Source organism: Salmo salar, chromosome 09, assembly GCF_965601325.2.
Source record: "Salmo salar chromosome 09, fSalSal1, whole genome shotgun sequence".
Taxonomy (NCBI): Eukaryota; Metazoa; Chordata; class Actinopteri; order Salmoniformes; family Salmonidae; genus Salmo; species Salmo salar.
In genome coordinates, this window is record NC_138299.1 from 129,538,114 (window position 1) to 129,610,202 (window position 72,089).

Here is a 72,089-nt window from a genome sequence, read left to right on the forward strand (position 1 = left end):
TTATTCTGACATTTCACATTCTTAAAAAAAAGTGGTGATCCTAACTGTCCTAAGACAGGGACTTTTTACTAGGATTAAATGTCAGTAATTGTGAAAAACGGAATTTAAATGTATTTGGCTAAGGTGTATGCAAACTTCTGACTTCAACTGTATGTAAAATGCTAAAATGTATTAGATCCAGTACAATGGAATAATTAAGACCTGAATTTGAATGCAGCATGTTCCGATTCCTCGTTCTCTTTCTTTCCAGCAGGGTCAACCAAAAACACTTGGCCTGATGGTTCATGCAGATACTGGGGAAGCAATATAGAAATGTATTGATCCCTTAAATGATTTTACTATTAAATCACCCATATCACAACCCTCATACCGCTTCACAAAAATGTACCTAAATCAATTTTGGGAAAAGGATTGTTACTCACAATGAACTTCCAGTGTTTCTGGTTCACATTCAAGAAACTTTTGACAGCATTGTAGTTAAAAAAGTTCACCTGAAATAAATAATTTCACATGCTTGCCAATAAGCCCAACATTTTTTATCAATAGTTAATCCTTTAAAATTCCACTAACAGATTGTATTAGTACCTTGGGCAGACTTTGCTTGCGCACTAAACTTCTTTCTCCATTTAGAATGACTTGGACTGAGTAGTGATTTGGGGTGTAAATCTTTGTCCCGTGACCACAGCTTTTTGTGGTTGCTTGAAAGTACCATTTGATTGTCTGTATAAGAAGAGAAAGTAAAACCACAAATGCTTTGAATGTGAAGAACATTATACAAATAATTAAGCATAAACTAAAATACATAGACATTTCAGAGAAATCAGTTAGTTAGAAGGATTGTTTATCGAGATTTAAAACAAACGTAATTACATTTGCATTTGTTTTTATTTGTCTAATATATTCTGGCTAGATGCAATTTAATGGATCATTGTCACATAAGTCAGCAACAACAACAAAAAACGTCCTCTCACTGTCAACTGAGTTTATTTTCAGCAAACTTAACATGTGTAAATATTTGTATGAACATAACAAGATTCAACAACTAAGACATAAACTGATCAAGTTCCACAGACATGTGACTAACAGAAATTGAATATTGTGTCCCTGAACAAAGGGGGGGGGGGGGGGGTCAAAATCAAAAGTAACAGTCAGTATCTGGTGTGGCCACCAGCTGCATTAAGTACTGCAGTGCATCTCCTCCTCATGGACTGCACCAGATTTGCCAGTTCTTGCTGTGAGATGTTACCCCACTCTTCCACCAAGGCACCTGCAAGTTCCCGGACATTTCTGGGGGAATGGCCCCAGCCCTTACCCTCCGATCCAACAGGTCCCAGACGTGCTCAATGGGATTGAGATCCGGGCTCTTCACTGGCCATGGCAGAACACTGACATTCCTGTCTTGCAGGAAATCACGCACAGAACGAGCAGTATGGCTGGTGGCATTGTCATGCTGGAGGGTCATGTCAGGATGAGCCTGCAGGAAGGCTACCACATGAGGGAGGAGGATGTCTTCCCTGTAACGCACAGCGTTGAGATTGCCTGCAATGAAAACAAGCTCAGTCCGATGATGCTGTGACACACCGCCCCAGACCATAATGGACCCTCCACCTCCAAATCGATCCCACTCCAGAGTACAGGCCTCGGTGTAACGCTCATTCCTTCGACGATAAACGCGAATCCAACCATCACCCCTGGTGGGACAGAACCGCGACTCGTCAGTGAAGAGCACTTTTTGCCAGTCCTGTCTGGTCCAGCAACGGTGGGTTTGTGTCCATAGGCGATGTTGTTGCCGGTGATGTCTGGTGAGGACCTGCTTTACAACAGGCCTACAAGCCCTCAGTCCAGCCTCTCTCAGCCTATTGCGGACAGTCTGAGCACTGATGGAGGGATTGTGCGTTCCTGGTGTAACTCAGGCAGTTGTTGTTGCCATCCTGTACCTGTCCCGCAGGTGTGATGTTCGGATGTACCGATCCTGTGCAGGTGTTGTTACACGTGGTCTGCCACTGCGAGGACGATCAGCTGTCTGTCCTGTCTCCCTGTAGCGCTGTCTTAGTGTTATGAGAATTTTGTTCCCAATGTTCATAAACTGAACTTCAATTAAACTACTCAGTCTGCACCCCAGAGTTTGTAAGGTTCTGGTTAAATGACACAGACGGAGGCCCAGCCTACAATAGTCAACCAAGTTTATTCACGAGAGCTCTGAATATCATACAATGTACACAGCCTTTTATACCTAACATTTGGTCATATCATATGTCATACCCCTTACAGATGCCTCCTCCTCTTCTTTAACACTGTCAATGCTTATTTACAAGTCTTCTCCATCACATAAATTGCTTATCATATCCTGCCCCATGTTACATAATCTACTGCAAGCCTAAAGTTTTCTCCCCTCTCTGCGTGGGGAGACCTTCTTCCTGTTATCAGTTTCACTGTGGTCACAAGTTGTCTTCTGTCTGGTAACAGTTCCCCTTTTCCCTTGAATGTCTTGCCTATATTGCTAAATCATTAAGCTTAAACTTTTCCAATACACACACATTAGTACATTCATCTTATAATCACTCGGTTATACCTTTTCAGGGTGAAATAATTTAGTCAAACCATTAATCATATAATTTCCATTACACTTAGGTGTCTCACAGTACGGACATTGCAATTTATTGCCCTGGACACATCTGCAGTCCTTATGCCTCCTTGCAGCATGCCTAAGGCACATTCACGCAGATGAGCAGGGACCCTGGGCATCTTTCATTTGGTGTTTTTCAGAGTCAGTAGAAAGGCCTCTTTTGTGTCCTAAGTTTTCATAACTGTGACCTTAATTGCCTACCGTCTGTAAACTGTTAGTGCCTTAACGACTGTTCCACAGGTGCATGTTCATTAATTGTTTATGGTTCATTGAACAAGCATGGTAAACAGTGTTTAAACACTTTACAATGAAGATCTGTGAAGTTATTTGGATTTTTATGAATGATCTTTGAAAGACAGGGTCCTGAAAAAGGGACGTTATTTTTTTGCTGAGTTTATATGCCTTGTTAGGGAGATTAAGTATCATACATAAGGTGTTATGTAGTGAAAAAAGTGTGTTATTGCTGACAATACTGTCTTTACGTGATGACATATCTTCACTATTTACTTTAAAGTGACAGAATAAGGGCCATAAATATTCAAGTGTACGTCATCAGAAACATTCAACTCCAATTCCAATTCCACTTAACTACATAATGATATTACATGTCCTTAGACTTGGTTAGGTGCACATCTAATGTATTTCTATGTTCATCCTTCATACTGTATGAATTTTTTTTCTTCACGATATGTTTAGAATTGTGATTGAAAAAAATGCTTATTGTCATGTTACGACTAGTATTTATTACCTCATCCACAAGCCATTTGTGGGGCTGCAGAGTTTTAAACTCTGAATGATGGAGAAGGAAAGAGGAATTTTTGTCTGTAGACCTCACAACAGCAACCACCACCTCGCAATTGTTTCTTCGCCACAGAGCTGTGACCTGAAATATGCAAATGGCACACATTTAGAAGAGTTATTGTCCTCTTAAACATGAACTGAAAACAAACTATCACAATCCTTTAACATTTGAAAAAAACATACCTGGCCTGCAGCCTCATTGTCTTGAAGTGGACATTCTGAACCTTGTTTGAAGTCAGTAGGTAACATGACCAAGGAGCTATTGAAATTTGAAAGTTTGAAAAATTCATGTTAGAACGTGTGAGATGAAAATGGACAAACTAAAGGGTGTGCAATATAGAAGGGTAGTCAGTGGACGTTCTGAAACTTGTTTGAGTCAAGTAGGTCACATGACCAAGGAGCTATTTAAATTTGAATGAGAAAAATGTTTAGTACTTTGTTTACGCTCCCTAACTAATTCCAATACCAAATGCTGCTCACATTTCCACATGTTTATTAGCTTTGGAATGCGAATGAATGCCCAAATCGTGAAAATAATGTTGTTCGCATTTTTTCCAACATCATGCCACTTATTTGGAGTCTGTGGGTCAAGTGGTTTGAAAGCGCGAATATCCAACTTGAAACTTGATGGAATGCCCATATGCAGGAACACCCGAATTTTGGACTGCAGTTAGTTGCACACTATTAGGGAAAAATAGCTTGAGGTATTTAGGTGTCATTCTGACCATCCCATTTCTCGCGGGCTGTGACTGTTTGAGAACTTCTTCAGAATTGGGAGGAAACGGGAAGTGGCTGCGGTGTGCTAAACGATTTGTAAGGGAGTGACACAAGAGGGTGCATTTGGGTATAAACAGCACCGTTTGTGCAACTTTCCTGACCATCTGGACGAGGGAAGGGAGCATTTCGAAGTGCGGATCGAAGTGCGGAGGATGTGTACCACGGTTATGGCCATGGCTCTCAACTTACTTTGCCTTGTATTTATCACATCGGTGATTTTACCAACTGCGACATCAAGCACCTTCAATGAATCGTAAGTACGCTACAAAACATTTAATGTACAGTAGTAGGCAGTAGAAGCACGTAGTGTTTTCGTAATTTAATTGAGGGATTAAACTCACAACAAGCAATTGTTGTTTACTTGTTTGGCTGCATACCACAGTCTATAATCAAATTGAGGAATTCATTATTCTCCGTATTCTCCAGGCTATGCTCTAGGGTAGGTCACCTGAGCAATATAATTATTTGAGTTATAAACATAATATTACATAACAACAAAATCGTGTATATGCTTACTGCACTGATATAGCTGAATATCTGCTTGTAATTGTCTCCATTTGTGAATAACATATATAAAAAAGTTGGAAGTGGGAAGGCCACAGGACAGGAAAAGTACCATTCTCTCTCTTTCTTGCACGTGAGAGGCATTTAATATCTTATGAGACATGCTGGCAAACAGGCCTGTACATTTTTGGGTTACAAATCCGACTTGTGATAGTCCTTGATAGTCCATATTAGTGTGCTTTCCTCCAATGTCCCTCTGTGCAATCATCCCCAACAGGGGCTTCATGCACCTTCAAAATCAGAGGGGCACAAAGTATGTAAGGATGGCTGGGGGGTGGTCCATAGGGGGCTTAGGCCCCTGGCCTGAAGTTAGAGAATGTTGAATGTTGCTTTTCTAAAGTCTCCCAACTTGCCAACAGGCATGCCGGCTAAGAGTAGCTTGCTTGTCTATCTTGATTGATAGCCTGAAATGGCTTCTTGGTAGCTTTATAAGGTTAGGAGACTGGGAACATATCTGTGCTAGCTAAAGCCAACTAATACTTCTGTAAATGTGTTATTTCAGTTTAAATTTGTAATAAATGTGAACATTTCTATGAACCTATTTTTGCTTTGTCATTATGGGGTATTGTGTGTAGATTTGAGGGGGGGAACAAAATGTGGAAAAAGTCAAGGGGTCTGAATACTTAACAAATGCATGTGTGTGTGTGTGTGTGTGTGTGTGTGTGTGTGTGTGTGTGTGTGTGTGTGTGTGTGTGTGTGTGTGTGTGTGTGTGTGTACACACTACCGTTCAAAAGTTTGGAGTTACTTAGAAATGTCCTTGTTTTTGAAAGAAAAGCACATTTTTGGTCCATTAACATCAAATTGATCAGAAATACAGTGTAGACATTGTAAATGACTATTGTAGCTGGAAACGGCAGATTTCTTTAATGGAATTGTACACCTATTTAGATGAGGCCCATTATCAGCAACCATGACTCCAGTGTTCCAATGGCACGTTGTGTTAGCTAATCCAAGTTTATCATTTTAAAAGGCTAATTGATCATTAGAAAAACCTTTTGCAATTATGTTAGCACAGCTGAAAACTGTTGTGCAGATTAAAGAAGCAATACAACTGGCCTTCTTTAGACTAGTTGAGTATCTGGAGCATCAGCATTTGTGTGTTCGATTACAGGCTCAAAATGGCCAGAAACAAAGACCTTTCTTCTGATACTCGTCAGTCTATTCTTGTTCTGAGAAATGAAGGCTATTCAATGCGAGAAATTGCCAAGAAACTGAAGATCTCGTACAAAGCTATGTACTACTCCCATCACAGAACAGCGCAAACTGGCCCTAACCAGAATAGAAAGAGGAGCGGGGGGCCCCGGTGCACAACTGAGCAAGAGGACAAGTACATTAGAGTGTCTAGTTTGAGAAACGGACGCCTCACAAGTCCTCAACTGGCAGCTTCATTAAATAGTACCCGCGAAACACCAGTCTCAACGTCAACAGTAAAGAGGCAACTCTGGGATGCTGGCCTTCTAGGCAGAGTTCCTTTGTCCAGTGTCTGCTCTTTTGACCATCTTAATCTTTTATTTTTATTGGCCAGTCTGAGATATGGCTTTTTCGTTGCAACTCTGCCTAGAAGGCCAGCATCTAAGTGACCCCAAAGTTTTGAAATTCATTAGGCCCTAATCTATGGATTTCACATGACTGTTCAGAGGCGCAGCCATGGGTGTGCCTGGGAGGGCATAGGCCCACCCACTGGGGAACCAGGCCCAGCCAATCAGAATGAGCTTTTCCTCACAAAGGGGCTTCATTACAGACAAGTACTCCTCAGTTTCATCAGCTTTATGGGTGGCTGGTCTCGTGATGATCCCACAGGTGAAGTAGCCCGATATGGAGGTCCTGGGCTGGCGTGGTTACATGTGGTCTGCGGTTGTGAGGCCGGTTGGACGTACTGCAAAATTCTCTAAAATGACATTGGAGGCGGCTTATGGTAGAGAAATTAACATTACATTCTCTGGCATCAGCTCTGGTGGACATTCCTGCAGTCATCATGCCAATTACACGCTCCCTCAACTTGAGACATCTGTGGCATTGTGGTGTGACAAAACTGCACATTTTAGAGTGGCCTTTTACAAGGTGCACCTGTATAATGATTATGCTGTTTAATCAGCTTCTTAATATGCCACATCTGTCTGGTGGAGAAAGGAGAAATGCTCACTAACAGGGATGTAAACAAATTTGTGCACAAAATTTGACAGAAATAAGCTTTTTGTGAGTATGGAACATTTCTGGGATGTTTTATTTCAGCTTATGAAACATGGGACCAACACTTTACATGTGTTTTATATGTTTGTCCAGTGTGTATATGTATATCTATTTTAAACAGTACAAATGAGTGGGCATGACGCCTTTGTTCCCCAATACATGGTTTACAGACCATCAAAAAACGAATTGGTATTCCCTCCAACACTGTCTGAAACAGAATCAATTGTGCCCTCAATTTCTCATTGTTTGGACTCTGACTGGGGCACATAGCCAGAGACAATTAAGGTCACTTTGTCCCCAACTTTAAAAAGTCAGTAGACTACAAAGGAACTAAAGAGCTGTTTGAGTACACTGCCACTTAAGTATTATTACCACAGCTGCATTCATGCTGACTCTTTCCCTTTTAGGATTTACCTGGTGACAGTCAGCTCGGAGCTGGTAGGAGGGACCACAGAGAAACTTTGTGCTCAGGTCCACCAAGCCACAGAGCCTCTGTCGTTGAAGGTGTCACTGGAGATGGAGGGTGGCAGCAGCACCATTCTACTGGAGGAAGACGTAACACAGGACTTCTATCGCTGCATCTCCTTCCAGGTCAGCTGCAACTGGGCTGCGTTCAGCAGGCTACAACGTTGTGGAACGCTCTGATATAAATATTTAATGTAGAACCAACATGCCTCTCTGACTTGTAGGTTAAGGAATCATGCCAGCCCTATGTATGACATTTCTAACTGCAAAGTTCCACAACGATGTGAGCCACTGAATGTGGCCCTATTCTATCGTCTCTCATGCAAAAGCATCCCGACCACAGTCAACAAGCCAATGGGTTAAATGTTGACGTCATTTCTTTACTTAACTAACACTGACCGGATTCATCAGCTTTAATAGTAGCTGACAGTTTGAATTGGGTCTCTTTCCCGTCAATGTTATGGTGTTACACAACCTGTGTCTCGCTTCATATTGATTTTAGCTGAACAGTTACCCTCATCAGTTGTACATACACTGAGTATACCAAACATTATGAACACCTTCCCAATTTTGAGTTTTGACCTTAACAGCCTACATTTATCGGGGCATGGGCTCTACAAGGTGTCAAGCGTTCCACAGAGATGCTGGCCCAAGTTGGTTGGATGTCCTTTGGGTGGTGGACCATTCTTGACACATCACACACAGGAAACTGTTGAGTGTGAAAAACCCAGAAGCGTTGCAGTTCTTGACACTAACTGGTGCACCTACTATCATAGCCTGTTCAAAGGCACTTATCTTTCAATCTTTTGTCTTGCCAATTCACCCCGAATGGGGCACATACACGATCCATGTCTCAATTGTCTCAAGGCTTAAAAGCTCTTTAACCCGTCTCCTCCCCGTCATCTACACAGATTTTTGAAGTGGATTTAACAAGTAACCTCAATAAGGGATCATAGCTTTCACCTGGATTCACCTGGTCTGTCTATGTTATGGAAAGACCAGGATGTTCTTAATGTTTTGTGCACTCAGTGTATGTCAGATTACAGTTGATAGAATCTCCTGACTCTTCTTCTGTGGTCATTTTGTCATCTAAATAAAGTTCTATTCTTACTAGCTTTTAACTTACCTATGCGCATTCATTCAACAAAACACATTCATTTCAGTCTTTTATTTTGAGTAGTTTGGTTGTAACTCTGTCATGTTGTGTGGAACTCAACTTGGATTCCAGGCTGGGTGTTGTATGCAAAATGATCCAATCTATTAAAGGCAATAGCAGTTATTTGAAATCGTACTTTGCTATGCTGAGGTTATCTACCATTTAACAAAAAGCCCCCTGTTCTCAAGCTACTTGGAGAGCCAAGCTTTGGTTAGGAGCTAGAGGATTGTAGAAGTTCTAACAAGCTTCCATTCTTCTGTTTTTCATGTTGTAGGTACCCCCAGTGAAAGCTGACAGTGTGGCCACTGTCAATGTCAGCATCAAGGGGAGGAAGGATGAGATGAGTAAAAAGACCAAGATCCTTATCAAGCCTAAAAGATTCCTCACCATTTTCCAGACAGACAAACCAGTCTACAAACCTGGACAGACAGGTAGTTAGATATCATCTTTGATGAACACTGAAACTGACCCTTCCTGAGTTATTACTTGTAAATGTACTAAACTGACCCTTTTGTCTAGGCCTACTGTTAATTTTGATTGCTGATTATGCATACTTTACAGTATATTTGTGAGGCCATTAGAAATGTCCTTCCTGAAATGGATGATGGATATACTGTACATAGACAGATACTATATAGACAAATGTTTCTACCACTTTTCCAGTCAAGTTCCGAATCGTCTCGCTGGATGCCAGTTTCTTGTCATTCAATCAGATGGTAAGTTACTCTTTCAATGTTGTTCAATATAAATAAAGTTACTCTTTCAAAGCATTTAAGTTGGGTTGAACAGGACAGCCGAGTGTTAGTCAGCTTTGGAACATTCTAGGGAGGTGTGGTTTGGGAGTGGTTTACTGTAGTTGAGTAAGGAAGGCAAGTGATGGAGCAATGATTTCATCCTCTTGCGGTCCAATTTTGTCTACTATTATTTTATTTGTTTAATGGGTCAGTGTGTGTGTGTGTGTGTGTGGGTGGGTCAGAAAACATGTGGTCAGAGTTCATTTGGCCTGGTTGTTTGAGCAGAGCATCTGAGTCAACATGAGCTCAAGGCCTGCTCTGTACTGTAACTCTGTAGATAAAGATGCCTGTACTGTAGAAACTGTTTTGGAAAGTTATGAAATGTTTGTTTTAAACCCATTTCCTGACACGATAGTATTTCCCTTTAGGCCTACTATGAAAATAATTTTGGAAAATAATAAAGTTTTAAAATGTATTTTTTGGGCCAAATGCTGAATATTTTGTTTCTCTTTTCTAGTATCTAACAGTGGAGCTTCAGGTGAGACTCATTCAAATCCATTGCAACTAAAAACCAAAGCTGTATATAATAATGACATGATCTCCCTTCAAAAATATTACCTGCCAATATGTTCTGTGGCATGAATTTATACAATGCCTGTCTCTATAACAAAAATACCTACCTTCAACCTATTATGAATCTGTATACAGGACCCAAACTCCAACCGCATTGCTCAGTGGTTGAACCAGTCAACAGTGAGTGGAATTCTGGACCTGTCCCACCCCATGTCCGCAGAGGCAACGCAAGGAAGTTACATCATCACTGCATGGAATGAGAAGGGAGAGCAAACCTCCCAAAACTTTGACATCAAAGAATATGGTGAGGAAATTGGCATGGGATAAAAAGAGAAAAGCATGGGATAAAACAATCTGATGATTACATTGTGGTTATATTGTTTTTACATGGTGATTTAATTGTGGTCTGTGATTTGTTTTTGGTGTAGTTCAACAGACCATGAGGATGTAATATCTGTATGTATTTTTTAGTGTTGCCCAAATATGAGGTGAAAGTCTATCTTCCCCAAACAATCACTATTCTGGACAAGCAAGCAACACTGAGAGTTTGTGGAAAGTAAGTGCATAAGATGATCGAGCATGATAGACAGTAAGATGATAATGACAAACAAGCTTTTAAACTGGGACATTTTATGGGAAGAATATTAAGTCAGACTTAATTTGTGTGTTGCATAGACTATACTTGATATGTACTGTCCCATGTTTGATACTTGCTCATGTTCATAGCTGTTTCTATTTTTACAACACATAATTGCCATTGTTGAATTGTTTTTCTTCTGTTGACTTTGTTTCTAGATACACTTATGGAAAACCAGTGCTGGGGTCTGTCACGGCGAAAGTTTGCAGAAATGTCATTCAATATCGCTGGTTATATGAATCTAGTAATATCTGCGAGTTGTATCTTATGAAAGTAAGTATTTTTTATTCTTGTTATGCCAAATTCTTTGACGAAGAACACTCACTGTGGGGAAAATGTTGAGGTTTATAGACGTTTTCGTAGCGGATTTAAGCTGAGCTACAACTGTACTCATTCTGCCTAGACAGACGCAACTGGTTGTGCAACCCAAATTATTGACGTGACCCGGTTCGGTCTAAATGAATCAAAGTTTGATGACTTCGAAGTGGAGACTGAGATGGAAGAATATGGAACTGGTAGGAGAGAACCTTATCTTGAACGTAGAGGTGTTTACATGCTGAACTGTTAACCTCTGACCATTGCCTGTGTTCTCTCCAGGGGTCATCCTTAAAGGTAGTGGCAAGGCAAGCTTCACCAATGTCATCATAACTGTTCGTTTTGAGGACGTGCCCCAAGCATATAAACCAGGAATTGCATACGAGGGGAAGGTGAGGACAAACTATGTTAACAAATGCCTTTTTAATAACACTGCAGAACATGTATTACTCAGAAAAATCGATTTGACCATGAAGTGGTGATAAATGTTAACATGTAATTTGGAGCATCTAAACTAGGCTCTTGATATCTTGTATGCAATGGGAGTGTACATTTAGTATATTGGATGTCTGCAGTCATCCTCTCCTGTGTTTTCAGATCAAGGTGACCGGTCCAGACTCTACTCCCGTTCCCAATGAGCCTGTGTATCTCTTCCTACAAAACGGTGGCCAATCTGAGAACTGGACTCTCACCACAGACAGCAAGGGCATTGCTTCTTTCTCTCTAGACACTTCTCTATGGACTTCTGATTCTGTCTCTCTGTCGGTCAGTGGTCACTCGCTCATGGTTTCCTCTATTAAATATTTAATGGTATTATTTACTGTGAATATTCAGTTTGTTCTGAGTGAGATCATTCATTTCTCCTGGTGTATTCTCCAAGGTTACTACAGCTTCTTATTTTTCATACATTTTCTGTGTTTCTTGAACCAGGCTCGTTATCAAAAGGTTATGGAGGATTATCCGTACGTGCGGGGTGTGCGTAGACCAGAATATTCATCCGATTACCAATTCACAAGAAAATTTCATTCCAAGAGCAAGAGCTTTGTGAAGATAATGCAGGGCGAAGGGAAGTTCTCCTGTGAGAAGGACGGTATTGTTCTTGCTCGCTACATCATCCACGGGGTGGAGCTGAAAAGGGGACAGACGACCCTGGACTTTTTCTATCTGGTAAGGTTAAAGGGATGTTTCACTCAAAATACCACCTAACATGATTTTTACACTTTGTCTGTGGTTTTGGGATATATATTTTACTTGCTTCGGTATTTGATTGTCATATTGTGTTGGGTCTGGAAATATTTTAAGAATGGCTCGGGCAAACCATACAGTTCTTTACATGCAGTTGAAAAGTTAATCATTGGTGATATTCAGTAATTTAACACTTTAATAATGCAGAACTTCAAGATATTTGCTAGCAGATCTCCCGGTTTTAGGCAATGTTCCAGTCTCCCTGGGTCACTCTCTGGTTATTAATGTTGATGCTGCCACCTGGCTGTCTCTTATGTCCCAGATTATATCTAGAGGCAGCATTCAGCAGCACGGCCGTCTTCCGGTGACTGTTACAGAAGGAAAAGGTAAATACATTGGACTTGGATTCTCCCGAATGTTTCTTGCCATTTTTCATTAGGACTTCTCAGAACCCCACTTGATTAGAGAACATTCCTCCTGGAAAAGGCCTAATGGCATTAAACTGGCATGGGATAAAAAGCTGTCACGACAGGATTCAATCATCCAGATTACATCTTCAATACAAGTTCTTACTGCACAGTGTACAGTATATTTCAAGTTCATACGCTAATCAGAGAACACAATGTCCGTATTGGATGATTGGTGGTTTACGGTGACTTAATGGCAATCCCATTGTCCATCTCTTATTTTAGTAAACCAAGGGGAACTGATGCTCTCGCTGCAGCGGATGCCTGAGCTGACCCCTTTTGCCCAGGTGGTGGTGTACACCGTGTTGCCTGATGGGGAGGCAGTAGCAGACAGCCGAGACTTCCCCATTCAACTCTGCCTAAAAAACAAGGTAGGCAACTCGGTGTCTTTTGCCAGCCACATGAGATGTCAAAATGTCTCATCAGAGAGCCTGAGCCATGTAGATAAATTGGGTCAACATGTGCACTACAATCGCTTTCCAAAATGACTTTGCATCAGACTATGATATGAAATGCTTCAACTGCTCCTCTTTGATCATCACGTTCGTCGGGTCTGTTTCTATCCCTCTAGCATTTATGTTGTGTGGGCTCTATTCCAATTCCAGTACTTGAAATGAACCAATGTGTTGGACATGTATGCTAGTATACAGTGCCTTCAGAAAGTGTTCACACCCCTTTATTTTCCCCACATTTTGTTGGGTTAGCCTGAATTTAAAATGTATTTAATTTAGATTTTGTCCACTGATCTACAGACAGTACCCCGTAATGTCAAAGTGGAATTTTGTTTGTAGAACATCTTAGAAATGAATAAAAAATGAAAAGCTGATGTCTTAAGTCAACAAGTATTCAACCCCTTTGTTATGGCAAGTCTAAATAAGTTCATGAGTAAAAATGTGCTTAACAAATCGCTTAACAAGTTGCATGGACTCATTCCGTGTTCAATAATATTGTTTAACATGATTTTTGAATGACTACCCCATCTCTGTTCTCCACATACAATTATCTGTAAGGTCCCTCAGTTGAGCAGTGAATTTTAAACACAGATTCAACCACAAAGACCAGGGAGGTTTTCCAGTGCCTCTCAAAGAAGGGCACCAATTAGTAACAGATGCTGACAATCCCTATGAGCATGGTGAAGTTATTAATTAGGCTTTACTACAATGATACAGGCGTCTTTCCTAACTCAGTTGCCGGAGAGGAAAGAACTGCCCTGAGACTCTACAATACTAACCTAAATGACAGAGTGAAAAGAAGGATGCCTGAGCAGAATAAAAGTATTCCAAAACCTGCATCCTGTTTACAAGAAGGCACTTAAGTACTACTGCAAAAAATAAGGCAAAGAATATGAAGCGTTATGTTTGGGGCAAACCAATACAATGCTTGTCATCGGCAAGGGCTAAGAAACAGAATACAGCTATAAGCACAGGCAAAATCCTAGAGAAAAACCTGGTTCAGTCTGCTTTACAACAGACACTGGGAGACAAATTCACCTTTCAGCAGGACAATAACTTAAAACACAAGGCTATTTCTTACCAAGACGACATTGAATGTTCCTGAGGTTTGGTTATTATTATAATTTTTTTAAATATATATATCTTTTGAAGTCGGAAGTTTACATACACTTAGGTTGGAGTCATTAAAACTCACACATTTCTTGTTAACAAACTATAGTTTTGGCAAGTCGGTTAGGACATCTACTTTGTGCATGACACAAGTACATTTTCCAACAATTGTTTACAGACAGACAATTGCACTTGTAATTCACTGTATCACAATTCCAGTGGGTCAGAAGCTTACAGACACTTAGTTGACTGTGCCTTTAAACAGCTTGGAAATTTCCAGAAAATGATGTCATGGCTTTAGAAGCTTCTGATAGGCTAATTGACATTATTTGAGTCAATTGGAGGTGTACCTGTGGATGTATTTCACGGCCTAGCTTCAAACTTTGCTTGACATCGTGGGAAAATCAAAAGAAATCAGTCAAGACCTTTCACATACACCTTAGCCAAATACATTTAAACTCAGTTTTTCTCAATTCCTGACATTTAATCCTAGTAAAAATTCCCTGTCTTAGGTCAGTTAGGATTACCACTTTATTTTAAGTATGTGAAATGTCAGAATAATAGTAGAGTGACTAATTTCAGCTTTTATTTCTTTCATCACATTCCCAGTGGGTCAAAAGTTTACATACACTCAATTAGTATTTGGTAGCCTTCCCTGTAGCTCAGTTGGTAGAGCATGGTGTTTGCAACGCCAGGGTTGTGGGTTTGATTCCCACGGGGGGCCAGCAAAAAAAAAATGTATGAAATGTATGCATTCACTACTGTAAGTCGCTCTGGATAAGAGCGTCTGCTAAATGACTTAAATGTAAATGTAAAATGGTAGCACTGCCTTTTAACTTGGGTCAAATGTTTCAGGTAGCCTTCCACAAGCTTCCCACAATAAGTTGGTAGAATTTTGGCCCATTCCTCCTGACAGAGGCTGGTGTTACTGAGTCAGGTGTGTAGGCTTCCTTGCTCGTACATGCTTTTTCAGTTTTGCCCACAAATTTTCTATGGGATTGAGGTCAGGGCTTTGGGATGGCCACTCCAATACCTTGACTTTGTTGTCCTTAAGCCATTTTGCCACAACTTTGGAAGTATGCTTGGGGTCATTGTCCATTTGGAAGACCCATTTGCGACCAAGCTTGAACTTCCTGACTGATGTCTTGAGATGTTGCTTCAATATATCTACGTAATTTTCCTTCCTCATGATGCCATCTATTTTGTGAAGTGCACCAGTCCCTCCTGTAGCAAAGCACCCACACAACATGATGCTGCCACCCCCGAGCTTCACTGTTGGGATGGTGTTCTTCGGCTTGCAAGCCTTCCCCTTTTTCCTCCAAACATAACGATGGTCATTATGGCCAAACAGTTCTATTTTTGTTTCATCAGACCAGAGAACATTTCTCCAAAAAGTACGATCTTTGTCCCCATGTGCAGTTGCAAAATGTAGTCTGGCTTTTTTTTATGGTGGTTTTGGAGCAGTGGCTTCTTCCTTGCTGAGCGGCCTTTCAGGTTATGTCGATATAGGACTCGTTTTACTGTGGATATAGATACTTTTGTACCTGTTTCCTCCAGCATCTTCACAAGGTCCTTTGCTGTTGTTCTGGGATTGATTTGCACTTTTCGCACCAAAGTACGTTCATCTCTAGGTGACAGAATGCGTCTCCTTCCTGAGCGGTATGACGGCTGCGTGGTCCCATGGTGTTTATACTTGCGTACTATTGTTTGTACGGATGAACGTGGTACCTTCAGGCTTTTGGAAATTGCTCCCAAGGATGAACCAGACTTGTGGAGGTCTACAATTTATTTTTCTGAGGTCTTAGCTGATTTCTTTTGATTTTCCCATGATGTCAAGCAAAGAGGCACTGAGTTTGAAGGTAGGCCTTGAAATACATCCACAGCTACACCTCCAATTGACTCAAATGATGTCAATTAGCCTATCAGAAGCTTCTAAAGCCATGACATCATTTTCTGGAATTTTCCAAGCTGTTTAAAGGCACAGTCACCTTAGTGTATGTAAACTTCTGACCCACTGGAATTGTGATACAGATTATTTCACTTCTAATTCACTGTATGTAAACAATTGTTGGAAAAATTACTTGTCATGCACAAAGTAGATGTCCTAACCGACTTGCCAAAACTATAGTTTGTTAACAAGACATTTTTGGAGTGGTTGAAAAACGAGTTTTAATGACTGCAACCTAAGTGCATGTAAACTTCCGACTTCAACTGTACAATGACACCTTGATTTCTAAACCCTTGATTATTGGATCTGATTTTAATAGCTTACATTTCGATGGCCATAATTAATAGATATGCCGATTGTGGACTACCTTGTTTTACTTCTCTTGACAGTTTAATACTTTCTGAGAAGTAGACATTATTTACAGTTGTACACCTAGGGTTATTATACATAACTTTAAACCCATTTTATGAGATTCTCCAAAATGGAAATATTCCAGGCATTTAAATATAAATTCCAGTCATACTTTATCTAAAGCCTTTTCAAATTCAGCTATGAATGTTACTGTTTTGACTTAAATCGGCTTGAAAATCTTTGGCAAGACTTGAAAATGGCTGTCTAGCAATGATCAACAATCAACTTGACAGAGCTTGAAGAATTTAAAAAAGATTAATGGGCAAATATTGTACAATTCAGCTGTGTATTGGGCTGTTGCGGTGACCGTATTACCGACGCTCCATCGGTCATGAAGGCAGTCAAATTCCACGTGACCATTTAGTCACGTTAATTAGGCTTCTCCAAGTTCTGATGCTGCTGATGGTCATTAGTAGCCTACCAAACTTGCTAACTGCCTGGTACGCGGCACTCTATTGTCCCTCTAATCACTCTGACATCAATGCAAATGTGTTGCAAATCTAATCAAACACTTAATGAGAGCCCATGAGCTCGTTGCAAAACATTTCTATAGGCTGTGCAATTGCACGAGAAAACAACAGTGATTTCCTCTACTAAAAAGAGGAGGATTCCATCAGCTTTCTATAGACTAGGCCTACTATATTTATTTCTCAACTTTCCTAATATTAAGCACATTGTTTATCTTTAGAACAGGAGTATAGCCTACCCAGCTGGCATGGAAATGAACCACGGGAAAAGTGTCCTCCATTTGCTATTTAACCTCTTACATCTAGACGTTCCGCTAGCGGAACACCTGCTCCAATATCCAATGATAGGCGTGGCGCGAATGACAAATTCCTCAAAAATACAAAAACTTCAATTTCTCAAACATATGACTATTTTACACCATTTTAAAGACAAGACTCTCATTAATCTAACCACACTGTCCGATTTCAAAAAGGCTTTACAACGAAAGCAAAACATTAGATTATGTCAGCAGAGTACCCAGACAGAAATAATCAGACACCCATTTTTCAAGCTAGCATATAATGTCACAAAAAACAAAACCACAGCTAAATGCAGCACTAACCTTTGATGATCTTCATCAGATGACACACCTAGGACATTGTTATACAATACATGCATGTTTTGTTCAATCAAGTTCATATTTATATCAAAAACCAGCTTTTTACATTAGCATGTGACGTTCAGAACTAGCATACCCCCCGCAAACCTCCGGTGAATTTACTAAATTACTCACGATAAACGTTCACAAAAAACATAACAATTATTTTAAGAATTATAGATACAGAACTCCTTTGTGCAATCGAGGTGTCCGATTTTAAAATAGCTTTTCAGTGAAAGCACATTTTGCAATATTCTGAGTAGATCGCCCAGCCATCACGGCTAGCTATTTAGACACCCACCAAGTTTAGCCCTGACCAAACTCCGATTTACTATTAGAAAAGTTTGATTACCTTTGGTGTTCTTCGTCAGAATGCACTCCCAGGACTTCTACTTCAATAACAAATGTTGGTTTGGTTCAAAATAATCCATTGTTATATCCAAATAGCGGCGTTTTGTTTGTGCGTTCAAGACACTATCCGAAGTGTAAATAAGGGTCACGAGCACGACGCATTTCGTGACAAAAGATTTCTAAATATTCCATTGCCGTACTTCGAAGCATGTCAACCGCTGTTTAAAATCAATTTTTATGCCATTTTTCTCGTAAAAAAACGATAATATTCCGACCGGGAAAGCGTGTATACGTACAAAGAGAGAGAAAATAAAAGCATGGGATCCCCTCGTGCACGAGCCTGAGTCTCACAGTACTGTGACCAGCCACTATCCAAACGCGCTACTTTTTTTCAGCCAGAGCCTGCAAAGCCATGATTCAGCTTTTTGCCGCCTTCTGAGAGCCCATGGGAGCCGTAGGAAGTGTCACGTAACAGTAGAGATCCCCTGTAATGGATAGAGATAATCAAGAAGGGCAAGAAATGGTCAGACGGGGCACTTCCTGTAAGGAATCTTCTCAGGTTTTGGCCTGCCAAATGAGTTCTGTTATACTCAGACACCATTCAAACAGTTTTAGAAACTTTGGAGTGTTTTCTATCCAAAGCTAATAATTATATGCATATTCTAGTTTCTGGGCAGGAGTAATAATCAGATTAAATCGGGTACGTTTTTTTATCCGGCCGTGAAAATACTGCCCCCTAGCCATAACAGGTTAAGTGCATAGATTACATTTTTTTTTTCCTGCTGCCCCTGTTTCGAGACTGAACCACCATTATCATGTACCTTTCTAAATCCAAACAAATTTCTTACACACATTTTTTAGTATGTAAAGTCAAGATTAAATCAAGAATAGTCTGATGGGTGACAATATTAGCCCATCAATTGTGAATTATATATTATCACTTGTGAATGATGCCCAGCATAATAACTGCCTTTTTTTGCGACTTTTTGGAATCAGTCGCACACCTCATGTAGCCTAGTCCATAGGCCTATATGTTTTGATAAGGTTTGTATCACAACTAAAGTTGCCAAATAACTTCTTAAAATTAAGTACTTTAATTCGCTTTACAAAGGGTTTAGAGCCTAACTGGTATACATAAGCAGCGTGTGAGTTTGGGGAAGAAAATGTTAACTATAACAATGCACCTTTTTAATAAAAGCATTACATGCATAATCTCATTTGCGGTCAATTTTGATAATGGTGTTTTCCCGCTAGTGGAACATTCGCGCTTATAGCCTACTGCCATGTGCACTTTGCTGCGCTTATAATTTGAAGAGAGAGCCTAATAGTTTATCAACATTTTAAGCTGAACGTTCTGATTTGTTGCGTTAGCCACAATGCGTGAAACATTTTTTTTTTTTATGCTAGTGGTTGTATTAATTAGGAATTTATTGCACCCCACAACTTTCCCAGACTATGTTTGGAATATTTATTTATTGCACAGAATAGAATAGGTTGACTTTTGTACTATAGGGGATAGAAGATTGACCTAAGTTAGTGCTTTTGCTGTTCGTTAGGCCTACTCATCTTGTTGGCTGACAAAAAGTAAATGTGGACAGTTCTTCCATTATCTTCAATATGCACCTCGGAATTGGATAAGGATGAGCGCAGTTGCGTCCCCGATGTGTCTGTCTTCACTTGTAGCCTGTGAGAAAGACCTGATCACGTGACGTCGAGCCATGTGAGTGAGAGGCGCAGTCGAAGGGCACAATGCAGCACTCCGGGCCGCAAAAGGCATGGATTTTTTTTAGGGTGCATTACAGCCACAAAGGGGATGCCGCCGTAAAATGCGAAGCATTATCAAGTGCTTGTCAAATTGTGAATGAGAGGCTATTGGAGTGTGTACAGCCTGCGTGATAAATAATGCAGAGCTTAGGCCTTTCAAACTACTTTTCAAATCATCATTAGTCATCATGCAGCCTTACAATGTATTAAAAATCAAAACATATAGCCCACCGGTTGTAGAACAACTAAAGTTAAATTAATAACTCTAAATTAAGCATATAGGAGTACCTGTTTCTTTGTTCACCGCTCACCACAGAATAGCCACATGCGCACTCCCTCAAATCTATATTTTATTCAGCTTTGTTTAATTGTATTGTTCATACTATAAAATAATATCAAATAATGCCATGGAATTATAAGCAAATCATGTCTGCTAATTAACTAGTGTAACTCATAGCCACATCAGGACCTAACATGAGGACAACTCAGAGTATGCTGTTCTGTTCTTCTGAAATAGACTACATTTTCTTCATATCATGCTTCTTTAGACCTGCCTAAAATAAATAATGGGTTTATTGTGAAGGTGTAGGATATATTACATGGATTTATTAGACTTTTTAAAATGGATGTAGGCTATGTGTGGAAGCCAGGTGATGCTAAATGTTTGTTATTTGCTTGACAATCACTGGCTGACAACATTTTGTGACTGCCACAGCCCTAGGTGCGCAAAACTCAAAAAGACTCACAGCTGTAATCGCCACCAAAGGTGCTTATACAAAGTATTAACTTGGGGGAAAAATACTTATGTAAATTAGATTTCTGTATTTCATTTTAAATACATTTGCGATCATTTTCTAAAAATGTGTTTTCACTTTGTCATTATGGGGTTGTGTGGATGGGTGAGGGAAAAAAATACATATTTAATCAATTTTGAATTCAGGCTGTAACACAACAAAATGTGGATTAAGTCAAGGGGTATGAATACTTTCTGAAGGCACTGTAGATATGTTTAAACATATTCTGTGATGTCTCCCACTTTTCTCCTCTCCAGGTGTCCCTGAAGTTCTCGTCCCTCCAGGAGTTGCCAGGGGAGAAGACCTCTCTGAGCCTCCAGGCCCACCCAGGGTCTCTGTGTTCTCTCAGGGCCATCGACCAGAGTGTGCTGCTGCTGCAGCCTGAACAGGAGCTCAGCCTGGACTCTGTACGTTCTCCATGGGCCGCGTCCCAAATGGCTCCCTATACCCTATGTAGTGCACTACTTTTGACCAGGGCCATTGACTCACCACACTAAGCTGAAGCCTAACCATGATCACATCTCCCATGTTTTTCAAGATGGGATTTGGCTCACTTTCAGCTTCCTCTAACCATGTATTAACCACTGTCTGATACTTAAAGTTTAGAAGTTTTAACTTGTGGGACTATTTTGTTGGTTGTCTTGTACCACTCAAGCTAAATCGAGTACAGATCAAGTATTTGCCATATGTATTTAACCCAGGTGTTATCCTATGCACTGACCTTGTCCTAACTATGTACTGACCCTGTAACCTCTGACCACACTCTGACCATGCACCGACCACGCTCTGACCATGCACCGACCACGCTCTGACCATGCACCGACCACACTCTGACCGTGTCAAGATGCTGCGGATTATAAAGTCAGTATTACTAGAGGTATATTACTTCTCTCTCCGCAGGTCTTCAGTCAGCTGCCTGTTCAGAAGTTGTCTGGATATTCATACAGAGTAGAAGACTTTGACCCCTACCCATGCCGACCATTTCCTCCAATCATTAAAGCGGAGATGGAAGTACCCCCTTCACCTGTCCCTAAACTGGCCGAGGAGTTAGAAGCACCAACCGTACCTGACAGGAAAAAACGCTCATTCTGGTTTGGCCCCAACAATGACAAAAACGATGTTTACAACATCTTTAAAGTAAGATAATCAAATACGTTTAATGTTATTGTTTTTGTCTGTTTGAAATATGGAAAATGTATAAATAAATACTTTATATTTATTTAAGTAAGAAAGTAGACACTAAATTAATTAAAATGGAATGCAGTCTGAAGACGTATACACAGTATCTATATAAAAAAATGGGTTTTTAAACCAATACCCACATAATTTAGCAAAACTGAAATCCAGGTATAATATGTACTTTACTGTTTTACCACTGTTTTATAATTTTATGTACTTTTCATTTTAGGAAGTTGGAATCAAGATCCTGACCAACTCTGACGTGAAAAAACCTTACAACTGTATTATACCCTTTTCAATGGAATATGACAGTATGGTAGAAGAGGGTATGATATATTCTAATGTGTGAACCTTTCTAGTCTTAACCTAATAATAAAGGATTAGTTTGTATTTACAGCTATCCAATTTAAATCACTAGAAGAATTTGATGCTCCAGTGTCAATGGCCAACATGATGCCAGAGACCTCAGCCGCTAGAGCCTCCGACGGGCCTAAAGAGACCGTCCGCACGTACTTCCCTGAGACCTGGATCTGGGACCTGGTTCCTGTGGGGTAAGCATTGTGACAGACGCACATCCCTTTTCATGGGGTGCTTAGCTGACACTGCCTTGTAATAGGGTTATACTGAAACTACAAGAACGTTTTTGTCCAAGGGGTAGGTTTATTTATTGAAATGACCATGTTATGTGTTCTAATGTTAATATACATTTTGTTTTTATTGCACCCCTTTCACCACCTCCAGGCATACAGGAAAAGTGAATGTTGACAAGACTGTCCCAGACACCATCACTAAGTGGGCTGCAGGGGCGTTCTGTACTTCCCCAGTGGGTTTTGGCCTGGCTCCCAACACTGGCCTCACTGCCTTCCAACCCTTCTTTGTGAGCCTGACGCTGCCCTACTCTGTCATCCGGGGGGAGGTGTTCACACTCAAGGCCACAGTGTTCAACTACCTCTCCAAGTGTATCATGGTAAGTCCCCCCCCAGTGTTGTCTCTTTCTTTACCTCTCCAGTCCCACTTCATTTGGATAGTCCCTGTAGACAACCTACAGACGCTCTGACGTTTTAAGTACGAGAGAAGAGAGAAACGCATGGAATCTAGTATAGACTTGCGATTGACCCATGTGTTTCTCCTAGGTGAAGGTGACTCTAGCTGAGTCGAACCAGTTCACAGCCAGGCCATGTGAAGGCTGCCAGTACACCCTGTGTCTGTGTGCTGAAGAGAGCAGGACCTTCAAGTGGATCCTCACCCCAACTGCTTTAGGTGAGCCATGCAGTACTCTGTCAATCTCTCACAAGGCTCTTGCAGTAGACTCCACATTTACTCCCTACACCTAGGCCCTTGCCCCCTAACCCTTCGCTGCTTGCAGATCTGTAAGGTGTTAGAAATATGGTAGAAGCTCCACTACACTGCTTATACCCATCCACACCTTTCAAATATGCAAATAGTGAAGGGTAGGGAGTGATTTGGAAGCAGTGCATTAAGACAGGGTTGTTGACTTCACACAGCTCTCATTAGACTGAAATTTCCGTAAATGAAATGATTTATCTGATGCACAAATTCCTCGAATATGACATACTCAAAGATCTACCTCAGCCACTGATAACCCCTATCAGAGAAATGGAGGGAGGGACCAAGGAGGAGAGGGGAAACGAGGGATGGCACAAAGGAGGGAACAGTTGAGCCAGGGTACATGAGTGACTGAGAGGCTGGAGGTGGAGTGGGTAAAAGGGAGCAAGCTGATGGGTGACTGGTCTAGACTAGAATGTTAATGTTTCCCTGGACTGAACTATAGGGGAGGTGAGTGTGAAAGTGAGCGCCGAGGCGTTGAAAACTGAGGACCTCTGCGGCAACGAGGTGGCCACGGTGCCAGAGAAAGGACGCATTGACACCGTTGTGCAAACACTGCTGGTAGAGGTGAGTGTCTGTCCTGTATAGCAAGTCCACTGTTTTTCTCCCACATTTAATTAGAGATCTGGGTTTTCAGTAACACTAGGTCAAGGGTGAATACAGGAGAATTTATATTTTGATGAGAGGAGACCAACATGGTTTGGTGTTTAACTGCATTTGGGCTTGAGACTCCAGCCCATGCCTAATAAATTGAAAGCGTGTGTATATATATTTTTAATAAAGAATTACTTGGTGCATATCTTTTACATTCATTTTAGATTAAGCTGTATAGCTGGACCTACACAACAGATGGTCTGGGATGTAGACTTATCTTAACATTGGTCTACGTTTCAGGTTTTAAATGTTTGATTTTGGAGTGAAATGTACCTTTAAGTGGTTACCATATAAATTCTATGGTAGAATTAACTTGAGTTGTCGTCATTACTGTTTTTTAAAAATGTATTTTGGTGCTGTTTCACTTTCCCTCTATCAGGCCGAGGGAACCCAGGAGACGGTCAGCCACAATGCTCTGCTCTGCCCTGCAGGTAATCTACTGACGTCTATCAGTCATACTTTCTCATAATTAAGTTGAAGTGCATTTGTTTTGGTTTAGATGACAGATACTTTTTAATTGGTTATCAAGTCACTCTCTGGTTTCTGTCTCGCGTCACCAGAGGGCCCGGTGGAGAAGGACATCTCTCTGAAGCTGCCTGAGGTGTTTGTGGAGGGCTCTGCCAAGGCGTCCCTCTCAGTACTGGGTGAGAATGAATGAATGAATGAATATATGAATGTGTATATATATATATATATATACGTTTTTGGTGCAGATGATTTTTCATCCCTCTATTCATGACGAAGGAAGTGGATATTCAACCTGCAGATCTATGATCGGGATAAGCGAAGGTTCATTTTAGGGTTAGGGTAAGAAACCGGGATCTGCCGGTCGCATATACACTGCCATTGACTAGAGACCTATGTTTGATTGTCTCAATGGTTGGTCTCTTTCACCAGGCGACCTGATGGGTCGGGCCATGAAGAACCTGGACAGCCTGTTGCAGATGCCCTATGGCTGTGGAGAGCAGAACATGGTGCTGTTTGCTCCCAATATCTACATCCTCAACTACCTGCAAAGCACCAGGCAGCTCACCATGGAGATCCAGACCAGGGCCACAGGCTTCCTAGACAGTGGTGAGTGAGCTGGGTCCAGTTCAGTAAGGCACAACATGTTGCAATGAAAATCAAGCAATTATTATCAGACATGTTTAGTTACAGCCTGCACTCCCCGTTTTACTCAGTAAATATGTTATTCTCCCTACTGGACATAACCCTGGTGAAATAGACCGCTATCTATTCTGAAGACTATTGCTTAACTTAATGCATAGAGTGGGATATGACAAGAGAATTTGCAGTAAGCCTTGTACTTTTTAAATAATGAGCTGTGATTGAACAGGACTCTGCAAAGATCAACACTGTCTGACAGTTTGTGCTGTCTGATCCTGTGTTAATCTCTCCTCGGACTAGCAACAACCTGTTGTATATATTTGGTGCTGAACCAGTTAACGTCACCTTCCACATACAGTACAAGTCCCTAGAAGGAGAGTTTTTATTCATTTGGCCATTTGTGTTGCAGGCTACCAGAGGGAGCTCAACTACAAGCATGACGATGGCTCCTACAGTGCCTTTGGGAAGAGCGATGAGTCGGGAAACACGTGGTCCGTTCAATTGAAGTCCACACAGTCATAATGCCTTCTCTTAGATTATTCCTCAATTTACCTTTTTTTAAGTCATGAAAATGACATTAGCTTAAAGGGGGTTGCAGTATGTAATCAAGGTAGGAATGTGATGGTCTCAAATCCATACTAGTATGTGCTATGGCAAATATAGTTGGCTTCAGCACATACAGTATGGCTACTGTTATCTAGAGTCTATGATCCATAGTTTAGGCAAGGCTCACCACATCTAGTCTGTGTAACTCCAGTGACATCTGACCTGTGTCCTCTCAGGCTCACCTCCTTTGTGCTGAAGTCCTTTGGAGGGGCCAAGCCTTACATCTTTGTGGACCCCGCCCACATTGCCCAGGCCAAGGCCTGGTTGGCCAGTCACCAGCAGACGGATGGCTGCATCGCGTCAGTGGGGAAACTCTTCCATAACGGCATGAAGGTAAAGGAGTCAGAGCTCAGTGGGTAATAAGAGGAGTATTATACTGCTGCCACCAAATGTGAAAAGGTAACGTTTAGGGCAGAGATTCAGCAGGAGGTTCTGGTGCAAGTTTCCCGTTCTATTTAGAGTGCAATGGTGGAGTCTGCATAAAATCCTAGATAACTAACAAACAATAGACTTGATAATAATACATAGTCTAACATCAAATATGAGTAGAGTCGTGGTCAACATTTTTGAGAATGACACAAATAATAATTTTCACAAAGTCTGCTGCTTCAGTGTCTTTAGATATTTTTGTCAGATGTTACTATGGAATACTGAAGTATAATTACAAGCATTTCATAAGTGTCAAAGGCTTTTATTGACAATTACATGAAGTTGATGCAGAGTCAATATTTGCAGTGTTGACCCTTCTTTTTCGAGACCTCTGCAATCTGTCCTGGCATGCTGTCAATTAACTTCTGGGCCACATCCTGACTGATGGCAGCCCATTCTTGCATAACCAATGCTTGGAGTTGGTCAGAATTTGTGGGTTTTTGTTTGTCCACCCACCTCTTGAGGGTTGACCAGAAGTTCTCTGTGAGATTAAGGTCTGGGGAGTTTCCTGGCCATGGACCCAAAATATCAATGTTTTGTTCCCTGAGCCACTTTTGCATTATGGCAAGGTGCTCCATCATGCTGGAAAAGGCATTGTTCGTCACCAAACTGTTCCTGGATGTGTTGGTACCATTCTTTATTCATGGCTGTGTTCTTAGGCAAATTGTGAGTGAGCCCACTCCCTTGGCTGAGAAGCAACCCCACACATGAATGGTCTCAGGATGCTTTACTGTTGGCATGACACAGGACTGACGGTAGCGCTCACCTTCTCCAGACAAGCTTTTTCCGGATGCCCCAAACAGTCAATCCCTGTACCTTTTGAAGAATATCAGTCTGTCCCTGATGTTTTTCCTGGAGAGAAGTGGCTTCTTTGCTGCCTTTCTTGACACCAGGCAATCCTACAAAAATCTTCGCCTCACTGTGCGTGCAGATGCACTCACACCTGCCTGCTGCCATTCCTGAGCAAGCTCTGTACTGGTGATGCCCCGATCCCGCAGCTGAATCAACTTTAGGAGACGGTCCTGGCGCTTGCTGGACTTTCTTGGGTGCCCTGAAGCCTTCTTCACAACAATTGAACCGCTCTCCTTGAAGTTATTGATGATCCGATAAATGGATGATTTAGGTGCAATCTTACTGGCAGCAATATCCTTGCCTGTGAAGCCCTTTTTGTGCAAAGCAATGATGACGGCACGTGTTTCCTTGCAGGTAACCATGGTTGACAGAGGAAGAACAATGATTCCAAGCACCACCCTCCTTTGGAAGCTTCCAGTCTGTTATTCGAACTCAATCAGCATGACAGAGTAATCTCCAGCCTTGCCCTCATCAACATTCACACCTGTGTTAACGAGAGAATCACTGACATGATGTCAGCTGGTCCTTTTGTGGCAGGGTTGAAATGCAGTGGAAATGTTTTTGGGGATTCAGTTCATTTGCATGGCAAAGAGGGACTTTGCAATTCATCTGATCTCGCTTCATAACATTCTGGAGTATATGCAAATTGCCATCATACAAACTGAGGTAGCAGACTGAAAATTAATATTTGTGTCGTTCTCAAAACTTTTGGCCACGACTGTACTTTACATACTTCATATTGCACTGACTTGTAGGAAAATGTACTGTTCAGGAGGACCTTAGGACCCCACGTGTGCCCCGAAGGAGCACATACTGAGCACAACAAGACTCCCAAGCATGTTTTTGCTGGTCCTGAGAACACACCACCTCCCGACAGCTTTTATGCATCTCCTAAACAGTACTCTTAGTTATTTCCCCCCTGTTCTTTATCTTTGTGCACCATTATCATGTGAATGTTGTTTTAAACACTGCAATGTTTTTACCTGATATCAGTGTGACTTTGAAACTCTGTAACACCTTGGAGTGTTGGATGACGTTTACTGGCATCCTTTGTTGTCATAGGGAGGGGTCGGGGATGAAGTGTCGCTCACTGCCTACATCACCGCTGCACTGCTGGAGCTGGATGGCAACACTTCTGTGAGTTATCACCTCTTTCCATATCCAAGTATTTTTAAAATCTTATTGATAAACAAGAAGGCCACATTTGGTGATTTTAAAATATCACCCACAGACGATATCACCCAAGACGATATCACCCACAGAACGCCTCACTTGCCATGTATTCTAATAAACAACATCCCAATATACAGTTCCTTCTGGGAAACTATTCAGACCCCTTGACTTTTTCCATATTTTGTTAGATTACAGCCTTATTCTAAAAATTTTTAAATCCTCAGCGATCTACACACAATGCACCATAATGACAAAGCGAAACAGGTTTTTAGAAATGTTTGCAAATGTATTAAATAAAAACAGATTCCTTATTTACGTAAGTATTCAGATCTTCTGCAATAAGGCTTGAAATTGAGCTCAGGTGCATCCTGTTTCCGTTGATCATCCTTGAGGTGTTTATACAACTTGATTGGAGTCCACTTGTAGTAAATTCAATTGATTGGACTTGATTTGGAAAGGCGCGTGTGTGTGTATATATAAGGTCCCACAGTTGACAGTGCATGCCAGAGCAAAAACCAAGCCATGAGGTTGAAGGAATTGTCCGTTGAGCTCCGAGACAGATTGTGTCGAGGCACAGATCTGGGGAAGGGTACAAACACATTTCTGCAGCATTGAAGGTCCCCAGAACAGTGGCCGCAATCATTCTTAAATGGAAAAAGTTTGTAACCACCAAGACTCTTCCTAGAGCTGACCGCCTAGCCAAACTGAGAAATCGGGGGAGAAGGGCCTTGGTCAGAGGTGACCAAGAACCTTACAGTCAGTCTGACAGAGTTCTGGAGTTCCTCTCTGGAGATGGGAGAACCTTCCAGAAGGACAACCATCTCTGCAGCTCTCCACCAATCAGGCCTTTATGGTAGAGTGCCAGACAGAAGCCATTCCTCAGTAAAAGGCAGATAACAGCCCACTTGAGGTTTGCCAAAAGGCACCTAAAGACTCCCAGACCATGAGAAACAAGATTCGCTGATCTGATGAAACCAAGATTGAACTCTTTTGCCTGAATGCCAAGTGTCATGTCGGGAGGAAACCTGGCAACAACCCTACGGTGACGCATGGTGATGGCAGCATCATGTTTTGGGGGTGTTTTTCAGTAGCAGGGACTGGGAGACTAGTCAGGATCAAGGCAAAGATGAACGGAACAGAGTACAGAGGTCCTTGATGAAAACCTGCTCCAGAGCGCTCAGGACCTCAGACTGTTTTTCCTCTGGAGAGGCCTGAAAATAGCTGTGCAGCAACGCTCCCCATCCAAGCTGACAGAGCTTGAGAGGATCTGCAGAGAAGAATGGGAGAAAATCCTTAATATATTATTTTATTCACTGCTCAAAAAAATAAAGGGAAAACTAAAATAACACATCTTAGATCTGAATTAATGAAATAATCTTATTAAATACTTTTTTCTTTACATAGTTGATGTGCTGACAACAAAATCACACAAAAATAATCAATGGAAATCCAATTTATTTAGCATCAATGCCTTCCTCTTGCAGGAACTGCTGACACACTCCAGCCACATGAGGTCTAGCATTGTCTTGCATTAGGAGGAACCCAGGGCCAACCGCACCAGCATATGGTCTCACAAGGGGTCTGAGGATCTCATCTCGGTACCTAATGGCAGTCAGGCTACCTCTGGCGAGCACATGGAGGGCTGTGCGGCCCCCCAAAGAAATGCCACCCCACACCATGACTGACCCACCGCCAAACCGGTCATGCTGGAGGATGTTGCAGGCAGCAGAGCGTTCTCCACGGCGTCTCCAGACTCTGTCACGTCTGTCACGTGCTCAGTGTGAACCTGCTTTCATCTGTGAAGAGCACAGGGTGCCAGTGGCGAATTTGCCAATCTTGGTGTTCTTTCGCAAATGCCAAACGTCCTGCACGGTGTTGGGCTGTAAGCACAACCCCCACCTGTGGACGTCGGGCCCTCATACCACCCTCATGGAGTCTGTTTCTGACCGTTTGAGCAGACACATGCACATTTGTGGCCTGCTGGAGGTCATTTTGCAGTGCTCTGGCAGTGCTCCTCCTGCTCCTCCTTGCACAAAGGCGGAGGTAGCGGTCCTGCTGCTGGGTTGTTGCCCTCCTACGGCTTCCTCCACGTCTTCTGATGTACTGGCCTGTCTCCTGGTAGCGCCTCCATGCTCTGGACACTACGCTGACAGACACAGCAAACCTTCTTGCCACAGCTCGCATTGATGTGCCATCCTGGATGAGCTGCACTACCTGAGCCACTTGTGTGGGTTGTAGACTCCGTCTCATGCTACCACTAGAGTGAAAGCACCGCCAGCATTCAAAAGTGACCAAAACATCAGCCAGGAAGCATAGGAACTGAGAAGTGGTCTGTGGTCCCCACCTGCAGAACCACTCCTTTATTGGGGGTGTCTTGCTAATTGCCTATAATTTCCACCTGTTGTCTATTCCATTTGCACAACAGCATGTGAAATTTATTGTCAATCAGTGTTGCTTCCTAAGTGGACAGTTTGATTTCACAGAAGTGTGATTGACTTGGAGTTACATTGTGTTGTTTAAGTGTTCCCTTTATTTTTTTGAGCAGTGTTTAACCTCTCTGGGCTAGGCGGGACGTAATCGTCCCACCTACGCAACAGCCAGTGTAATCCCGTGGCGCGATTTTCAAATACCTTAGAAATGCTATTACTTTAATTTCTCAAACATATGACTATTTTACACCATTTTAAAGACAAGACTCTTGTTAATCTAACCACACTGTCCGATTTCAAAAAGGCTTTACAACGAAAGCAAAACATTAGATTACGTCAGCAGAGTACCCAGCCAGAAATAATCAGACACCCATTTTTCAAGCTAGCATATAATGTCTCAAAAACCCAGAAGACAGCTAAATGCAGCACTAACCTTTGATCTTCATCAGATGACACACCTAGGACATTATGTTATACAATACATGCATGTTTTGTTCAATCAAGTTCATATTTATATCAAAAACCAGCTTTTTACATTAGCATGTGACGTTCAGAACTAGCATACCCCCCGCAAACCTCCGGTGAATTTACTAAATTACTCACGATAAACGTTCACAAAAAACATAACAATTATTTTAAGAATTATAGATACAGAACTCCTTTGTGCAATCGAGGTGTCCGATTTTAAAATAGCTTTTCGGTGAAAGCACATTTTGCAATATTCTGAGTAGATAGCCCAGCCATCACGGCTAGCTATTTAGACACCCACCAAGTTTAGCCCTGACCAAACTCCGATTTACTATTACAAAAGTTTGATTACCTTTGGTGTTCTTCGTCAGAATGCACTCCCAGGACTTCTACTTCAATAACAAATGTTGGTTTGGTTCAAAATAATCCATTGTTATATCCAAATAGCGGCGTTTTGTTTGTGCGTTCAAGACAGTATCCGAAGTGTAAATAAGGGTCACGAGCACGACGCATTTCGTGACAAAAGATTTCTAAATATTCCATTGCCGTACTTCGAAACATGTCAACCGCTGTTTAAAATCAATTTTTATGCCATTTTTCACGTAAAAAAGCGATAATATTCCGACCGGGAATCTGCGTTTAGGTAAACAGAGGAAAGAAAACAAAGCATTCGGTCGACGCGGGCACGCGCCTGAGTCTCACAGTACTGTAACCAGCCACTACCCAAACGCGCTACTTTTTTTCAACCAGAGCCTGCAAAGCCACGATTCAGCTTTTTGCCGCCTTCTGAGAGCCCATGGGAGCCGTAGGAAGTGTCACGTTATAGCAGAGATCCTCAGTCTTCAATAAACAGAGGCAAGAAGAACAACACCTCATCAGACAGGCCACTTCCTGCATGAAATCTTCTCAGGTTTTTGCCTGCCATATGAGTTCTGTTATACTCACAGACACCATTCAAACAGTTTTAGAAACTTTAGGGTGTTTTCTATCCAAAGCCAATAATTATATGCATATTCTATTTACTGGGCAGGAGTAGTAACCAGATTAAATCGGGTACGTTTTTTATCCAGCCGTGTCAATACTGCCCCCTAGCCCTAACAGGATATATTAGGGATTTTGTCCAATTCTTCTCTGCAGATCCTCTCAAGCTCTGTCACTGTACACAGTATATACACTAGTTAATTTCTTTATATTGCTAATGTTATTCGGTACTCATACCCGTATTAAAAACCTGATAAAAGGTCTGGGTTGTATTCATTAGGGAGTGCAATGGAAAACCCATGAACATTTTGCAACTTAAAAAGTGCATGTTTCTTATTGGTCCAGGTATTCCCTCCCAGTTTCAATCAGTGTTCCTCTGTTTGGTGCATAATAAACACAATCCTGTTGTATGTGGGTGTGTCAGGACCCCATGGTGGAGAAGAGTCTGGTGTGTCTGAAGGCAGCAGTGTCTGACCAGCTGGACAACACCTACACCATGGCCCTGCTGTCCTACACCTTCACCCTGGCGCAAAACCAGGACATGAGGGCCAAGCTCATCACCCACCTGGACAAGATAGCTGCTACCTCAGGTATGTCTTGTCTCTCGGTGAAAATGTCTGTCTCTACCGTTCTGTCTGACTGCTGGGAAACTGACAATTACCACAGGTGGCAATCGTCACTGGGAGAGAGCAGAGGCTTCTGGGACAAAGACGGACTCTCTGGAGGTGGAGATGACATCCTATGTGCTGCTGGCGCTGCTTTCCGGTCCCACCATGCCAGGCTTTGGGCTGGACTACTCCACTGGCATTGTCCGCTGGCTGGCCCAGCAGCAGAACCCCTACGGAGGCTTTGCCTCAACACAGGTACTTTATTGGTCTGGTAGACATTCATTCACTCTAGCAACTCATCTGCCAATCGCTCCTACTGTTAGTACATGGATCACACCAAATCCTTATTTGTATATGAAATGTAGTAAATTGGACATTGTATTAAAGCCTTACAATCATTTCATAACACATGGATTTCCTTGAATTGTTGTGCTTCATTTTACAATCTTCATATGTATTGCTTTATGATGTTGATTCTCTCCATCCATACCCAAACTATAGTCGACCCGGATTTGTTTTTGCAACAGTACTTTTCTCTTCCCCCCCCTGTCACCAGGACACAGTGGTAGCACTGCAGGCCCTGGCCAAGTACGGTGCTGCCACCTTCAGTCCAGAGGGCGCCAGTACAGTCAGTGTGAGCTCGGCCGGAGGCCTGAAGATGCAGTTTACTGTGAATCAGAACAACAGGCTGCTCTATCAGGAGGAGCAGCTGAGGGAGGTCCCTGGGGACTACAACATCAAGGCACAGGGCAAGAGCTGCGTCTTTGTGCAGGTCAGGCTCCAGTCGTTTTTCCCCTTTGCTGCCTCTCAGTACTGCATGTACTGAGTATCTGGTTTGTGTTCAGTAGAGCACACTGTTGCACAAAACTAACGTTTCAACCATAGAATTTTAGCATTAATGGAAATGCATGTGTGCTACTGTACATTGAAATGTGTATGTTTTGATTTCATGCATCTCAATAGTATCGTCTGTCTTTTCAGATCGCCATGCACTACAATATTCCCCCTCCTCCTGACTTCTCTGCTTTCAACATCTCAACACAGACGCTTGGGAAATGTGACGGCACCAAGAAATCTCTGATAGTGTCTGTGGATGTCAGGTACAGTGGTATTCCTTTTACCCTTGAAATAGCAGCTGAAAAAAATGACTGCACCACCAGTGTGCATTTTAAAAGTATCTTTAAAGCTGCACTATGTAACTTTTTGGGCGACCTGACCAAATTCATGTGGAAATATGAGATATAGATCTGTCATCCTCATTGACAGCAAGTCTAAGAAGTGTTAGATCTATTCTATGTGCGCTATTTTTATGCTTCCCATTCTTAAGTATCGTTTTTGCGTCTTTTACTTTTAGTTTTGAGCAGCATAATATAAAATATGTTTGGTTACTGAAAATATTTCAAAGCGGTTTAGATGGTATGATGATTTTCTTGCTTGTTTTGTCACAATCTTAAATTAAGCTAACTAGTAGAATTTTAGGAAATGGCGGAGCGATTTCTGCATATTTGCACCTTTTTAAGATAATATCCATCCTTCATCTGACTCTGTGTGACTGGCAGGTACAATGGTCGGCGAGAGGAGACCAACATGGTGATCATCAATGTCAAGCTTCTCTCCGGCTTTGTCCTGGACAAGTCCTCCCTCAGGCCTGTGAGTCAATAAGAGAACCTCAGGGCCAGGAGTTTTACCAGTTTGAGGAACACTCCTGTCACTAAGTATAATCCCCTTGAGGATTAATGTATAAAAAAATAATGGCGTCTGTTCTAATTGTAATTATTATCGTTTTGTCAATGCCAGTAGTTGTCCTTTGAACGTATCAGTTGTAGTGTCTATGACACTATCTTATCCTGTGTTCTGTTCTTCCAGTTGAAAAATGACCCCACTGTCAAACGAGTTGACCTGGAGGAAGGACATGTCATCATCTACCTAGATGGGGTAGGAACATGAATAATGAATGTAGCATCTAAACGGGGCTGTCTTTATCGGTTACAGAACCTAGTTGGATGTGGTCTCATTTGCATCTACACACTGGATTTAACTTGAACAGTAACATCAAAGTAAGACTGTAGTGGCTGTTTTATACAGTAACACTATGTGAATCTATAACATTGAACTGCAATGTCAACTGTATTATTCCTTTTCTGACAGCTCAAGCAGAAGGAAACGAAGACGTACAGCCTGGCCATAGAGGAGGATGTGCCTGTGAGGAATCTGAAACCAGCTGTGGTGAAAGTGTATGACTACTACCAGACAAGTAAGAATTCCATCTAACACAGACAGCAAACATGTCATCTCATGCACAGAAAGCCTTGTCTGTTAGTGAAAAAGTTAATTCAGCCTACTTTTACTGCCTTTAAATGAAAAAATACTTGGCTCATATGGCTGACTTGCTTAAACAAATGTGGTTTCTACTGACATTTGAGATGTAGAAACTATGGCATAAGGGGACGACGAGCAGATAAGAGGCAATACATAATGTCGATTAAGACATTAATGAGCGAGCTAGGACGGACGTAGTCAATAAAACTATTTGTTCAGCACTTTTGAAATGTACAACGGCATAATTCAGACATGGGCGTTCTGACAGTATTCTCCCTGTACACCAAGTCAGAACCGTAGGATAAGTAAAAGGGGCATATAAGCAAACAATGAAAGCTCTTACAATATTCAATGATTACATTTCTCTAAACAGCCTATAGGCTACATGTTCACCACCAAGTCAGAACATTAGCCTGAATTATGAGGGGGAAAAGGACCAAATTATTAGGGTGAGGCACATGGGCTACTAACAGCTTACTACAAAACATACACTTAGTATGACTTTCTTAGCTACAGTATATGTATCTCCCTGGCATATTACATCATTTATGCAGCAGCATACAATACATCTTTAGACTTACCTTGTTGTGCTGTGCTCACTTGAGCAGGAAGGTGGTGCGGCGGGCCATCGTGGGGAAATGTTGTCATCAAACTTTGTCATCAAATTCTGGCATTCTATGGCTTTCAAATCACATTTTATTTTTCACATGCGCCGAATACAACAGGTGTAGACCTTACAGCTGAAAACGGTTGTTCTGATTAAAGAAGCAATAAAACTGTCCTTCTTCAGACTAGTTGAGTATCTGGAGCATCAGCAGTTGTGGGTTCGATTACAGGCTCAAAATGGCCAGAAACAAATGCCTTTCTTCTGAAACTCGTCAGTCTATTCTTGTTCTGAGAAATGAGGGCTATTTCATGCGAAAAATTGCCAAGAAACTGAAGATCTCATACAACGCTGTGTACTACTCCCTTCACAGAACCGCACAAACTGGCTTTAACCAGAATAGAAAGGAGAGTGGGAGGCCCCGATGCACAACTGAGCACAAGGACAAGTACATTAGAGTCTCTAGTTTGAGAAACAGACGCCTCATAAGTCCTCAACTGGCAACTTCATTAAATAGTACCCTCAAAACACCAGTATCAAATGTCAACAGTGAAGAGGCAACTCTGGGATGCTGACCTTCTAGGCAGAGTTGCAAAGAAAAAGCCATATCTCAGACTGGCCAATAAAAATAAAAGATTAAGATGGGCAAAAGAACACACAAAAAAAAAATGTAACCCCCTTTTGCTCCCCAATTTCATGATATCCAATTGCAATCTTTTCTTATCGCTGCAACTTCCCAACGGGATCGGGAGAGGTGAAAGTCGAGTCATGTATATCCGAAACATGAGTGGGTGAACAGGGAGTACAGGAGGGGACTAAGCACACACACCTGAGTGGCCCCCGTGTTGAGGATCAGCGTGGCAGATGTTATTACCTACCCTGACTACCTGGGGGCGGCCCATCTGGAAGTCCAGGATCCAGTTGCAGAGGGAGGTGTTTAGTCCCAGGGTCCTTAGCTTAGTGATGAGCTTTGAGGACACTATGGTGTTGAATGCTGAACTGTAGCCAATGAATAGTATTCTCACGTAGGTGTTCCTTTTGTCCAGGTGGGCAGAGTGCATTAGAGATTGTGGCGTTATGCAAATTTAAGTGGGTCTAGGGTTTCTGGGATGTTGATATGAGCCATGACCAGCCTTTCAAAGCACTTCTTGGCTACGGACGTGAGTGGTACGGATCGGTAGTCATTTAGGAAGGTTACCTTGGTGTTCCTTGGCACAGGGACTATGGTGGTCTGCTTGAAACATTTTGTTATTACAGACTTGGTCAGGGGCAGGTTGAACATGTCAGTGAAGACACTTGCAAGTTGGTCAGCGCAGGCTAGGAGTACACATTCTGGTAATCCGTCTGGTCCTGTGGCCTTGTGAATGTGGACCTGTTTCAAGGTCTTACTCACATCGGGACGACTGGGATTACGCTCTCCGTAGCCGAACAGCTGGTGCTCTCATGCATGCTTCTTTGTTGCTTGCCTCGAAGCGCGCATTGAAGTCATTTAGCTCGTCTGTAGGCTCGTGCCACTGGGCAGCTCACGCCTGGGCTTCCCTTTGTAGTCTGCAATAATTTGCATGCCCATCCACATCGGATGAGCGTCGGAGCCGGTGAAGTAGATTCAATCTTAGTCCTATATTGATGCATTGCGTGTTTGATGGTTTGTCGGAGGGCATAGCAGGATTTCTTATAGGCGTCCAGGTTGGAAACTCTACCCTTTAGCTCAGTGCGGATGTTCCCTGTGATCCATGACTTCTGGTTGGGGTGTGTACGTACGGTCACTGTGGGGACGACGTCATCGATGCACTTATTGATGAAGGGCTTTCAAGACAACTGGGGGAAAAAAAAAAAAATCCAATCATGATGTCTGTGATCTTCAGGAAACTGAAGAGCTCTAGAAAGAGGCCTGAGTTACAACCTGGAATTCTGAGTTGGATGACCGTTCAAAATGTATTTTCCCAGTCTGAGCTTGTTTTTTTTCTTCAAAGTTCCCAGTTGTCTTGAGCGCAGCAGAAGTGATGCTCGATTGAAAGCATGGCCAATGTTGAACGGCCAATGTTGACCCTTAAATCCAGACTTGGACCACACATCCACTCCACTGAATAGCAGGCTAGTGATTGCTTTGCAAAGCTTGCAGTTAGACACTGATTCCTTCCAAACCACTTATTGTTGAATTTGCGATTTTCCAACTTGTGTAATATTTATGGCCGATGAGCATCAGTGTTTTATCTATCATTTCTCGTTATAATTTCTCTTCATATGACAATGATGGAAAAGGATTTGCCAGTAGATTGTTGACTTGATTCATGATGATGACTGCTAGCTTGCTAGCTAAGATTCTGAAAGTACGATGTTGACATGATCAGTCCAATTAAAGCTACGGTAGATATAACGTGATTTGACGTCATTTTGTCTCTGTCCAATGACCTTGAGCCTTCTTGGATAGGCACTTCTAATGCAACTCTATTGCAGCATCCAAGGGGCTTGAATTTTCGAGCTCTACCCGTACATTTCGCAGTGACATAGTGTCCCCATGAGTGACAGAACACAGCCAATCACGGCGTAATTGGAGAACATTACCAACCCCTACGCTCTGTATTTCCACTGGCTGCCCCACCACCACAGAAAGCACTGAGCTAGTCTGAAACACCTGCATTACTCAAGAAAGAAAAAAAGAGACCATGTTTGTATACCTCATTGATTAAAAAAAATGTACATTGTTTTCAAACTGATATGTGACATGTATTAATGGCAAAACACGCACAAAAAAAACAGGTGGGGTCTGTATGGGATCAATATCATGCCAAATGTATTCACAAATATAAATCACTTTCCACAAATGTAAATTGCTATCCACAAATGCAATTCACTATCCACAAACAAACACCTTTTGATTTGTATTTGTAAATCGATATATTGCATTTTTTTTTTTATTACTGCAGATCTGCAGTTCATTTCCAAGGGCCTTAAGTAAAATGACTGCCATAAAAATTTGCACATATGCGTAAACATGACAGATATGGCAAACCTGCAACTCCATATTTGGAAGCACTTAGGTCAACTGACTTTTGGCAGGTATTTGACGACAAGAAAAAGACAAAGTTCAAACGTGTAGAAAAACGTTTGTACCCATAGAAAGCGATTTCTATAAATCGCTGGCAGTCTCGTTCGGCCGTGTTGATGCCTGCCTTTCAAGGCTGCAGAAATTATACTATGGTAACCATAATATGTTAACCATATGTGTAATCACAGAATGTCCAACGTAAATAATCGAAACCCTAGATTACTCTATATTTGCAACGCTATTACAGTGTACACCCGTTCATCACCCAAATAGTTGAATTAACTGGCCAGTGTGATAGCACCACTAAATGTGAAGGATATGTCATACATTGTAAGTGATTATAATCCATTCGCTGTCTCATGTTGCACAGACGATGAGCATTAAGGAGACATAGGTATTCCTGAAGCCTCTAAATGTTTCTCCAGGAGAGGCATGCAAAGGGGAGGTGTAGGATATGGGATCAGACTTTGTAACAGTATTGCTTCTGTCCCTCTTCTCGCCCCAACCTGGTTTGAACCAGGGACCCTCTGCACACATCGACAATAGTCACCCTCGAAGCATCGCTACCCATCGCTCCACAAAAGCCGCAGCCCTTGCAGAGCAAGGGAAACAACTTCAAGGTCTCAGAGCGAGTGACGTCTCCGATTGAAACGCTATTAGCGTGCACCGCTAACTAGCTAGCCATTTCACACCGGTTACACTCGCCTCCTTTTCCACAGCAACCAGTGATCCAAGTCAACAGCATCAATGGGATCAACTTTTTTTTCTATGACTACAAATCGCTTTCTATGCCTGAACTTTTTGTCTTCACGGCAGTCATTTTACTTAAGACCCTTGGAAATGATCTGCAGTTCTAAAAAAATTCTAATGCAATATATTGATTTACAAATCAAAAGGTGTTTGTTTGTGGATAGTGAATTGCATTTGTGGAAAGTGAATTGCATTTGCGGATAGCGATTTACATTTGTGGAAAGGTGATTGACATTTGTGGATTGGTGATTTACGTTTGTGAATACATTTGACATGATATTGATCTCATAGGTCTGCCCCACCTTCCCTGAACCTCCACTGCCCATAGGGTATATTAGTCCTACATATATTAGTCCTTTTGAAAGAAAGTGTCAAAATAATTTTAATAGAAGATCACCATGAATTGAGTTTGGATGTTGCTTTTTTTTGTCTATTAATGAGAGACTACCAGTTTCTATTAACCAGTTTCCAAACCACCCCTTTCTCTCTGAAATATTTATACTAAACAAAAATATAAATGGCTGGGCCTGGCTCCCCAGTGGGTGGGCCTGGCTGCCAATTGGGTGGGCCTATGCCCTCCAAGCCCCACCCATGGTTGCACCCCTGCCCAGTCATGTGAAATCCATAGATTAGGGCCTAATTAATTTATTTGAATTTACTGATTTCCGTATATGAACTGTAACTCAGTCAAATCTTTGAAATTGTTGCATCTTGTATTTATATATTTGCTCAGTGTTTGGTGGCACTGCCATACCTGTCTGGGATACAGTACCAGTCAAAAGTGTGGACACACCTACTCATTCAAGGGTTTTTTCTTTATTTTTACTATTTTCTTCAGTGTAGAATAATAGTGAAGACATATAAAACTATGAAATAACACATATGGAGTCATAGTAGTAACCAAAAAATTGTTAAACAAATCAAAATATATTTTAGATTCTTCAAAGTATCCACCCTTTGCCTTGATGACAGCTTTGCACAGTCTTGGTATTCTCTCAACCAGCTTCACCTGGAATGCTTTTCCAACAGTCTTGAAGGAGTTCCCACATATGCTGAGCACATGTTGGCTGCTTTTCCTTCACTCTGCGGTCCAAACCATTTTAATTGGGTTGAGGTTGGGTGATTGTGGAGGCCAGGTCATCTGATGCAGCACTCCATCACTCTCCTTCTTGGTCAAATAGCCCTTATACAGCCTGGAGGTGTGTTGGGTCATTCATGTTGAAAAACAAATGATAGTCCCACTAAGCACAAACTATATGGGATGGCGTATCACTGCAGAATGCTGTGGTAGCCATGCTGGTTAAGTGTGCCAAGAATTCTAAATAAATCACCAACAGTGTCACCAGCAAAGCACCCCCACACCATCACATCTCTTCCTCCATGCTTCACAGTGAGAACCACACATGCGGAGATCATCAGTTCACCTATTCTGCATCTCACAAAGACACAGCAGTTGGAACCAAAAATCAAATTTGGACTCATCAGACCAAAGGACAGATTTCCACCAATCTAATGGCCTTTGCTTGTGTTTCTTGGCCCAAGCAAGTATCTTCTTATTGGTGTCCTTTAGTAGTGGTTTATTTGCAGCAATTTGACTATGAAGGCCTCACTCAAGCAGTCTCCTCTGAACAGTTGATGTTGAGATGTGTCTGTTACTTGAACTCTGTGAAGCATTTATTTGGGCTGCAATCTGAGGCTGGTAACTCTAATAAACTTATCCTCTGCAGCAGAGGTAACTCTGGGTCTTCCTTTCCTGTGGCGGTCCTGATGGGAGCCAGTTTCATCATTTTGCGACTGCACTTGAAGAAACTTTGAAAGTTCTTTACATTTTCCACATTGACTGACCTTCATGCCTTAAAGTAATGATGGACTGTCGTTTCTCTTTGTTTATTTGAGCTGTTCTTGCCATAATATGGACATAGCCGTATTTGGTAAAAGACCATCTTCTGTATACCAATCCTACCTTGTCACAACACAACTAATTTGCTCAAATGCATTAAGAAGGAAAGAAATTCCCCCCCAAAACTTTTTAACAAGGCACATCTATTAATTGAAATACATTCCAGGTGACTACCTCATGAAGCTGGTTGAGAGAATGCCAGGCGTGTGCAAAGCTGTCATCAAGGCAAAGGGTGGCTACTTTGAAGAATCTCAAATATAACATTTTGTTTAACACTTCGTTTTGTTTACTAAATGATTCCATATGTGTTATTTCATAGTTTTGATGTCTTCACTATTATTCTGCAATGTAAAAAATAAAGAAACCCTTGAATGAGTAGGTGTGCCCAAACTTTTGACTGGTACTGTCCATAACTCTAGTTCCCTGAAGATGGAAACGAGACATCACCAGTATGGGCCCATTGGTTCACCCCTGCAGTGGGAGTTTAATGATGTTGACTGACAGGGAAGTAGTTATCATTAGAATGGAACTGACCTCTACATTCTCCTCTTTTCTGTTCTCAGGTGATGAAGCTGTGAGTGAATACAGCTCCCCGTGTGCAGAGAGTAAGTATATAACAACCTTTCTATAACCAAACCTACATTTCTCATACTCATGCTTAAATGACAGGAATGAAGATGCAGGGCCGGCCCTAGCGTTTTGAGTGCCCTAAGTGAGATTTGCACCTCCCAGGAAAAACATTTAGTGGCCCCCCTCTTGACGGTGGAGATAAATCTTTTTGTTGTAAAGCTAATTTTCTGCAATTCTATACATTTGTCATGGGGAGTAAAGAAAATGTTACATTTCTAAAGCAAGCTTTCGGCAATTCTACAGATTTTGCCATGGTTCGGAGAGAAATTTAGCAACTTTATAACAAATTCCATGCAATTCTACAAATGTTGCCATGGGGCAGAGAGGATACAATTTGTAGTTTTACAGTTAATTTCCTACAATTCTTCCCATTTTGTCATGGGGTTGAGAGAAGTTTTATGTTTTTAAAGCTAATGTCCTGCAATTGTACACATTTTGTCAAGACTTATGCCATGTTAATGATATGAGAGTGACTAACAAAATCAGCGTGGCGGCAGATAGCCTGTGGTTAAGATCGTTGGGCTAAGGGGCCTCCCGAGTGGCGCAGTGGTGTAAGGCACTGCATCACAGTGCTTGAGGCATCACTACAGATCGGGGTTCAATCCCGTGACCGGGAGGCCCATGACAATTGGCCTAGCGTCATCCGAGTTAGGGGAGGGTTTGGCCGGCCGGGATTTCCTTGTCCAGTCGCGCTCACGTGACTCCTTGTGGTGGACCGGGCACCTGCAAGCTGACCTCGGGCACCTGCAAGCTGACCTCGGGCACCTGCAAGCTGACCTCGGGCACCAGCAAGCTGACCTCGGGCACCAGCAAGCTGACCTCGGGCACCAGCAAGCTGACCTCGGGCACCTGCAAGCTGACCTCGGGCACCTGCAAGCTGACCTCGGTCGCCAGCTGGATGGTGTTTCCTCTGACACATTGGTGCGGCTGGCTTCCGGGTTAAGCGAGCAGTGTGGCTTGGCAGGGTTGTGTTTTGGAGGACGCATGGCTCTTACATTTACATTTAAGTCATTTAGCAGATGCTCTTATCTAGAGCGACTTACAAATTGGTGCATTCACCTTATGATATCCAGTGGAACAATAGTGCATCTAAATCATCACCTGCAAGCTGACCTCGGGCACCTGCAAGCTGACCTCGGGCACCTGCAAGCTGACCTCGGGCACCTGCAAGCTGACCTCGGGCACCTGCAAGCTGACCTCGGTCGCCAGCTGGATGGTGTTTCCTCTGACACATTGGTGCGGCTGGCTTCCGGGTTAAGCGAGCAGTGTGGCTTGGCAGGGTTGTGTTTCGGAGGACGCATGGCTCTTACATTTACATTTAAGTCATTTAGCAGATGCTCTTATCCAGAGCGACTTACAAATTGGTGCATTCACCTTATGATATCCAGTGGAACAATAGTGCATCTAAATCATTTTGGGGGGGGGGGGGATTACTTTATCCTATCCTAGGTATTCCTTAGAGGTGGGGTTTCAGGTGTCTCTGGAAGGTGGTGATTGACTCCGCTGTCCTGGCGCCGTGAGGGAGCTTGTTCCACCATAGGGGTGCCAGAGCAGCGAACAGTTTTGACTGGGATGAGCGGGAGCTGTGCTTCCTCAGAGGTAGGGGGGCCAGCAGGCCAGAGGTGGATGAACGCAGTGGCCTTGTTTGGGTGTAGGGCCTGATCAGAGCCTGAAGGTACGGAGGTGCCGTTCCCCTCACAGCTCCGTAGGCAAGCACCATGGTCTTGTAGCGGATGCGAGCTTCAACTGGAAGCCAGTGGAGAGAGCGGAGGAGCGGGGTGACGTGAGAGAACTTGGGAAGGTTGAACACCAGACGGGCTGCGGCATTCTGGATGAGTTGTAGGGGTTTAATGGCACAGGCAGGGAGCCCATCCAACAGCGAGTTGCAGTAGTCCAGACGGGAGATGACGAGTGCCTGGATTAGGACCTGCGCCGCCTCCTGTGTGAGGCAGGGTTGTAATCTGCGAATGTTGTAGAGCATGAACCTACAGGATCGGGTCACCGCCTTGATGTTAGTGGAGAACGACAGGGTGTTGTCCAGGGTCACGCCAAGGTTCTTAGCACTCTGGGAGGAGGACACGATGGAGTTGTCAACCGTGATGGCGAGATCATGACCTTCACCTCTCCCGAGTCTGGAGGGGAGTTGCAGCGATGGGTCAAGACTGTAACTACCAATTGGATATCATGAAATTGGGGAGAAAAACTTGTAAACGTACTACAAAAAAATAAATAAAAGGATAGTTAGGCCAGTAACTAAAAGGTTGCTGGTTCGAGTCCCCGAGCCGACTAGGTGAAAAATCTGTTGGTGCCCTTGATCAAGACACTTAACCCTAAAAATGCTCCTGTATGTCGCTCTGGGCACATCCAGGGGCCCAATCTAAGAATTGTGAGCTGACATGGCTGATTGAGTGACGGACATAACAAGAGAAACTGCTGATCCACAACAACATTTCGAAACTGCACCTTGTGTATTCTACAATTATAACACACAACACATGGGAAACTGAAAAAAAGCATTAAAAAAATATGTAAAAAATTTGTGAAAAACCCAGCAGCGTTGCGATTCTTGACACACACCGGTGTGCCTGGCACCCATTACCATACCCCGTTCCAAGGCACTTAAATGTTTTTGTCTTGTCCATTAACCTTCTGAATGGCACACATACACAATCCATGTCTCAAGGCTTAAAAATACATTTTTTACCTGTCTCCCCTTCATTTGAAGTGGATTTAACAAGTGACATCAATAAGGGATCATAGCTTTCACCTGGTCAGTCTGTCATGGAAAGAGCAGGTGTTCTTAATGTTTTAAATACTCAGTATATATTAATATTATTTGGTCGGGGGCCGGCCCTGTGAAGATTTATATGTTCATTGTTTTATATGGAGTAAAATCCTAGGCCAAGCAGGGAATGTTCTATTGATGATTGACATTTTCACAGGTGACGAAGTAAATGAAGTGTGACAGACACTGGACCTGGACCCGACCAAGTGCTTTCATGTGTAGGAAGTCATGTTTTTTTTCTTTTAGGCAGAGCTCATAGAACCTCTCCATTTATTTGGTTTGATGCTTGTAGTTCCTGGTAACACATTGACTAACTCGTGATCTGTTTTTAATATTGTAAGTAAAAAAACAACATTTTAATAGATGGGCCATAGGATTTGACCTTTAATTCCTTTTTTAATTTTGTTAATTTGATTTGTGCTAACATGTCACAACCTGCTGTTTTAACCCTAAACCTGCTATTAAAGATATGTGAGATCGTTATTTCAAAAGTTACATTTCAGTGTTTCTACTGCAACGATGAAAATGCATACGACTGCATCTACTAAAAATTAAATGTTTAATGAAACTATGGCCATGTTGCTATGGATTCAAACCACAGAAGACTCAACATTTATTATTTTTAATAGATCTGACAAAATCGATATAATCCATACATTAAACACTCAGGTTTACATGTTCAAAATCACAGCATAGCTTCTCTAAAACGATCTTCAGATGGTGATTTATAAATGTTGTTTTGATTGTGTAGCCTGTCTGAATCCTTTGCAATGATGATGTCAAGGTTCCAGATCATTTGACGTTCTATTAAAGCTGAAATGTACCCTGAATCCGAAAGTGCATAGGATGTAGTGGGGGGGCTGGAACTTGATTTGAAATTCAGGGGAGGTTACTGTTCACATGCACTTGTGTATTGCTGTTAACAGTATGAGAATTCAACAACAAAGATTTGTAGATCAGCATGATTCTGCTCAGTTAACAGACTAGGATTGTTATGACATCTCAAGGCACAGAGTGATTTATTACATATCCAGTACTGTTGTCTGTGATCTCATTATGTAGTCTCTACACTCTGTGCACGTTTTGGTTTTTGCCCTAGCACTACACTGCTGATTCAAATAATCAACTAATCATCAAGCTTTGTAGTGCTAGGGCAAAACCCAAAAAGTGCACCGCTTGGGGTCCCGAGGACCGAGTTTGGGAAATGCTGTTTTAGAAAGACACAGAGTAAGCTGCATATGGAGGTTCTAGCTAAGGATTGGTGGAGTTCTGTTTAGCACTGACTACTTGACTATTGGGTTGTTTGGGTAAACTCTCCATTGTGATTCATGCAAATGTGGTTGTAGTATGAAAAGTAATAGTACTATCAAAGATTTTTCCCATGCAACCTGGTGAAAGTCAGCCTATAGGTTTTAAAGTTGTTTTGGTCTCGGTAGCTTTACAAAAATGTTGCGCTAGAGGTTCCAGCGGAAGGCGAATAATAATGACTGGAAAAGTACAGGTAACTGCTGAAATAATGAAACACTTCAGTAAGTGAGGGATATTCTGTGCTATCTGGAGCTTCCCCTTAAGCCTAGATAAGCCCCCAAACCAGGAAGTACTAGCGTCATCAAAATGGCATTGAATGAGGGCAGTGGCAAGCACTTTCATGGAGTCCTTATCAAGCAGCTTGTACTTTCTAGCCAGAAACGTAGTCCTGGCATTAACCTTCCCTTGGATTTTAGTGCCCCTGCTCACACCTCCCAAGCTTCCATCAAGGAAGCATCCCAGGTAGCTAACAGGTTTTAGTTGTCAGCACCTCACCCCCTAACTCCACTCTGATTTCAGAAGAGCTACTCAATTTAGGTCTGGCTCCAAAAAGAATTGCCTCAGTTTTACCTAAGTGCAGAGATGGCTTATTATCACCAAGTCATTTGCTAGTAAGCTCTGTGATCAGTATGCTCTCCAACATAGTTTTACTTTTGTGAGACACGAGAAGTGTAGAGTCATTCGCATAAAGGAAAAGACGGCAAGAACATGCATCTTTCATATCGTTAATATACAGTAAAAAACAGTAGTGGCCCAAGCACGCTCCCCTGCGGACGCCACAACTCATTGGTTTTGCCTGAGACAGTGAACCATTAACCTTTACTACTTGCTCACTACCTGATAAATAGGTCTTTACTCAGCCTAGAGGGAAACTTCTTAACCCCAGTGCCTCCGGTTTGGAGATTAGGAGACAGTGATTATCTGTATCGAAGGCCTTTTGTAGGTCAAGCAGTACCATTCCACACAGATTTCCTGTAATCTCTTTCCTGATGAGGTCAGTGAATTAAAGTAGACACAGTGGTGGAAAAGTACTCAATTGTCATACTTGAGTAAAAGTAAAGATACCTTATTAGAAAATGACTAAAGTGCAAGTCACCAAGTAAAATACTACTTGAGTAAAAGCCTAAAAGTATCTGGTGTTAAATGTACTTAAGTTCAATGGTGTAAAAAGTACTCAATCATCAAACTTGAGTAAAAGTTATACATTAAATTCCTTATATTAAGCAGTGGTGGATGTCCTTAAGTATCTGGCACCAAAAGTAAAAGTATGAAACATAGGAGCTGTAAATCCAAAAAGCAAAACAGCCAGCCCTTTTATTTGGTTTGAGCTTTTCTGAAAGATAGTCTTACAGATGCAAGAGTAGCTCAGATAAAAAAAGAAGTGGATTCTCAAATAGGCAGCACTTCAAAATACATCTCTTACAGACAAAATAGAATTATGCCTTAATAATGAAGGAATATAGCCAATACATGTAAGCGCTTACAATCACAGACACTTTGCTTTAGAAAAAATAGAATCCTATACTTAAAAAAATAAACAATTCTGTACATGTATAGAACTGCACACAACCTCACTGTAGGAATATGAGGACATCACCACTGATGGAACTGTATTAGAAATCAGTGTGTTATATCATGCCTTTGTAACAAGGACACCTATAAATCAAAGTTAATTTGTTACGTGCACCGAATACAACAGGTGTAGACCTTACAGTGAAATGCTTACTTACAGGCTCTAACCAGCAGTGCAAAAAAAGTATTAGGTGAACAATAGGTAAGTAAAGAAATAAAAACAACAGTAAAAATAACAGTAGCGAGGCTACATACAGGCACCGTTTAGTCGGGCTGATTGAGGTAGTATGTACATGTAGATATGGTTAAAGTGACTATGCATATATGATGAACAGAGAGTAGCAGTAGCGTAAAAGAGGGGTTGGCGGAGGTGGGTGGAGGGACACAATGCAGATAGCCCGGTTAGCCAATCTGTGGGGGCACTGGTTGGTCAGGCCAATTGAGGTAGTATGTACATGAATGTATAGTTAAAGTGACTATGCATATATGATAAACAGAGAGTAGCAGCAGTGTAAAAGGGGTTGTGGGGGCACACAATGCAAATAGTCCGGGTAGCCATTTGATTACCTGTTCAGGAGTCTTATGGCTTGGGGGTGAAACTTGTGAATTTTAAACATACATTTAAAAAACGCATAAGGCAGCCCGGTCCTTGGGCTTGCTAGCGTTAAGCTGTCATTACTTGAAGTTGAAGAATTTACGGTTCATCTTTAGGAAAAGCTGGTTTTCAAAGTTTCTGGAATCCAGCCTTGCTCTCCTGGGGCTGAAAACAAGTCCTGCAATGCTGAACAGCCTTTCACAGGCAGCTGATGTAGGTAAGGGTGTGTTTAACCTCAGAGACAGCTTACAGACTGCCGGAAAGGACTTGAGCCGTGTCCGTTCATCTGTTTGGAGCTTTCTTGTGCTTGAGACGTTTTCATAGCAGAGAAGAAGTCCTCCTCATCTGATGAACTGATGCCATTACCTAGCTGCAGCAAGGGTTCTTCCAGGTGGTCCTTGATGTATTCCATTCCTGAAATACAAAGAAGATGGCAATAGAAATCATGCAGTTATGAGCCTACATTAATCCATCCCCATCCCCTATCTATATAAACCAAGCAACAGGGCTAAGTAGGCTACCCATGGGACTGAACCACAAAGTCAGGATTGTAGTTTAAATGGGTGGTTCTCAAATCTATGAAGTGTCAAAATGTACACTATACACAGTTGTTTATGAATAATAAAATACTATTAATTAACCACATGTTGTCTTACCCATTCTGATGGTGGCGTCATCCTTTGTCCACATTGTTTTGAATTTGGGGAGAAGGATTGCAGCTGCTATCTGAAGCTGAAGCGCTTCTTCAGTCTCAGTTGTAGCGTATCCACCAGAGGCTTACAGTACTTCAGGGACAACTTGATTTGGTCAAGTTTTGTGATCAGCAGGTTGGTAGTTGGAAGTAGCCACCCGATCTGGACATTGGTTTCAGCCTGCAGGATGTTGATGGCCTTTGCGACTGGGCTCATGGTGACAGCATACTCTGTGAGGAAGGCGAGTTCAGCTGGATTGAACCTATGAAAAAAAAGAATATATAATAATACTGTGTTACCTAACCCTATACAAAGGGGACCACTAACCATTTCACCTGATTCAACTACAGTAATCAATGGCTGGATGAGTAGTTGACTAAATGGATTGATGATAGTGTATGGCTACAACATGTGAAACAGTTATTAGTCCCCAAGCAAAGGATCAGGAAACACCAACAGATTTAGACAACATTAAAGAACTTAAATTATGACAAAATAATACATAATCCTTACTTACATTGGAACCTCGAAGTCTGTGCAGAGAACTCTGACGGCCGCCTCTCCATTGTCTTTGACGATCCTCAGGAGTCTTTCTACAGCCATGAACCAGGAGTTCCTCCTTGTACTGTAGCATTCGGGCGCAGCAGCTGCAAGCATCTTCAAACGTTTCGGCTGCAAGTGTGGATCTTACTCATTTGTTCCAAAGTGTTTGGGGCTTGGCACTTGCCAAATGTTGAACGGGACACTTTTTATTTATTTCTTCTTACTGGATGTTGCTTTCAGGGCATTGACTGTAGATACTTAGCTGACTCGGTGGCAAGCACAGCACTGGTGCTTCGGCAGCTGGTACTCAAAACCATCATCTTCATTCAGGATCATTGCCACATCAACAAACTCCACTTATTCACTCTCTTGTTCCTCTTCACCATCTTCCTGTCCTGGCTGAGCTGCTTCACCACCCACTGCTTCCACTGTCTCGTTGTTTTTCATCTTTTCATCAAAAACTTGGAAAGCATTCAATAAGTTAGAGCCGTTGTCTGTTGTTGTTCTCACAATCTTATCCCATGATTTCAAACTCAGAATGGATGTTATTTAGGGCGCCTGCCAACACATCAAAGGTGTGTGATCCTCTCAACCGTTTACAGGCCAGGGCTGCAGAGCATCTGTTGAAACTATCAGGGTCTATCCGGTGGGCTGTAACACCAATGAAGCTCTGTCTTCTTGCAGACCAGCAGTCGGTGGTGGTGGTGGCGATGTGGTCAACTCCTCTCATGGCCTCAGTCAACTTCTTCTTCATTTCCTTGGAGCCTTCATCAATCCTGGAGCGCAGTGTGGGCCTTGATAAGATCTTTGAGTTAGGCTGCAGATCCTGGACAAACTCTCTAATCGGTTCTTGTTCTACAACAGCGAATGGTTGGAGCCCTTGGACCACATACTTCACCACAGCTTTGTTGATGGATTTTTGAGACACTGTCTTCAGTAATGTGCTCTGCTTGATGTGGAGGGAATCTTAGGGGCATGTTTTCTCTTCAGTGAGTATGCCGTCAGTTCTCCATACTTATTAAGATGGTGTACATGCTTTCTCTGAAATAAAAAGAAAAGAGAAAAAGAAAAACAATTACTAGATAATTACCAACAACTATGCATGAAATGAAATGTATGTATTCACTACTGTAAGTCGCTCTGGATAAGAGCGTCTGCTAAATGACTAAAATGTAAATGTAAAATGTAAAATGTACCATCACCAAATACTTAAGGTATAGGATCCTAATTTTAAAGCTATAAACAACATTAGTTAAGTGACAGTTAGTGACTATTTATTATTACAATGAGAAAACAATATGTTAATTGATCTAGCTAGATAGTAGGTTATGTCAATAACTTAAGTCTTTAGTAATTAGCAAGGTAAGAAGAACTTTATCAACTAACACAAATAATAAAATGTCTAGCTAACTGGGTGTTAGCTAAAATTAGAAAGCTAACATTAGCTTGCTAGCTAGCTTGACTGGGTGTTTCGAGAAAAGGTATTTGGCTAGACTAACGTTAGCTGACTAAAATGTGCCCAGATTCGGAAACTTCGGAAGCTAGTTAGTTAGCTCGTGTCAAATCAAATCAAATTGTATTGGTCACATACACATGGTTAGCAGATATTATTGCGAGTGTAGCGAAATGCTTATCCTTCTAGATCCGACAGTGCAGCAGTATCTAACAGGTAATATCTAACAATTCCACAACAAAACCTAATACACACAGTCTAGTAAAGGAATGGGATGAGAATATATAAATATAAAATATATGGATGAGCAGTGACAGAGCGGCTAAGTTGCAATAGATAGTAAAGAAGAGATAGTGAAGGATACAGTATACAGTATGAGATGAGTAATGTGAGATATGTAAACATTCTTAAAGTGGCATTATTAAAGTGATTAGTGTTCCATTTATTAAAGTGGCCAATGATATCAAGTCTGTGCTAGTGGTGGCTGTTTAACAATCTAATGGCCTTGAGATAGAAGCTGCTTTTCAATCTCTCTGTCCCGGCTTTGATGCACCTGTACTGACCTTGGCTTCTGGATGGAAGCAGGGTGAACAGATAGTTGCTCGGGTAGTTATTGTCCTTGATGATCTTTTCTGCCTTCCTGTGACATCGGGTGTTATAGGTGTCCTGGAGGGCAGGTAGTTTGCCCCCGGTGATGTGTTGTGCAGACCCACCCTCTGGAGAGCCCTGCGGTTGTGGGCGGTGCAGCTGCCGTACCAGGCGGTGATACAGCCCGACAGGATGCTCTCAATTGTGCACCTGTAAAAGTTAGTGAGAGTTTCAGCCTCCTGAGGTTGAAGAGGCGCTGTTGTGCCTTCTTCACCACACTGTCTGTGTGTGTGGACCATTTCAGTTTGTCGGTGATATGTACACCGAGGAACTTAAAACTTTCCACCTTCTCCACTGCTGTCCCGTCGATGTGGATAGGGGGGTGCTCCCTTTGATGTTTCCTGAAGTCCATGATCATCACTTTTGTTTTCCTGACATTGAGTGAGAGGTTATTTTCCTGACACCACACTCCGAAGGCCCTCACCTCCTCCCTGTAGGCTGTCTCGTCGTTGTTGGTAATCAAGCCTACCACTGTAGTGTCGTCTGTAAACTTGATGATTTGAGTTGGAGGCGTGCATGGCCACGCAGTCATGGGTGAAGAGGGAGTACAGGAGAAGGCTGAGAACGCACCCTTGTGGGGCCCCAGTGTTGAGGATCAGCGGAGTGGAGATGTTGTTTCCTACCTTCACCACCTGGGCGCGGCCCCTCAGGAAGTCCAGGAGCCAGTTGCACAGGGCGGGGTCGAGACCCAGGGTCTCAAGCTATGGTGTTGAATGCTGAGCTGTAGTCAATGAACAGCATTCTTACATAGGTATTCGTCTTGTCCAGATGGGATTGTGCAGTGTGATGGTGATTGCATCGTCTGTGGACCTATTGGGGCGGTAAGCAAATTGGAGTGGGTCTAGGGTAACCGGTAGAGTGGAGGTGAACATGATCCTTGACCAGTCTCTCAAAGCACTTCATGATGACAGAAGTGAGTGCTACGGGGTGATAGTCATTTAGTTCAGTTACCTTAGCATTCTTGGGAACAGGAACAATGGTGGCCATCTTGAAGCATGTGGGGACAGCAGACTGGGATAGGGATTGATTGAATATGTCCGTAAACACACCAGCCAGCTGGTCTGCGCATGCTCTGAGGATGCGGCTAGGGATGCCGTCTGGGCCGGGAGCATTGCGAGGGTTAACACGTTTAAATGTTTTACTCACGTCGGCCATGGAGAAGGAGAGCCCACAGTCTTTGGTAGCGGACTGTGTCGGTGGCACTGTATTGTCCTCAAAGCGCGCAAAGAAGTTGTTTAATTTGTCTGGGAGCAAAATGTCAACGTCTGCGACGGGGCTGGTTTTCTTTTTGTAATCCGTGATTGTCTGTAGACCCTGCCACATACGTCTCGTGTTTGAGCCGTTGAATTGCGACTTTGTCTCTATACTGACGCTTTGCTTGTTTGATTGCCTTACGGAGGGAATAACTACACTGTTTGTATTCAGACATGTTTCCAGTCGCCTTGCCATGATTTTAATAGTCACAGTGGGTACAACATCTCCTATACACTTCCTTATGAACTCGCTCACCGACTCAGCGTGTACATCAATGTTATTGTCTGAGGCTATGTTATGTGAATTTCGTTATCAATGTTCATAAACTTCAATTCATCTACTCAGTCTGCAACCCAGAGTTTGTAAGATTCTGGTTGAATGAAACAGACGAGAGTCCCAGCTTACAATAGTCAAAATGTTTATTCACAAGCGTACTCTGAAGTCCATTATACAAAAACATCCATTTTATAATTCACTCCTTACTTACGCGCATACATCCACACGAACAGTAGGTGGGTTGTATCCCTCCCCAGAGTTCTCACCACTGTTTATCACTAACCAGCGCTGTCCGTTCCATTCCCCCGGGATTAGAGGAACCTTGAAAATGACTCCCTGTCCTATCATAAGTTTCTCAGAGTTCTAGCCAGGTCGGGTTCTCAGTTTAATTGTTCTCGGTATTTTCTTAGACACACACATTTATCTCCCTCCCAGTCCCTCCCATGTTTATTAATTTAATTATTCCTTATACATGCTACATAAACTATAATCCCTAATGGTTACGTTTCAGGGTAGAATTATTTAATCATTATCTTTAAACATATAAATTATTTTATCAGGCTACCCGGAACATATCCCAGTCCACGTGATCAAAGCAATCTTGGTCAGACCAGCGTTGGATATACCTAAGCACGGGCGCTTCCTGTTTTAGTTTCTGCCTATAGGAGGGGAGCAACAACATGGAGTCATGGTCAGATTTGCTAAAAGGAGGACTGGCGAGGGCCTTGGATGCATCGCGGAAGTTAGAGTAGCAGTGGTCGAGTGTGCTACTCGCTCGTGTACTGCAATCGATACGCTGATAGAATTTAGGTAGCCTTGTTCTCAGATTAGCTTTGTTAAAATCCCCAGCTACAATAAATGCAGCCTCAGGATATATGGTTTCCAGTTTGCATAAAGTCCAGTGAAGTTCCTTGATGGCCGTCTTGGTATCTGCTTGCGGGGGATATACACGGCTGTGACAATAACCGAGGAGAGTTCTCTTGATTGTGAGGAATTGTAGGTCAGGTGAACAAAAGAACTTGAGTTCTTGCATGTTGATACAATTACACCATGAGTCGTTAATCATGAAACATACACCCCCGCCCTTCTGCTTACCAGAGAGATGTTTGTTCCTGTCTGCGCAATGCACTGAAAATCCTGTTGGCTGTACGGACTCCGACATCATGTCCCCAGCTAGCAGTCCCCAGCTAGCCATGTCTCCGTGAAACAGAGTATGTTACTATTCCGGATATCTCTTTGGAAAGCAACTCTTGCCCTAATTTCGTCGACTTTGTTAACTAGGGACTGGACATTAGTGTGTAATATACTCGGAAGCGGTGGGTGGTGTGCGTGCATCCCGAGCCTCACTAGAAGACCGCTCCGGCACCCTCTCCTCCGACGGTGTTGTCTTGGGTCGGCCTCTGGAATCAGTTCAATTGCCCTGGGAGGTGCAGACAAAGGATCTGCTTTGGGAAAGTCGTATTCTTGGTCGTTGTGCTGGTAAATTTACGTCTCTCTGATATCCAGTAGTTCTTCCCGGCTGTATGTAATAACACTTAAGAAATTATACCACCTAAAAAAACAAAAATACTGCAGCTGCCATCTGTATCGGCGCCATCTTGCAAAAGGATTGCTTTAGCTAACAAAGCTTCTGAATCTGGGCACATTTTAGCCAGCTAAAGTAGGTACCTACTAGCGAGTGAACTATATAGGATTAGCTAGCATCAACTAACACTGCTTGTTGCATTCGCAAATGTGGGCTAGTTAGGTTAGCTAATGTTAGGTTTGCTAATTAGCATGCTAACGTTATTCTAGCTAGCAAGCAAGCTAACAGTAGACTTACATTAATGTATTTTTTTAGGATTGACCGTGAGTTCTTGAACGCTAGTATTTCCTGAACTTTTGGTAAACATAAGACATTTCATCCGGTAGGATGAATCCTTCATTCCGAGAAAACAGCCAAGGGTGTTCGTCCTCATCTGGAGGTGGTGGTAGAGCGATGTCGGAGATAATTGTGCGATTTCGGACACGCTTGGGCAAAGTGCTGCTGAGTGGATGACTGTTTTGCAAGTAACAGGCCCTTGGTTTAGGACCCTTGGATTTGCCCAAACTGATGAGGATTGGATAAGCTCTGTATGTCGTCGCCTGCTGCCTAGCAAAACAAGTTCACCCATGAGTGTGCCGACTCGCCGATGTTGCTTGCATCTTTTTGCCAACATGATTCGTTTTTTTCTTCCAGCTTCAGATTGATTTGATTTTGTAGCGAGTAACGAAGGTGTCAGGGGAAATGTATCGGAGTAAAAGTATACTTTTTTTTATGTAGTAAAGTAAAAGTCGACAAATATAAATAGTAAAGTACAGATACCCCAAAAAAGGACTTAAGTACAGTAACAAAGTATTTCTACATCGTTACTTTACACAACTGAGAAGACATGAATCAGTGGAGTATGTTTTTCTAAAACCCGACTGAAAATCATACATTTGCTCATGTACAACTCTCTCCAGGATCTTTGATGTTACACTGAGGATAGATACAGGCCTATAATTCCCAGGGTCAGACTTTATCCCTTTCTTATACAGAGGTATAACTTTAGTGTGTTTCATGTCCATGGGAAATATGCCTTGTTCAAGAGAGACAATGTCCTCAACGACAGGGCCCGAGTGGTCACTGAATTGTTTGGTGAGCATGAAAATGACGTAAACCATATGCCATGGCCGTCTGTCACCATATCTCATCCCAATTGAACACTTAAGGGAGATTTTGGACCAGCACCTGAGACAGCGTTTTACAACACCATCAACAAAACACCAAATGATGGAATTTCTCATGGAAGCATGGTGTCACATCCCTTCAATAGATGTGCCAAGGTGCATTAAAGCTGTTCTGTGTCGTGGGTGGCCCAACGCCCTATTAAGACACTTTATGTTGGTGTTTCCTTTATTTTTGGCAGTTTCCTGTACATTTCTTGAAGAAAATGTGTGTGCTCTCTAGCTTGTCTTAAAGTATACTGAACAAAAATATAAACGCAACATGTTTCAGGAGCTGAAATTAAAAATCCAAAATGTTCCATACGCACAAAAAGCTTATTTCTCAAAAGTTTTGTTCACAAATTTGTTTACATAATGAGCATTTATGAGCATCCACATCCGGCTTCTTCACCTGCGGGATCGTCTGACCAGCTACCCGGACAGCACGGGAAAGGGTTTAAACATAGGTTTTGATTCAACTCATGAATTACATTGAATGTATCTACAGTATGTTCCCCCTTTATATGTTAATGTGTTCACGTGAAAAAAAAGGCAAATTATTTTCAATGACTTTGTAACAGCTCCAAACAAGAAATGCTCACTGATACCCTAGTTTATAGAAAGACCCATAAATTGTAGCAACAAGCTGTGTTGAAGCAAAGCAAGTCAGACTGCGCATGTACAATTTGGTTTGGTGTTTGTAGCATAAATGGTTCAAGAGCAGTGTTGGATCTGTGGTGGTTAATTTCTGTATTACCAAATGAGGAGAGAGACAAACTTCACACACCAGTCAGAGTTATACTTAAACTACATCTTTAATAATAAGAGCTTTGCAATAGCACTGACTTTCAACGATTCCCTATGTCTAATGAACCGTTGAGAGTGACAACACAAAAGTACAAAGATCTTTTATAGCCAAGAAACACCCCTCTCAACCTACATGACGAACAGCAGATACATAGAATGGTCAGAAGGTTAAGATTTGTATGGAAGGTATCTATAATACATAGCAGACAGCATCTGCTGTGTCAACAGTTTTCATTGTACAGACCAGTGTCTGACCCTCCTACTCCAAACTGGAACCGTCTCTTCCTGGTACGGTATAGAACAAAAACACCAACTCATCCAATGGCATAACTCAATTGTCAACTCTAGATACTCCCATCTCAAGTAAAACCCCTTATTGACCCCACTCCTGGACAAGCTCACTGAGGGGAGTGAGTCTCTAGGTCATATACTATCCCATGATAAGTGCAACATCAGAGAGGACATACAATGGTTCCATACACTGCCATACACCTCCCCCCAATGCCAAAGGAAGGAGTGACTTGCGCACAGACATTGTGGAGACAAGTAATTGGTTCCACATTAATCACGCCATCCCTTCACATGGTTTAAGAATAGGTAAAGACACATTCACATATGAAGACAATGTTCCATCCTGTCCTCTTCCCTTTCTGATATTCTGCATAGCACCAGAGACATGTAATAGACAAGTCTGACCTCTCCCCTCTCTGGGCCCCAAGTGACTGAGCCCCAGCTGAGGGAAGAAGTGCAACTGCCAACACCAGAGTCTAAAGGGATACATTCTAATAACAAGTATATCACATAAGCATATTATGCAGATAAGACATCTTAATTATCTATATTACCCAACTAATTCTGATTCATCTGCCACAGGGGCATTTGTGGTGGTGGTTTGGCGGGAATACAAAGCTTGAAATCAAATTTCTTTAGTCACATGCACCGAATACAACAGGTGTAGACCTTACAGTGAAATGCTTACTAACAAGCCCCTAACCAGAAAATATGGATAAGAATAAGAGAGAAAAGTAACAAGTAATTAAAGAGCAGCAGTAAAAAATAACAATATTTACAGGGGGGTGCCGGTACAGAGTGAATGTGCTCGGGCACCGGTTAGTTGAGGTAGTATGTACATGTAGGTAAAGTTAATTAAAGTGACTATGCACAGATGACAACAGAGAGTAGCAGTGGGGGGGAGGGGGGGGGGGGCAATGCAAATAGTCTGGGTAGCCATTTGACTAGATGTTCAGGAGTCTTATGGCTTGAGGGTAGAAGCTGTTTAGAAGCCTCTTGGACTTAGACTTGGCGCTCCTGTACCGCTTGCCGTGTGGTAGCGGAGAGAACAGTCTATGACTAGGGTGGCTGGAGTCTTTGACAATTTTTAGGGCCTTCCTCTGACACCGCCCGGTATAGAGGTCCTGGATGGCAGGAAGCTTGGCCCCAGTGATGTACTGAGCCGTTCGCATTACTCTCTGTAGTGCCTTGCGGTCGAAGGCCGAGCAGTTGCCATACCAGGCAGTGATGCAACCAGTCAGGATGCTCTCGATGGTGCAGCTGTAGAACCTTTTGTGAGGATCTGATGAACCATGCCAAATCTTTTTAGTCTCCTGAGGGGGAGTAAGTTTTGTCGTGCCTGCTTCATGACTGTCATGATGTGCTTGTTAGTTTGTTGGTGATGTGGACACCAAGGAACTTTGGAGGGAAACGATTTCCTCAACATCAATGCCATAGTAAAACGCTGTTTTTGTATATAAATATGAACTTGATAGAACTAAAAATGCATGCATTGTCTAACATAATGTCCTAGGAGTGTCATCTGATGGAGATTGTAAAAGGTTAGTGTATCATTTTAGCTGGTTTTATGGTTTTGGTGACCCTGTCTTTGACTTGACAAAACATTACACACAACTCTTGTAAATGTACTGTCCTAACATACTCTAAATTTATGCTTTCGCCGTAAAACCTTTTTGAAATCGTAAAACGTGGTTAGATTAAGGAGATGTTTATCTTTCAAATGGTGTAACATAGTTGTATTTTTGAAAAATTTGAATTTTGACATTTATTTGGATTCAAATTTGCCGCTCTTGAAATGCACCTGCTGTTGATGGAGTGCACCACAGGTGGCACGCTAGCGTCCCACCTAGCCCCAAGAGGTTAAGCTTTCAACCTGCTCCACTGCAACCCCGTCGATGAGAATGGGGGCATGCTCGATCCTCTTCTTCCTGTAGTCAACGGTCATCTCCGTTGTCTTGATCACGTTGAGGGAGAGGTTGTTGTCCTGGCACCACACGGCCAGGGCTCTGACCTCCTCCCTATAGGCTGTCTCATTGTTGTCGGTGAGCAGGCTTACCACTGTTGTGTCATCTGCAAATGTAATGATGGTGTTGGAGTCGTGACTGGTAGTGCAGTCATCAGTGAACAGGGAGTACAGGAGGGGGCTGAGCACGCACCCTTGAGGGGCCCCTGTGTTGAGGATCAGAGTGGCGGATGTGTTACCACCTGGGGGCGGCCCATCAGGAAGTCCAGGATCCAGTTGCAGAGGGAGGTGTTTAGTCCCTGGGTCCTTAGCTTATTGATGCGCTTTGAGGGCGCTATGGTGTTGAACGCTGAGCTGTAGTCAATGAATAGCATTCTCACATAGGTGTTCCTTTTGTCCAGGTGGGAAAGGGCAGTGTGGAGTGCAATAGAGACGGCATCATCTGGGAATCTGTTTGGGCGGTATGCAAATTGGAGTGGGTCTAGGGTTTCTGGGATGATGGTGTTGATGTGAGCCATGACCAGCCTTTAAATGCACTTCATGGCTACAGACGGGAGTGCTACGGGTCGGTAGTCATTTAGGCAGGTTACCTTAATGTTTTTGGGCACAGGCACTATGGTGGTCTGCTTAAAACGTGTTGGTATTACAAACTCGGACAGGGAGAGGTTGAAAATGTCAGTGAAGACACTTGCTAGTTGGTCAGGGCATGCTTGCAGTACACGTCCTGGTGATCCGTCTGGCCCTGCGGCCTTGTGAATGTTGACCTGTCTAAAGGTCTTACTCACATCGGCTGCAGAGAGCGTGATCACACAGTCTTCTGGTACAGATGGTGCTCTCATGCATGTTTCAGTGTTATTTGCCTCGAAGCAAGCATAGAATTAGTTTAGGTTATGTTACTGGGCAGCTTTCGGTTGTGCTTCCCTTTGTAGTCTGTAATGGTTTGCAGGCCCTGCCAGATCCGAATGACTCGATTTTGTCCTGTATTGACGCTTTACCTGTTTGATGGTTCGTCGGAGAGCATTGCGGGATTTCTTATAAGCTTCCGGGTTAGAGTCCCGCTCCTTGAAAGCGGCAGCTCTAGCCTTTAGCTCAGTGCGGATGCTGCCTGTAATCCATGGCTTCTGTTTGGGGTATGTACGAATGGTTACTGTGGGGACGACATCATCGATGCACTTATTGATGAAGCCAATGACATGTGATGTACTCCTCAATGCCGTTGGATGATTCCAGTTAGATATTCCAGTCTGTGCTAACAAAACAGTCCTGTAGCTTAGCATCTGCTTCATCTGACCACTTTTTTATTGATCTTGTCACTGGTGCTTCCTGCTTTAATTTTTGCTTGTAAGCAGGAATCAGGAGGATGGAATTGTGGTCAGATTTGCCAAATGGAGGGCGAGGGAGAGCTTTGTATGCATATCTGTCTAAAGTTCTTTTCCCTCTGGTTGCACATTTAACATGTTGATAGAAATTTGAGAAATTTGAGAAAACTGATTTAATTTTCCCTGCATTTAAGTCCCCGGCTACTAGGAGCGCCGCCTCTGGGTGAGCGTTTTCTTGTTTGCTTATGGCAGAATACAGCTCATTCAATGCCATCTTAGTGCCAGCCTCTGACTGCGGTGGTATGTAAACAGCTACAAAGAATATAGATGAAAATGCTCTCGGGAGGTAGTGTGGTCTGCAGCTTATCATGAGAAACTCTACCTCAGGCGAGCATTAGCTCGAGACTTCCTTAGATATCATGCACCAGCTGTTGTTTACAAGAATACATAGACCGCCGCCCCTTGTCTTACCAGACGCTGATGTTCTATCCTGTCGGCACATCGCATAACCAGCCAGCTGTATGTTGATATTGTCGTCGTTCAGCCTCGACTCCGTGAAGCATAAGATGTTACAGTTTTAAATGTCCTGTTGGTCGTTTAATCTTCCCAGTAACTCATCCATTTTATTGTCCTAAGATTATATGTTTGCTAGCAGAATTGGGGGTTTATTCGATCGCCTCCGACTTCTCAGAAAAAATAAGCAGCAGACAAAAAAACGGTTTGCCTTCTGTGTTAGTGTTTGAAGCTTTTGGAGGTTAGACAAAACTCATGCTATGATGCTAGGTGGTCAAGTGAAGACTGGTTGAGCCTTGGACAAAAACAAATGTTGCTATTTGCATTACCAGTTTTATCGCTCCATTCAAGAACACACTATACGCCAGGTATGGAGGTTGCATTATCAGTTTCACACCGTTTTCTTCAGATACATCTTACTAGATTTTATCATGTAACACTTTGAGATAATTCAGTAAAAACAATACTATAAGCGGACACATTTTGTTCATATTACTGCGCAGCAAGCACATTAATAACTAGTAGTAGGAACCAATAGAACTTGATGAGCAAGGTATGTCGCAATATCCTTTAATCCTTCCTCTTAGCAAACACTATGTTTAGCAAACACTATGTCAAACACTATGTCAAACCAACCCAAAATAACTAACTTTAACTAAGCCTATGACAACCTTATTACCACCATTACTACAACACCCATTAGCTAGGCATACTGCCGTCATTACCACTAATACTACTATTTCACAACAATGAATACTTCAACACTAGCAAGCACACACATTTACCATAATAAATATAGTGTTTGCTAAGAGGAATGATAAAACGATATTGCAATATACCTGTCACGTCCTGGCCAGTATAAGGTTAATTGTTTTTGTAGTTTGGTCAGGACGTGGCAGAGGGTATTTGTTTTATGTGGTTCGGGGTGGTGTGTTTGTGTAAAGGGTGTTTGATTTAGTATTTCCGGGTTTTTGGTTGATGGTCTATGTGTTTGTATTCTATGGTTAGTCTGGTGTGTGTGTTTCTATGTTTGGTTAATTGGGGTTGGGACTCTCAGTTGAAGGCAGGTGTTGTCTATCTGCCTTTGATTGAGAGTCCCATATATTAGGGTGTGTTTGTGTGTGTGATTTGTGGGTGATTGTTCTGTGTTGAGCTTTGCTTTGCAGACTGTCAGTTTATCGTTCGTTTTCTTGTTTGTTGTTTTTGTATTCGTGTTGATTTAATTAAATGTTCAAAATGAACAACTGCACACCTGCTGCGTATTGGTCTACCTTTTCCGATGACGATTTCGCATTATCGTCAGAAGACGAAGATACTTGTGACAATACCCTTGCACATCGAATTATATTGGTTCCTACTACTAGTTATTAGTGTGCTTGCTGTTCTTACTGAATTATCCCAAACATTGACTTGATTAAGTCCAGTAAGTTGTATCTGAATTAAACAGTGTGAAACTGGTAATGCAACCACCATTCCTGGCCTATAGTGTCTTCTTGAATGTTGTTCAACTGGTATTGTGATGTCCATACCTGGTCAAGATTGTGTTCATGCCTGGAACTGTGAAACTACTAATGCAGACGCTCGCGAGCAGTGTGGGTGCAATGATTGAATAAAATGTATGTGTCAATTTATTTTGCAACGCTAACATGCTGACCAGACCGCTCACGCGCCATCGTGCGCATGTTGATTTTGTCAAACCCATACCAGACGCAATCAGGACACGCAGATTGAAATATCAAAACGAACTCTGAACCAACTTTTCGATTTTCCATGATGGGTTCTGTCAGTTCCCTTGCTAACGTTTGCTAAACCAAAGCTAGTTTGACACAATTGCAGCTACAGCTAGTAATAGCCAATGTTTGTAAGAAAGTATTCCACATAGCAGGACATCTAGCAAACGTCATTCATTGTATGCACAGGTTGCGTTGGACAAAATTGATGATGGCAGTCTGACTATCAGGGCTAGAGGGAGAGCCAGGGGGCAGAGGCAGGTGCATAGAGACAGAAATGAGGAGAGGCTTTTTGCTCTCCGTGATAGAATGGCTGCCACACAGGTTTGTATTATGTTGAAAATGCCTATATATTTAACAAAAATAAAGGGGGAAAAAATGTAATAGTTGATGTATGAGACTAGAAAGCATACAGCGTTTCTAGTTTCACAATGTCTTCATATAATTTATATCAGCCATGGTTGGCCTATGCAAAACTCTCTACATGACATCCACATTATTTACTTAATCTTCTTAGTTCCTGAAGGAACTATCCACATTATTCCTAACAACACATTTTGGTTTGCTGAGGCTAATCTCGGCACCCAGAACCAAATGTTTAGAATACCAAGAGGCCCAATCCTCCTGCATTGGAGCATACAATTGCCATTGTATGAAATTACACTTGTTGTTGTATATTGATCCACTAGGTTTACTGTTAAATTTGATGACAATATTTGGCTGTTGAAAGTCAGTCAGTAATGTGGATATAATGGAGAGAGTTTTGCATAGGTCAACCATGGCTGATATAAATAATATGGAGATAGTGAAACTAGAAAAGGATATTTCCTGCTCACACAATGGGAAATAAATATGCTATTGGTGTGCTAATATGTTGCATTTTATCCATCCAAGCACATAGCAGTAGGCTATCGCGGCTTTTTCATGGCTAATGTCTAAATCGACAGGTGGGCTAAATCAACAGGTTAGCCAGGCTAAACAGGTATTTCTTCTCTCAAGTGTTCCCGCCAAGCTGTGTAAAAAAAAAATTGCCTGTGGTATTTTGGTCGTCATTCTGACCGTCACATTGGTCAGAAGGCTGCGACTAGTTGAGAACTTCTCTGCATCCATACACAGAGCTATAGATGCAAGGACTGTCCACACCTATGTTTTTGAGATTTAAAAAACAATACCTGTTAAAGTAAATATTTTTCTCTGAAAAAAATGTAGCATACATTATAGCTCAGTGTTTATTATTTATTTCATACAGTCATCTTTATCAAGGGTGCTAATACATTTCAGATGTGACTGTATTTTATGTGGATCCCAGTAAGAGTGGCTACTGCATGTGCAGCAGCTAATGGGGATCCTAGTAAACTAAACTAAATCATAACACTTCAAGACTAGCAAGCATACATATTTTCTTTAGGAAATGTCATTTTTTTAGTTTCACTATCTTCATATTATTTATATCAGCCATGGTTGGCCTATGGAAAACTCTCTCCATGATATTCACATTATTAACTTAATCCTCTTCATTCCTGGGGGAACATGGGGCCTGATATCCACATTATAATGGCATAACGACTGTTCACATTGACATGTGGCTAATTTCAGCACCCAGAATCACATGTTTAGAATAACCAGTGGTGGAAAAAGTACCTAGTTGTCATACTTGAGTCAAAGTAAAGATATCTTAATAGAAAATGAATAGTAAAGAAAAAGTCACTCAGTAAAATGCTACTCGAGTAAAAGGTTAAATGTATTTGGTTTGAAATATACATAACTATTAAAAGTAAATGTAATTGCTAAAATATACTTAAGTATCAAAAGCAAAAGTACAAGTATAAATGATTTCAAATTCCTTATATAAAGCAAACCAGACAGCATAATTTTCTTGTTTTTTTAATTTACGGACATCATTTACAAACGAAGCATGCGTTTAGTGTGTCCGCCATATCAGAGGCAGTATGGGATGAACAGGGATCTTCTCTTGATAAGTGTGTGAATTAGACAATTTTTCTGTCCTGCTAAGCATTCAAACTGTAAGCTGTACTTTTGGGTGTCAGGGAAAATGTATGGAGTAAAAGTACATAATTTTCCTTAGGAATGTAGTGAAGTAAAAGTACAAGTTGTCAAAAATATATCAAGAGTAAAGTAAAGTACAGATACCCAAAAAACAACTAAGTAAAAAATACTTGAGAGTATTACTTAAGTACTTTACACCACTGAGAATAGCAAGAGGCCCAATCCCCCTGCATTGGAGCATACAATTGCCATTGTATGAAATTACACTTGTTGTATATTGATCCACTAGGTTTACTGTTAAAGTTGATGACAATATTTGGCTGTTGATAGTCACTAATGTGGATATAATGGAGAGAGTTTTGCATAGGTCAACCATGGCTGATATAAATAATATGAAGATAGTGACACTAGAAAAGGATATTTCCTGCTCACACAATGGGAAATAAATATGCTATTGGTGAGCTAATATGTTGCATTTTATCCATCCAAGCACATAGCAGTAGGCTATCGTGGCTTTTTCATGGCTAATGTCTAAATCGACAGGTGGGCTAAATCAACAGGTTAGCCAGGCTAAACAGGTATTTCTTCTCTCAAGTGTTCCCGCCAAACTGTGTAAAAAAAATTGCCTGTGCTATTTTGGTCGTCATTCTGACCGTCACATTGGTCAGAAGGCAGCGACTAGTTGAGAACTTCTCTGCATCCATACACAGAGCAAGGACTGGCCACACCTATCTTTTTGAGATTTAAAAAACAATACCTGTTCAAGTAAATATTTGTCTCTGAAAAAAATGTAGCATACATTATAGCTCAGTGTTTATTATTTATTTCATACAGTCATCTTTATCAAGGGTGCTAATACATTTCAGATGTGACTGTATTTTATGTGGATCCCAGTAAGAGTGGCTACTGCATGTGCAGCAGCTAATGGGGATCCTAGTAAACTAAACTAAATCATAACACTTCAAGACTAGCAAGCATACATATTTTCTTTAGGAAATGTCATTTTTTTAGTTTCACTATCTTCATATTATTTATATCAGCCATGGTTGGCCTATGGAAAACTCTCTCCATGATATTCACATTATTAACTTAATCCTCTTCATTCCTGGGGGAACATGGGGCCTGATATCCACATTATAATGGCATAACGACTGTTCGCATTGACATGTGGCTAATTTCAGCACCCAGAATCACATGTTTAGAATAACCAGTGGTGGAAAAAGTACCTAGTTGTCATACTTGAGTCAAAGTAAAGATATCTTAATAGAAAATGAATAGTAAAGAAAAAGTCACTCAGTAAAATGCTACTCGAGTAAAAGGTTAAATGTATTTGGTTTGAAATATACATAACTATTAAAAGTAAATGTAATTGCTAAAATATACTTAAGTATCAAAAGCAAAAGTACAAGTATAAATGATTTCAAATTCCTTATATAAAGCAAACCAGACAGCATAATTTTCTTGTTTTTTTAATTTACGGACATCATTTACAAACGAAGCATGCGTTTAGTGTGTCCGCCATATCAGAGGCAGTATGGGATGAACAGGGATCTTCTCTTGATAAGTGTGTGAATTAGACAATTTTCCTGTCCTGCTAAGCATTCAAACTGTAAGCTGTACTTTTGGGTGTCAGGGAAAATGTATGGAGTAAAAGTACATAATTTTCCTTAGGAATGTAGTGAAGTAAAAGTACAAGTTGTCAAAAATATATCAAGAGTAAAGTAAAGTACAGATACCCAAAAAACAACTAAGTAAAAAATACTTGAGAGTATTACTTAAGTACTTTACACCACTGAGAATAGCAAGAGGCCCAATCCCCCTGCATTGGAGCATACAATTGCCATTGTTTCAAATTACTCTTGTTGTATATTAATCCACTAGGTTTACTGTTAGATTAGATGACAATATTTGGCTGCTGATATTAACATAGTGCTGACACAATGGGAAATAAATATGCTATTGGTGAGCTAATATGTTGCATTGTTCAGTCAAAGCAGAAAGCTGTAGGCTATGGTGGCTTTTTACATGAATAATGGCTAAATTGACAGGTGGACTAAATCGACAGGTTAGCCAGGCTACATAGGTTCTTCTCTCAGGTGTTCCCGACAAAATAGCCTGAGGTGATTTCATCATCATTCTGACCATCCCATTGGTCGGGGGCTGTGACTAGTTGAGGACTTCAGCGGGAGTTGGGAGGAAACGGGAGGTGGCTGCAGTGTTCCAAACAATTTGGAAGGGTGTGACACAGGAGGGTGCATTTGGGTATATATAGCACCGTTTGTGCAACTTTTCCTGACAATCTCCCTGGACGAGGAAGAGAAGGGAGCATTTCCAAGTGCGGAGGAAGACCGGCTGTGTACCGAAGCTATGGCCATGGCTCTCAATTTACTTTTCTTTGTATTGAGCACATCAGTGATTATACAAACCGCGACATCGCGCACCTTCAAATCGTAAGTACGCTACAAAACATTTGATGTAGAAAGCAGTAGATTAAACACACAATCAGCTATTTGTATTTACATGTCTGGCTGGATGCAACAGACTTCAAATGTAGGAATGAATTATACCCCGAATTCTGCACGCTATGCAGGTGTAGAATAGCCCACCTGAACAATATAATTATAACATATTTCATATGCTCACTGCACTGATAACTGAATAGACGCTTGCAATTGTCTCTATTTGTTAATAATACAAAAATAGATTGTTAAGGCCACAGGACATCACTGTTATACATTCAGTATCTCTATCTCTGCATGTGAGGCTTTTCATTTGTTATGAGACATGCTGGCAAATAGAACTATAGATTTTTGGGTTGAAAAATCCTACTTGTGATAGCTGTTATACAGTGCATTTGGAAAGTATTCAGACCCCTTGACTTTTAACACATGTTAAGTTACAGCCTTATTCTAAAATGGATTTAATACAAAAAATATCAAGCTAGACAGTACCCCATAATGACACAGCAAAACCTGTTTTTATATTTTATTTTTAATGTTTGCAAGTGTATTAAAAAGAGAACGCTCACATGTTACATACAGTTGAACTTTAGTCATTGACTTGGTTTTTCAACCACTCTACATATTTCTTGTTAATAAACTATAGTTTTGGCAAGTTGGTTAGGACATCTACTTTGTGCATGACACAAGTCATTTTTCCAACAATTGTTTACAGACATTATTTCACTTTTAAATCACAATTCCAGTGGGTCAGATGTTTACATACACTTAGTTGACTGTACCTTTAAACAGGTTGGAAAATTCTTGAAAATGATGTCATGGCTTTAGATGCTTCTGATAGGCTAATTGACATAATTTGAGTCAATTGGAGGTTGTGGCAAAATGGCTTAAGGACAACAAAGTCAAGGTATTGGAGTGGCCATCACAAAGCTCTGACCTCAATCCTATAGAAAATGTGTCAGCGTAGCTGGAAAAGGCATGTGCGAGCAAGGAGGCCTACAAACCTGACTCAGTTACACCAGACTCTGTCTGGAGGAATGGGCCAAAATTCACCCAACTTATTGTGGGAAGCTTGTTTGGCCCAAGTTAAACAATTTGAAGGCAGTGCTACCAAATACTAATTGAGTGGACGTAAACTTCTGATCCACTGGGAATGTGATGAAAGAAATAAAAGCTGAAATAAATCTTTCTCTCTACTATTATTCTGACATTTCACGTTCTCTTAAAATAAAGTGGTGATCTTAACTGACCTAAGACGGGGACTTTTTACTAGGATTAAATGTCAGGAATTGTGAAACTGAGTTTAAAAGTATTTGTCTAAGGTGTATAATCTTCTGACTTCAACTGTAAGTATTCAGACTCAGTACTTTGTTGAAGCACCTTTGGCAGTGATTACAGCCTCGTGTCTTCTTGGGTATGACGCTACAATCTTGGCACACCTGTAGATCCTCTCAAGCTCTTTCAGGTTGGATGGGGAGCATCTCTTCACAGCTATTTTCAGGTCTCTCCTCTGATCATCGATCGGGTTCAAGTCAGGGCTCTGGCTGGGCCACTAAACTGTTCCCCGGTAGGCCGTCATTGTAAACAAGAATTTGTTCTTAACTGACTTGCCTAGTTAAATAAATTAATAAATGACTCAGTGCATCCTGTTTCCATTGATCATCCTTGAGTTGTTTCTACAACTTGATTGGAGTCTACTACCTGTGGTAAATTCAATTAGATTGAGGGAAAACATTTTATTTAAGCCATTTTAGAGTAAGTCCAACGTAAAGAAATGTGGACAAAGTCAAGGGGTCTGAATACGAATGCACTGTATGTACATCTGTGATGTTGAAACACTTCCCCCTATTGGTCTGATTTCCTTAAATTTCCCTCTGCTTAATCATCCCCAAGACATGGTTGACAGTCCATCAAAACCACTCATTGGTATCCATTCCTACACTCTCCAAAACAGAATCAATTGGACTCTGAGTGGGACACATAGCCAGAGACAATTAAGGTCACTTTGTCCCCAACTTTAAAAAATCAGTAGGCTACAAAGGAACTAAAGAGCTGTTTGAGTACACTGCCACTTAAGTATTATTACCACAGCTGCATTCATGCTGACTCTTTCCCTTTTAGGATTTACCTGGTGACAGTCAGCTCGGAGCTGGTAGGAGGGACCACAGAGAAACTTTGTGCTCAGGTCCACCAAGCCAAAGAGCCTCTGTCGTTGAAGGTGTCGCTGGAGATGGAGGGTGGCAGCAGCACCATTCTACTGGAGGAAGACGTAACACAGGACTTCTATCGCTGCATCTCCTTCCAGGTCAGCTGCAACTGTGCTGCGTTCAGCAGGCTACGACGTTGTGGAACGCTCTGATATAAATATTTCATGTAGAACCAACATGCCTCTCTGACATGTAGAGTATCAAGCCAGCTCTATGTATGACATTTCTAACTGTAAAGTTCCACAACGATGTGATGCGCTATAGATCAGGATCTTCTATAATACTATGGAAACTAGTACTGGTCATCCTCTACTGTAGACTCAAGCTAGCTATGCACATTCATTCAACACTTCATTGTTTTATTCTGAGTAGTCAATCATGTTTTGTGGAATTCAACTTGGATTACAGGCTGGGTGTTGTATGGAAAATGATCCAACCTATGAAAGGCAATAGCAGTTCTATTAATCATACTTCGCTATCTACCACTTAACAAAAAGCCCTATGTTCTCAAGCTACTCAGTCAGAGAGCTGTACTTTGGTTAGGAGCTAGAGGATTGTAGAAAGTCTAACAAGCTTCCGTTCTTCATATTGTAGGTACCCCCAGTGACGGCTGACAGTGTGGCCACTGTCAATGTCAGTATCAAGGGGAGGACGGACGAGATGAGTAAAATGACCAAGATCCTTATCAAGCCTAAAAGATTCCTCACCATTTTCCAGACAGACAAACCAGTCTACAAACCTGGACAGACAGGTAGTTAGATATCATCTTTGATGAACACTGGAATGTTTATGCATACTTTACAGTATATTTGTGAGGCCATAAGCTTGAGGAAAGGTCATTACTGAAATGGAGGATGGAAATACTGTGTAGACAAATGTTTCTACCGCTTTTCCAGTCAAGTTCCGAATCGTCTCGCTGGATGCCAGTTTCTTGTCATTCAATCAGATGGTAAGTTACTCTTTCAGTGTTGTCTGGGTGAGACAGACAGACTGTGTAGCTGGCTCGGCAAACGTGGTCAGAGTTAATTTGCTCTGTACTGTAACTCTGTAGATAAAGATGCCTGTACTGTAGAAACTGTTTTGGGAAGTGGTGAAATGAATATTTTAAAACAATTTTGACACTAGGCCTACTGTAAAAACAATTTTGGGAAATAATAAAGTTTGAAAATGTTTTTTTTGGCCAAATGCTGAATATTTTGTTTCTCTTTTCTAGTATCTAACAGTGGAGCTTCAGGTGAGACTCATTCAAATCCATTGCAACTAAAAACCAAAGCTGTATATAATAATGACATGATCTCCCTTCAAAAATATTACCTGCCAATATGTTCTGTGGCATGAATTTATACAATGCCTGTCTCTATAACAAAAATACCTACCTTCAACCTATTATGAATCTGTATACAGGACCCAAACTCCAACCGCATTGCTCAGTGGTTGAACCAGTCAACAGTGAGTGGAATTCTGGACCTGTCCCACCCCATGTCCGCAGAGGCAACGCAAGGAAGTTACATCATCACTGCATGGAATGAGAAGGGAGAGCAAACCTCCCAAAACTTTGACGTCAAAGAATATGGTGAGAAAATCTACCTGACTATATTGTTTTTACATGGTGTAGTTCAACAGACAATGAGGAAATAATATTGATATGCATTTTTTACAGTTTTACCCAAATATGAGGTCAAAGTCTATCTACCCCAAACAATCACTATTCTGGACAAACGAGCAACGCTGAGAGTTTGTGGCAAGTAAGTGCATAAGATGTAAACTGGGAAACTTTATGGACAGAGAATTAAGCCTTCATTTGTGTATTGCATAGACTGTACTTTATAGATACTTGCTCATGTTCAAAGCTGTTTGTACTATTTTGGAACAGTTAATTGTCTTCTGGTGACTTTATTTCTAGATACACTTATGGAAAACCAGTGATGGGGTCTGTCACTGCGACGGTTTGCAGAATTGCCGTTCAATATCACTGGTTATATGATTCTAGTAATATCTGCGAGGTGTATGTTATCAAAGTAAGTGTTTTTTTTATTGTTACGCCAAATTCTTTGACGAAGAACACTCACTGTTGAGGTTTTTGTAGCTGAGCTAAGCTGCCCTACAACTGTACTCATTCACCCTAGACTGACAAAACTGGTTGTGCAACCCAAATGCTCGACTTGACCCGGTTCCGTCTACGTGAATCTTTTGGGGACTTCGAAGTGGAGACTGAGATGGAGGAATATGGAACGGGTAGGAGAACCTTATCTTGAACGTAGAGGTGTTTACATGCTGAACTGTTAACCTCTGACCATTGCCTGTGTTCTCTCCAGGGGTCATCCTTAAAGGTAGTGGCAAGGCAAGCTTCACCAATGTCATCATAACGGTCAGTTTTGAGGATGTGCCCCAAGCATATAAACCAGGAATTGCGTATGAGGGGAAGGTGAGGACAACCTTGTTAACAAATGTTTTTTTTAACACTGCAGAGAAATGTCTTTGAATGAAGTTGTGCTGAATGTTAACATATCATTTGGCGCATCTAAACCATGCTTTTCATATCTTGTATGCAATGGGAGTGTACATTTAGTATATTGGATGTCTGCAGTCATCCTCTCCTGTGTTTTCAGATCAAGGTGACCGGTCCAGACTCTACTCCCGTTCCCAATGAGCCTGTGTATCTCTTCCTACAAAACGGTGGCCAATCTGAGAACTGGACTCTCACCACAGACAGCAAGGGCATTGCTTCTTTCTCTCTAGACACTTCTCTATGGACTTCTGATTCTGTCTCTCTGTCGGTCAGTGGTCACTCGCTCATGGTTTCCTCTATTAAATATTTAATGGTATTATTTACTGTGAATATTCAGTTTGTTCTGAGTGAGATCATTCATTTCTCCTGGTGTATTCTCCAAGGTTACTACAACTTCTTATTTTTCATACATTTTCTGTGTTTCTTGAACCAGGCTCGTTATCAAAAGGTTATGGAGGATTATCTGTACGAACAGGGTGTGCGTAGTCCTCTATATACATCTGCTTACCATTTCGCATGGAAATTTTATTCCAAGAGCAAGAGCTTTGTGAAGATAATGCAGGGCGAAGGGAAGTTCTCCTGTGAGAAGGACGGTATTGTTCTTGCTCGCTACATCATCCACGGGGTGGAGCTGAAAAGGGGACAGACGACCCTGGACTTTTTCTATCTGGTAAGGTTAAAGGGATGTTTCACTCAAATTATTTTTTTCTTTCAATTCCACCACAAGATTTGGGATATTTTACTTCAGTATTTGACTGTCATATTGTGTTTTGTCAGAAAATATTTTAAGAATGGCTTGGGAAAACCATACAGTACTTGACTTCCAGTTGAATATTTCATCATGGGTGATGCACAGTACTATATTTGCTAGCAGATCTCCAGGTTTTGGCCAGGAACTTTTCTCTGGTTATTAATGTTGA

The 72,089-nt window shown here is 41.8% G+C and overlaps 2 protein-coding genes across 5 annotated transcripts in view; both read left to right on the plus strand.

The window, feature by feature from the left end:
- Positions 1-4,164: 4,164 nt before the first annotated feature.
- On the plus strand, positions 4,165-44,779 carry LOC106612540 (alpha-2-macroglobulin). 2 transcript variants are annotated; one of them, XM_045724496.2, is made up of 36 exons: positions 4,165-4,457; positions 7,367-7,550; positions 8,855-9,011; positions 9,244-9,296; positions 9,832-9,852; positions 10,023-10,191; positions 10,359-10,443; positions 10,683-10,797; positions 10,928-11,039; positions 11,122-11,231; positions 11,437-11,604; positions 11,770-12,006; positions 12,347-12,410; positions 12,717-12,862; positions 20,684-20,833; positions 21,327-21,563; positions 21,835-21,931; positions 22,003-22,156; positions 22,347-22,572; positions 22,739-22,865; positions 23,398-23,519; positions 23,986-24,037; positions 24,167-24,250; positions 24,504-24,680; positions 25,123-25,204; positions 25,496-25,652; positions 27,663-27,737; positions 32,076-32,241; positions 32,318-32,514; positions 32,816-33,031; positions 33,241-33,359; positions 33,819-33,909; positions 34,126-34,194; positions 34,408-34,513; positions 41,445-41,486; positions 44,454-44,779. In XM_045724496.2, exons 1-36 carry the CDS (start codon positions 4,357-4,359, stop codon positions 44,474-44,476), a joined length of 4,491 nt encoding a protein of 1,496 aa, XP_045580452.2. In that variant the 5' UTR covers positions 4,165-4,356; the 3' UTR covers positions 44,477-44,779. The 2 variants fall into 2 exon arrangements, with proteins under 2 accessions (XP_045580452.2, XP_045580453.2); XM_045724497.2 differs by having other exon boundaries at positions 22,024-22,156.
- A 21,426-nt stretch (positions 44,780-66,205) lies between these two features.
- Positions 66,206-72,089, plus strand: part of LOC145858078 (alpha-2-macroglobulin) — a 20,180-nt gene continuing 14,296 nt past the window's right edge. The window contains exons 1-12 of one of the 3 annotated variants that reach the window (XM_082956258.1): positions 66,206-66,444; positions 68,575-68,758; positions 69,255-69,411; positions 69,557-69,609; positions 69,874-69,894; positions 70,065-70,233; positions 70,321-70,405; positions 70,564-70,678; positions 70,787-70,895; positions 70,976-71,085; positions 71,270-71,437; positions 71,603-71,839. In XM_082956258.1, the coding sequence (XP_082812384.1) occupies positions 66,362-66,444; positions 68,575-68,758; positions 69,255-69,411; positions 69,557-69,609; positions 69,874-69,894; positions 70,065-70,233; positions 70,321-70,405; positions 70,564-70,678; positions 70,787-70,895; positions 70,976-71,085; positions 71,270-71,437; positions 71,603-71,839 (1,491 nt within the window). In that variant the 5' untranslated portion in view covers positions 66,206-66,361. The remainder of the gene's footprint in view (positions 66,445-68,574; positions 68,759-69,254; positions 69,412-69,556; positions 69,610-69,873; positions 69,895-70,064; positions 70,234-70,320; positions 70,406-70,563; positions 70,679-70,786; positions 70,896-70,975; positions 71,086-71,269; positions 71,438-71,602; positions 71,840-72,089) is intronic. The other 2 variants (XM_082956259.1, XM_082956261.1) reach the window with 2 other exon arrangements.

What these genes read in the sequence shown, in the direction of transcription:
- LOC106612540 (XM_045724496.2), top strand. Translation starts at nt 4,357, where the DNA reads ATGTGTACCACGGTTATGGCCATGGCTCTCAACTTACTTTGCCTTGTA. An exon ending in ATCTAACAGTGGAGCTTCAG is followed by an intron (nt 9,853 to 10,022) that starts GTGAGACTCATT and finishes ATCTGTATACAG; the next exon opens with GACCCAAACTCCAACCGCAT. An exon ending in TGACAGTATGGTAGAAGAGG is followed by an intron (nt 21,932 to 22,002) that starts GTATGATATATT and finishes TTGTATTTACAG; the next exon opens with CTATCCAATTTAAATCACTA.